At 41.4% G+C, this 72,089-nt stretch overlaps 1 protein-coding gene across 3 annotated transcripts; it reads right to left on the bottom strand.

The window, feature by feature from the left end:
• Positions 1 to 11,920: 11,920 nt before the first annotated feature.
• On the bottom strand, positions 11,921 to 39,104 carry SERTM1 (serine rich and transmembrane domain containing 1). 3 transcript variants are annotated; one of them, XM_059995720.1, is made up of 3 exons: positions 38,951 to 39,104; positions 37,074 to 37,139; positions 11,921 to 14,808 (listed from the first exon to the last, which is right to left on the bottom strand). In XM_059995720.1, the coding sequence occupies exon 3, from the start codon at positions 14,629 to 14,631 to the stop codon at positions 14,308 to 14,310; it is 324 nt and encodes a 107-aa protein (XP_059851703.1). In that variant the 5' UTR covers positions 14,632 to 14,808; positions 37,074 to 37,139; positions 38,951 to 39,104; the 3' UTR covers positions 11,921 to 14,307. The 3 variants fall into 3 exon arrangements, 2 of the variants coding, with proteins under 2 accessions (XP_059851703.1, XP_059851704.1); XR_009516780.1 differs by lacking the exon at positions 11,921 to 14,808 and adding an exon at positions 22,771 to 23,918; XM_059995721.1 differs by lacking the exon at positions 37,074 to 37,139.
• Between the last annotated feature and the right edge of the window lie 32,985 nt (positions 39,105 to 72,089).

Raw genomic sequence — 72,089 nt, 5'->3', positions numbered from 1 at the left:
TATATACTTCAACCATTAATTGGCTTGTATTTAATAACTCCACTTTGAGAATAAACTCATTATATTAGCTAGGTATGTGTTTTATATAGTTCATTTTAAGGTATAAATCAGAAAGCTATATCATTGAGCTAAAAATTCTAATGGTTATTGACTGAAATGACTTTATGGCCGAGTTGAAGGTGTAGTTCACTTTTTACAAAGAGATCAGACCTCATTTCTAACAGTTTTCTGTCTAAAATTGAGTCATACTCCCTTATAAAGTATTGAGGATTTTACTCTCTGCACTGGAATAGATATAAAACTACATCTTGAGAAAAATCTTGGCTGTGTTTTTCAGTGTTCCTCCAACCTACTCCTCAAACAGAAGCCCATCTCCACACTGAGATGAACTTAAGTTTGTTTCTTTCACAGGACCAAAGCACAGGGGTATGTCTTTAAACTGCAAATGAAATGACTATGTTCATACTCACCAAGAGCACTCAAATGTATGGTTATCAAAAGAAGACTTCACTATGCATTTATTGTTCTACCCAGAATTACTTTCTGAGTAACTCATACAACCACATATATTTATACCCTGGCATAATTTCTTTGGTTCTCCCATAGAATTACCTTTATGAAAGCCATTGCTACTATTACTCTAAAGATTCAAGATTGGTGAAAAATCTTTAAAAAAAAAAAAGGTTATCAAATTTGTAGGCATATGTTTGTTCATAATACTCCTTTACTATCCTTTGAATGTCCATGGGATCATTAGAAGGATAATAGGGATCAGGCGGGATGGCTCCTCTTTCATTTTTAATGTTAGTAATTTGTGTCTTCTGTCTATTTTTTTAAGTTAGCCTGCCTAGAGGTGTATCAGTTTTATTTTATTTTATGTGTGTTTTAACCCCAAAGTTCAGTCGTTAGCCTCTTCTCTTCTGGATTTGTACAGAACACCTAGGGAATCTCATTCATGTCTTCAGCCTGGCATTCCTGTCAACTCCAGACCCGTATTTCCAGCTGTCTAAAGGACCTCGTCAACAGAGACATCAAAATTGGGACCTCCAAATTCATTATGTCCAACCTTGCAGACCTCCTTCCCACCTTTCTATTTCTTATCCCACTGGATGATATCATCACCACTCAGTTACGTGGGCCTGCCTCCTTCTCCAGCTCCTACAGCTCTTATCACGTTGCTTTGCAGCAAGTTACCACCAGGATAATCTTAGGGAACAGATCTCTCTGAGCCTCTATTTCTTCTCTGACAGAGCTAATGATTGCAACCACATGGAGTCATCGTGAGGATGAAGAGAAATTATATATAACATCTTACATCGTGCCTGTCCTGCAGCAGACACTTAGCTTGTGTTTGTTTCTTCCTTTTCCTTTTTCCTTCCCCTCCTCCCCCCCTCCACCAGACCGTGAGCTACCTGAAGACAGGGTCTGCATCTGTGAGGAGTAATTATTTAGTGAATCACAGAACCTATATAACAGGGACCTAAAATATGCAGACCTTCTAAATCTGTATTTAAAAATCTTTGAGGCTACCAATCTTTCAGCTTTCTGTATTCCTACTGTCGGGAAGTACAAAGAGGTACAAATTTAGGATAAACTCTGTACAGTGATTGCAGTAAATATTAAGGGTTTTACATAGGGTGTATTTTCACATGTATTGGGAACAGACCACCTATAAAACCTACAGTAATGCATTCAGAACACAACCTGTAGCCCACATTTCTAAAATCCATCAAAGTTCTCAATCTGCACATTGTATGAACCAGAGGCTTTCTTGTCCTTGCTTTTAATGGAGTCTTTTGTTTTCATCAAATTTGCATTTCATTGGATGCCAAGGTATAGATTATTTTTGGTAAAATAGCATCTTTATCCTGCGAGAAAGAAATCAGAGTAGCACACTTCCTTCATGAGGAATTCTTTGTTGTAGTTTAGCAGTCACTATGACAACGTGGCCAAGCGTGGCTGAATTGCCATCTAACCCTGAAAAAAAATAATGATTCTAGCTATGTGCAGCTTATAAGCAGATATTTTCTAATTATACAGAGATCTGTTCAGTGTTTTTCTAACTTGATTGTTGTGTGGTATGTAGTGGTTAATTGTGTTTGCTTGAGCAAAAAAGTCTACTTGTTTAAGAAGGCAGATTGTAAGCTGCTGAGTCACAGAGCTTCCTTTGGCAAAGAGAAAGTGGACTCAAAAGAGAATCAGTGAAGCTGGGGGCACACAGTCCATAGGGAGGGCGTAGGATGGAGTGTGAATATTCTCCTCTGGCCTCTAGAAGCTGAAAGGAACAGGTCCAAAGCCTTGGGCAGCCTGCAGATTGGGAAGTGCAAACACTGGAAGAGGCTACTCTGAGCTTTAAGCAGTTAAATGAGTTGGGAAAACCATTTAAACTAAGATTTTTTTTCCTGTTTTCACTCGTTTTATGAGGTATTGTGTAGCTTATAAACAAATATTTTTAAATGAATTTTATTTTGTTTGTTACTCGAAATGAATTCTGTATGGAATTACTAATGAGCCTGAGGGAAATTTAATTCTGTGTTTCATAGATGACACTCAATCATTTGTGGGCTCTTTATGGAGGGAACCTCATGTGCTGGGCCTTGGGCTGTGAGGATAACTTGCAAGCTTAGAGTATCATGTGCCCGGGAAACAGATGAATCAACACAGTGATGTGTACTGTGTATTTACCAACAGGGAGCGGTATGAAACCCATAAGAAATACCTGACCTGGCCTGGGAGGGTCACAGAAGACCCACAGAGGAACTGACATCTAAGTGATAAGCTAAAGGATGTGTATGATCTAGCCAGGCCTTAGGGAAGGGGAGAGGTATTAGTGTTCACAGGCAAAGGAAGCTGCTTGTGCAAAGGTGGGAGGGGAGTGGGGGGTTAAGGGGGTATTGCAGGTCCTTCCTTACCTTTTGGGGTGGGTGGAGCATGTGCGCAGGACTGACTGCAAAGAGGAGAAGAGAAGGCTGGGGGAGCTGTAAGAAATAAAGAACAGAGGGGCATTGCCTGAAGGCTTTACAACCAACCACTGGAGAGATTTTATCTTTATTTTAATGGAAAGCTGCTGAAGGATGGTAAATGATGGATCAGATCTGAATTTTCTTAACATTACTTTAGCTGCAGATTGGAGAAGAGATTGGAGGAGAATGACTGTGGAAGCTGGAATTAATTAATTAAATCAATCAATTAATTAAGGATTGGAGCTAAGTGGCTTGCAATAGAACAATGGTACTGGGGAGAAGTGAGTGAATTCAGGAGATCTTTGGAGATCTGATGGTCAGGCTTTTGAGACTGTTTGAATGTGGATGAGGCAGTAGGAGGAACCAAGCACGGAAGATCTCAGAGGGGGAGCGGTTGTGGGGCAGGGAGCGGGAAGATGAGGACATCAGGGCTGGATGTGCTGAGTTCGGGCCCCGAGGTAGCTGGACTGTAGGTTGACTGAGAGTCGTAAGCATGTAAACAGAAGTGACTCCATGGGAGTGGATGTGATTATGGATGAAAAGAAAAGATGACCAATGACAAATATCTGAGGAACACTAACATTTAAATGAAGAGTCCAGAAAAAAGATGCAGAGAAAGCAATTGGAAAACAGTGGCCAGAGGAATGCCGGGGGAGTGTGGGTTTGTAAAGCAAGGAGAAGAGAGAGTTTTCAGGAGGGGATGTTCAACAGTGTGTCAGACTCTGCAGGGAGTCCACGTAGCAGGGGGGAAGGATAGAGATGTGTCCACTGAATTTAATGACAAAAAAGTTGTTGGTGACCTTCAAAGAGCACAGCAATTTTAGTAAAAGGTGTGTGTCTGTGTGTATGTGTGTCTGTGTGTGTGTGTTTTCAGAAACCAGACTGCAGCAGGTTGATGAGTGAATGGAAGCAGAGGAGGTGGAGACAGATCTTTTGCATAGTCTAGATGACATGAGGAGGAGAGAGGGTGAAGGCTGAGGTCCCCTTGCTGCTTTGGACCATTTCATGGGCTCACTCAAGTGCCCTCCTAAGAACCACTCTTTATAAACTAGATAATTTCCCTCCATAACTGCTCTGCCTGTTCCTAGCAACCTTGGTTTCCAGAGCCATGTTCCCAGGGTCTTGACATCTTTCCTGTTTTCTCTCTCCCCACAACTTAAGTTAGGACCAGGGAGGCCCATCCAGAGAATAAGAGACCGTATCATAAGGAGAAAAACAACCTTTAAAAACGCTACTCTTCATACATGATGACATTCCTTTGCTAAATTATTGTGTCAAATTTGATATGCTGAACATGGCATTAATGTAGGAAGAAAGAGTAGTATCAAGGTTAGAGTGAACTGTTTCTACACATATTTTAGTTATATTTTGGAACAGAGGTAGTACCAAGAGTAAGAAAAAGCCATTCCACCACCAAAACAAAGCTGATCATTCTAAATGTTTTTTGTGAAGTTGATTATCAAGTAGTGAGCTCTGTCACAAAAGATGGGACCATGCATATTGATGTCATAAATCAATTTCCTCCTTCAGTAAGTTCTCATGGCAGTGTAATTGAAAATCAGGTCCTATGGAGAAACCTTCATAGACTGGAGTATAAATGTCTCTAGAACATTGGCTTTGCTGGGATCACAGTCAAGACATTTTTAAGTGGCCCAGGGTGCAGAAGAACAAGCCAGCTGGTGTTGTGGATTCTGAGCACAGGGCAGACAACTCCCTGAATGAGAGGCTGCTTGTTCCTGGGAAGAGTTGAGGAAGCCAATGGAATCGCTGGAGAAGAGGAACCTTTGGGGTTAATGAAGGACAGTATCAGAAGGAAGGGGGAGGGAGGATGTAGCCAAATACACTATTCTCACAAGTTGGAGGGAACCCAAACCAGGAGGCAGTAAAATCTCTAGAGGGGAAAAAGAAGTCAGGCAGAACTGTGGATTCCATTTAGCCTTATAAACAGTGTAGGATAAATTGTCTGCAGGATCACTGAAGCAAAGAGTACAAATAAGCTTGAAAGACTCTGATATTTATATGGAACAGCTGATTGAGAGCTGCCCTAGCACAGACAGCAAGAGAGGTTTAAAGTCTCAAAGATGCCAGATTTACTGAACCGAGTAAGATGCTTTTCCCTGTTCAGCAATTTATTGGGTTCTTTGGGTTATTACTACTTTCCTCATGTCCTCATGAACATTTTCATGACATATGGTATGCCCTGCCTTATCAAACTCCTTCTCAATTAAAAAGCTCAGTGATCCAAGCTGTGGTTACATATCTCTCAGCCTGATTTCTTTCCACTGGCTTTTCTAAGCAAAAGAGTATTTTCTAGAGCTTCCAGGATGAAATTGACACGTGGAAAGATTCTTAGCCTCGGATTCAAGTCGTTGCCACTGATTTTTTGGATGGTGCCCGTGAAATCACTGTGATCAGTTCTCCTCATGGGATTCAGGGTTCTCATGCTGCCCTTCCTCTGGGAGTAGAGGGAATTTGTTCCTGCATGGTTGGTCTGTCTTTCACTTCCTCATGCATTCTGCAAACATCACTAAGCCATCGTATGGCTGGTAAAAAAAGACTTTAAATTTGCAAAGCACTTTCATATGTATTATGACTCCAAGTTTCAAAAAGCTCAGGAAGCATATGGTCATGTCATTCCCCTGCTTATGAGGGCTCCACAGCAAGCCCCCAGCCACAGGATAATGCCCCAACCTCCTGTGGCAGACAAGGCCTGATGGTTTACATCCTGGCTGGCGGGGACCATCTCCCACCACACCCTGTAAGAGCCCTAACTAGCCGTTTTGTCATCCTGGGGTCCAGCAGGAAGCTCACCCTCAGATCCTCAGAGATGGAGGTGTATGTAGGAAGGTGGCGAGGAGGATGGCCTCTTTGTGCATGGCCGCTTGTCCTTGATCTTGGATTTCAGGTTCCCTCTCTCCACCCTGTAAAAGTGCTGCAACGGGTATTGAGCTACAGGCTTAGAGATGCCACGCAGACACGAGGACCCCAGGAATTAAGATGCTGCACCGGGAGCGGATGGCCTAGACACTTTGGAAGCCGGTCCAGTGCTGATCTGCCTTCCTGTCTATGTGTTATATGCTAATGGCATGGAGCGCTGTATGATTCCTCACACATACTAAGCCCTCTTGACCGCCACGGCTTTGAACTTGCTGTTGCTGCAGAAATGCCGTCTTCAGCGCCCATATACATGGCAAAGAGCTGGCTCAGGCATCCTCAACTTGGAACACGCTTCTTCCTCTGTGTGTTTGCTGTACCTTATACTTACTTCCAGTAGAGCTAATTTTACGTCTTTGTAAATTCTAATAGCAGTTTGTTCCCACCTCTAAGCATTTAGCTGAGGCTGGGTTGGCATGACACAAAAGTGTGCATTCGTGTCTATGAAGTGAAAAAAATCACCAAGACATTTGGAAATGGATAGCAAAAGCAAATGGTTAATATAATTTTTAACTTTGCAACCAGTTGTTTTCATATGTTTATCCTTTGTGTGAATAAGCAGAGCATATAGACCCAATCAATAGATGGAAGACAGAGGAAGAAGAGGTCAATTTGGTGTGTGAGGAATTATTACTTTTTTGTTCCTTTTTTTTCCCCAGGTAAATCTGTGAAACCTCTGTTTTGATTTGTGGTCTTTTTGTTGGCCGACTTTGAGTGATTGAAATAATAGAGATTCAATAATTATCTTTACACTGTAATCCTCAGATGATCATGCTTTGGGATATAATTTCATTTTGGGGAAAGAGAGCCCAAAAAGATGATCTTTGCAGCTCAAATAGCATCATCTCAGAAAGGCCTCTCTTTCTACCTGGTCTAAACTTCCAGTTACACTCAATTCTTTCTATTTCCTTTTCCTACTTTATTTTTTCTCCTATGCACTTAAATTATCTGATCTACAATGTGTTTTACTTATTTATCATGCTATTGTCTGTTTCCTCCACTAGAATACAAACTTCTCGAAGGGCTTTGGTCTGTTTTGCTTACTGTTGAACCCTAAGAACAAAGAAAAATCCTGGCATATAGTAGGTGAGCAATAAATATTTGCTGAAGGAATGAACATCTCTTCTTTTCATTAGGAATGAGTCTGCCCCAAGGAGGGGCTCTCTGTGTGCCTTGTATATGTGTTCTCTGCTCCCAGCTGCTGTGGAGCTGAGACGTCTTTGTGTCCATGTTCTGGAAGTAGGGCCCTTGCTTAGTGCTCCTGGCTCCAACTTGGGCACGTGTGTGAGAAAGGAGGCTGTGTGGGACCTGTGTCCGTGGTTAGATAAGACAGCAATAGCCTGTGTTCTTCTCTCCATTTTCAGCAGGTACACATTTATACTGGCCTGGGACATATTGCAAAGTTTAATATTTGGTTATATAGTTATTCCTCAGTCACCTTTGTGAGTAAACATTTTCCCAAATATATCTATTAAAAATGACGATTTCTGGGCTTCCCTGGTGGCGCAGTGGTTGAGAACCCGCCTGCCGATACGGGGGACGCGGGTTCGTGCCTCGGTCCGGAAGGATCCCACATGCCGCGGAGCGACTGGGCCCGTGAGCCATGGCCGCTGAGCCTGCACGTCCAGAGCCTGTGCTCCGCAACGGGAGAGGCCACAGCAGTGGGAGGCTCGCGTACCGCAAAAAAAAAAAAAAAAAAAAAAATGACGATTTCTGAATGAAAGGAAGAGGAGTAAAGAACAGTAGTTAAGTTGCGGAACTTAGAGCCTGATTCTTTGGGTTGGAGTCCTGATGATTCTGCCACTCACTAGCTTTGTGACCTTCCTCAGTTTCCTCATCTGTAAAATGGGAATAATAATAGTATCTACTGCAAGGAGTGTTAGGAGTGCATACACAAAGTTCTTAAAAGAGTGATGTGCAATAGTGACTATGTAAGTGTTGGCAATTAATGTTATTTGTCATTATTATTATTCCTGCTTGAATAACAGTCTTGAGCTAAATAAGTTTACTTTTATTGCTAGTAGTAAGCATGTTTAATACTTTTAATATTATTACAACTGATATTATAGTAAACAAATGAATCTGGCATTTTATTAACCAGAACTCCCTCCGGACTTGCATTTATACCTATAGAGCTAAAAATGATGTTTATAATGATAATTCTGGGTCACTGGGAGATCTTGAATTAGCTTCTGAATTATCAAAGTTACTACAGCTTTGGGGTTGAGTGGATTTTGTTATAAAGAAACTGTAAAATACTTTTTTGAAATATAATACTCCAGAAGTAGCAATGTACAAAAATTCTTCAGTAAGTTTACATTCTTGAATGCCAGGGAGAAGTAGTACAAAGACTCCTCGAAATATAAGGGCATAAAGGCAGTCTGAGAACCAGTAATATGGTGTGCAACTAAACAGCACATACTGGGAATCCAGAGGTACTGGTTCATTGGGCAGCACTGGATGATTTGGGCAAATATGCAGAGGCACTGTGTTGCCTGACATCTCCAGGCACTGTCTCATCCCACCCTGACTTTCCTAGGGTGATTCCAATTTTGACTGTAACCCCAAATCTCTCCAGCATATTCATGATGCTTCATAAGTCAGAGGGTGCTCACCAGTAGGCTTCATTCTTGAACTGTCTTTCCGCCATTACTGCTCACATGACTCTGTCCCCAAAGCCTGCAGGCCTTGGGGGGGGATAGGCTGGAATAAGTCAACAGGGCCTCGTGTTTCTTCGCTGAGGCCATGGGAGCTTAGAGAGGGAGTAAGGGAAGCAAGATGACAGCAGAACAGGTAGGGCCAAATGAATGAAAGGTTAGGTTGGAGTTGTGAAAAAAAGAAGACTGGAAGAGGAATTAAATTCATGAAGGTAGAGAGAGTAGACAGTAGGCAGGATAATACAGGGATATTTGAACTGTCAGGAGCCAAACGTTCTACCCAGCGTTTGCTTGATATTTGCACATACAGTACTACTCACCACATATTAAGCAATGTGGTGTTAGATGGTTTACATACCATTTCTGCTTAATTTTTACAACCTGTAAGGAAGTTACTGTTCTCTTTATGTTATTAAGATCATGGAGGCTCAGAGAGGTTGCCTAAGGTCACGGAGGTAATAATTAGGGCTTAAGGATTTGAACCAGCCTCTGTCTGAATCCACACCCTGTGTTCCATGGCACATGGAGTGAGTTAAACAGGGCAGGCAGATAACTGAGCATAAACTACCCAAGAGTGTCAACTATTCACAAGAGGCTAGAATCATAAAGAATAAGCCGTATAGTAGATAAAGCATGACTGCTTTTTCAGGAATGGAATTTTAAAAGTAGCAAAATTTTAAATACTTCAACTTTACTGCAGTATTAGTTTTATTGGAACATTAGGCACACGTCACGTTAAAAATACTAGAGGGCTTTCCTGGTGGCTCAGTGGTTGAGAGTCCACCTGCCGATGCAGGGGACATGGGTTCGTGCCCCAGTCTGGGAGGATCCCACATGCCTCGGAGCGGCTGGGCCCGTGAGCCATGGCCGCTGAGCCTGCACGTCCGGAGCCTGTGCTCCGCAACGGGAGAGGCCACAACAGTGAGAGGCCCGTGTACTGCAAAAAAAATAAAAATACTGGAGTAAGAGTTACATGGGCTGAAAATGATTGAAAGACTTTAGACCAGGGCCAAATGGGGACAAGTGAGGAGAGGAGAGGAGGGGAATCTGAGTAGGTGGGGAGGTTGGGGGAGAAGGAGAGGGAGAGAGAGAAGGAGGGAGGGGAGAGGGAGAGAGGGAGAGAGGTGAGCGTGTGGAGGAGGAAGGGAGTTGTGTGGTAACACTCGTTCTAAGCTAAGACCGTTTCCATGGCTAGAAGATGAACAGATATTTGTAGCAGGGAGAACAACTCTCCACCCACTCCCATACCCCACCCAGGGTGGATCCGAATAGAACTTTGTGTCCATCTCTGGTCTATTTTCCACAAAGTAGCTAGAGTAATCTTTCTTAAACATAAATTCAGTTATTTAACTTCTCTGCTTAAAACTGTTCAGTGGATTCCCCCTGCTCTCCAAATAAAACTCAAATTCCTACTATAACCTACTAGGCCCTGTATAATCTGCCCCTGCCTACCACTCCAACTTCATGCTGTGCACCTCAGCACTCTGACTTTCCTGCTCACAAGAACTGAGATCTTTCCTGCCACAGGGCCTTTGCACATGCTACTCCCTTTGAAAAAATACTCTTCCCAGCGTGTTTCAATGCTTACATGTGATCTCATCAGAAAGGCCCTTCCAGACCACCATATCTTAAGTGAGTTTCCCTTCTTGTCTATCATTTCACCATTTTATTCTCTTCATAGAGCTAACTGTAATTGTAATTATACATATTGTTTGTTCATTTGTTTCTGTATTTTCTTCACTAGATTATAAACCTCCTGAGGGCAGGAACTATATCTGCTTGTTATACTTAGTGACAATGGACTTACTTGTTTATTTAATAAATACCTGATGATAATGATGTCTCCCTACAGTGTTCAGGGTGGCACACCCTCCCTCAGAAAGGATCAGAGCTAAGATAAAGAAAAGCAGTCAGTACTTGGAATGGTTTGATGAGGACTCTGAATAGTCAGATGTGAAGTGACTACAGGAATCAGTGAGCTCTGTTGTAATGAAAGGAGCATTACTAGGAATTGTCTCTTACAAAATAGAGATGTTTAGGCATGGTTTTGAAGTTGAAGAATGGTTAAGGAGGAGCTCGTGTGCTCTGCTCACTGTTGAGGGCAGCGTTATAGTGAAGTCAGTGGACTGTGTAAACTGTGTTGTCTTTGAACACTGAGAATTGTTGTTTGTTCCTGGGAGGTTTGTGTGTGTGCGAGAGTGTATGCTACACACACCACACACACACACACACACACACACACACATACGTGGGATTCTGAGAGCTCCCCACTGGTGACCAGGAAGAAAGAGCACAGTTGCCCTCTCAGGGGGATAGACTGAAGGGAGCTGGCCTGGGAGCCCCAGAGCTCCCCTTGGACTCTTCCGCTTCAGCCTCCCGCCAATCACCCACGGGAACTACCGCCTCCCCGCACACCCTGTTCTGAGTAACTCAAGTTCTGGGAAGTGCAGTGCTGAGGCTTGGGCTCTGTGTGTTGTACCAAGTAGGACGGATCTTAGAGGGCCTCCTAAAGGACAGGGGGACCTGGCATTGGTCTGAAGTGGGAGCCTCTTCAGTGGGGAGAGGCAGACCTCAGGCAGCAAGTCTAGACACTGGGGTTTTTCTTGGAGAACGTTTCCTTTTCATTCGCTGTTCATTCATGTGCTATTGTTTTCCTTTGCATTGTGGGGATAGTCTAGTTTGGATACTGTGTAAAACATTTTCTCTCATTTGATAAACCTCATCAGTGACCCCCCAGTCCTCTAACCTAGCCTGTTATAGGCACATGATCTTGTGAAAGAGGTGCTGTGGGGAAGAAGGGCTGTGACTTTTCTTAGGTCCCTCTTCGACAGAGCCCAGTGTGATGGCAGCCACTTTCCACCTAGGAAGGTGGCCTGGAGTTCAGCCCCGCACCCCCCCAGTGGGCAGGGCTGTGAGCCGTGTAAGGGGCGAGGGGACACTTTGCTTGGAGAGACAGCAGTTACTTAGGCAGCGGTCCAGAGGTAAGATCTCCCTGTCCTCCACAAATACGCTTGAGCAATATATGCGACCCTTTCTCTGCCACAGTGTGTCCTACTGACCATGAGCATCACCCAGCATCCTTGTTAAAAATACCACTTCCCTGGCTCCACTCCTGAGGTCTGGACTGTGGCCCCAGAACCTGAATATTTCCCAAGCATCCAGGTGATTCTTCTGATCAGGGAAGTGTGGGTCTCACTGCCCCAGAGGGAGGGGACCCTTCAGAGGTGGGGAGAGGCTGACATTTGGGCCACTAATTATTGACCCTGCTTCAGAGAGGACGTGAAGGAAAAGCCTCCCTAGGAGAGAAGCTTGTGGACGACCTCACTGAGAACAAACAATAAGAGAAGAGCCAGGCTTTCAGTGGGCTTGATTTCTTTATTTATAAACCAGTCTTCCAACCTTTCTGAACTTCTTAACACAAATTCATCTCAAGTTGTACAATCTGTTATCCTGACAAGCTGGGAATGACAAATCCTGTTTTACATCTTTGAATGTTGCTTCCAATCACTCTAGTTAACCTTGAGAGCTAGAAACATCATGGCAGGGGGAGGGGGAGGGGTGTGTGTGACTGCAAATTTAAAAAAATGTTAGTTTTACTTTTAGAAGCCTTTAGATCTCTTCCAGAAGGAAAGAGTATAAAGTTACCCCTTAGAACAGATCATACTAAGATTGTACTGTTGTGTGGCAAATTTGCTCCTTTATTTTTTAAAATCAGTTCATCCAAGTCCTTTCTTCCTTGGTAACCAAAATAGCACAAGATTAATCAAAGAGCAAAAGTGAATATAGATGCCTCTGTAATCCTGTGCAGCTTTCACACAACTCTTAATTGGGAGTGTGTGAATATATATATTATATATTCTGAGAATGTGTTGTGTACAGACACACAAAAACACACACACACACACACATATACACACACAGAATGCTATAATGGTCTAAAATAGCAGAGTTTTTCTGGTCCAGCATTTATACTACATAATAACATTCTAACACACTGCCATGCTTTAAATGACAGCAAAGGCAAAATTTTCACTAATTATACATTTTAGGGCAGCAACTCTGTGCAGGTCTTATGGTGTTTGAGGACATTTTTGATATATATAAACCTTTCAATGTGGTCTGATTTAAGTGAGGCTTATGGATTTAAAAAAAAAAAAAAAAAACCTTCTGATCCTCACTTACCGATCCGCATTTCTCTCAGCATTTTAGAATGACAAAGATAGACCCTGTGAAAATGGCGGATTCTTCATCCCATCCCAGTTCTGGATGGAGATGCCACACAACCAAACCAAAGGGTGGGTTGAAGGCCCACCACTTAAGATTAGTAAATGTTTTGGACAAGAAGGATCCAGTTGCCATGGGCAGACAGGGGCATGTTGATGCAGTGGGCTTCGTAGGCTGAATACATTCAGTGTTTACACCGTGGACCATTTATTTTAAAAATTAAATTAAAATTCTTACTCTTAAGAAGCCATAGTTTGCTTGCTTTGTTAGTTTTTTAGGGGCAGCTTGATTCCCTCCATATTCCATGTCTATGTTCAGGTGTGTGGCTCATTTCATGGACAAAGCCTGAGTTCAGGTGTGCTTGGCTGACCACAGTATGGCAGCCCCAGGATCACTAAGCTCCCAGCAGCTACCCAATGTGAGTGTTTACAATTTTAAACATAAATCCACATTCTGGAATCCTAATGTAGAGTATTATGTTAACACACAACAACAAGTTATCAGAGACCTGTAACGTGCATGGAGTATATAATAACATGGATATTAGCTATTGAGTCTTCTAAGTTTTGCAACCTAATAAGAGTGAACAAACATCTGACATCTTGGAGTCTTACTATAATTCTGCACTAAACTTATAAAGACTGTGAAACTGAATAAAGGAACATATACAACTGCGAGGAGTTATTACTGTACAAAATACAACTAAATTAGTATTTTCCATATGTGTAATTCCATTGATGAGAATTACAGATATAAAATAAACGTCCTGGTGTCTGTTCTGGCGCTTCTCTTAGTAATAGCAACAGCAATTATCACAAAGAATTCCACCATGTTAGGGGCATTATGACTATAACATAAGTAGGTAAAAACCCAAGAGGCAGAAATACATTACAAATGGCATTATAACACATATTTGTCTTGCTATTAAAAGTTAAAGTCTTCCAGAACTTTTCCACATATGACTTAATTCATCAATAAATGTGATTTAGAAAACATTTAAAATATTTTTGTCCCTGGTTTTAGAGATGTTATACATGAAATCTAAATTGAGTCTTTTTTTTAAATTGGTGTTTCCACTTTATCTTTTAAATATGGATAATATCTTCCACATTGCTCAGACTTCACTTAGCCAGTTTCTGCTGAGTCCGTTGATTTTACGGTTTTGTAAGAGAAGCCAAGTGCAGAGCCCTGATCCAGCATCCTCTGCTAGGCCGCCTCAGGTGAGTTCTGCCTCAGGTGTCCAACAGGGTGGCCTGACCCACTGAGAAGAAGCCAGCCCCAGATTCACCAAGCAGTCTGGGTGAAATTCTGCACCTTGCATGCATTTCTGTCAGCATCAACTCCGACATTCACAATGAAAAGCATCATGAAGAGGAAAAGAAATCAGGGCTGAAGGAGAAGGAGAACTGGGTCTAATCAGTGGAAAAGAACAAAATGGGCGTTTCTTTCCTGAGGCACGTACTTCATGCGACACTTCCCGAGGGAAAACTCCCCGAGGGCCGCAGCATTGAAGGATTCTTACATTTTCTTCAGGAGGAAAGGTTTGAAAAAGTGGACCTTTGCGAGGAAATACTGCAGACTTCCAAGTTGGTGAAAGAACTTCCAGCGTCGCTTGGATACTCCGGGTAGGAGGAACTGGAGGAGATGATATTTTTGAGCCTCTGGAGGGCAATGATTAAAAGTAGAAGCAGGAAGGCTAACAGGCTGAGGAATATGGACACATAGATGTAGACATTTGACAGGTGGCCTGAGGACGGGTCCACCGATGTGGACAGGGATGTGGGAAATAGCTCGAGGAAAGTTCCATTCTCCATACTCCCCGAGAATACAGATGAAGAGTCAGGTTCAGACATCTTTATGGAAGGTCAAAGAATGCACAGTATATGAAAAGCCGTTTCACACAGGGGTCAACAGGGACAGAATCAGCATTCTTTTTGTCATGATAGCATCAGCAAACATTGCGGGTGGTTAAATCAGTACAGCAAAACTCAGTTTCCAAGCAAAGGCAGCAGGGTATCAGGTGTCCATCACTGCAAAAACAAAGACAAAAAAACCAAAACAACTGAGTGCATTATTCAGAAAAAATTACATTTGAATCTCACTTCCAGTTTTCATTTCAGCAAAGGCTTAATTATAAAATCAACCGGGGAGGGAAAAGAATGAAATAATTCCCCCAGGAACAAGTAATGTTTCTGTCTTTCTATTACAAATGATGATATAAAAATGCACTTTTATCTGATCTCCACAGTACCCTAGGTGCCAGGTTTCTGCAAGGAACTAAAAAGGAAATAAAAAGGAAAATATATTTCTGATACGTTCCATCTGCTGAGATTTCAACAGATGCTCCAAGTGCATGCTCTGAGAATAGGACCCCAAAAGTTAGCTCCAAACCTTCCTCCTCCAGAAAATGAATTCCCCGCACTCTCCAGCCCACTAGCATAATTCCAGACCAGTATTTCCTTCTAGTATGCTTAGGAGAATCACTGCACATGTAAGTTTGCTTTTCATAATTTGCTAATTTGTTTATAAAAATATATCTTCTTGAGCTTGGGGGCCATTTCTACGTAGTTCTTTTCTTTTAGGTCTACCTCTGTACTTTGTTCTGCATATGTTAGGCATTCAGTAAAAAACCTTTAGATTAACTTAGAAGAATAAAGGTTTGATTTCCTCTGAATGGTAGAAAGAGTACTAGCTTGGCTGTCAAGAGATTTAAGTTTGAGGCCTGAATTCTCCTTTGTCTTTGGGAAGTTGGGCAAATTGCCTACATTTTCTGAGCTTCACTATTCTCATCTGTAAAATGGTATATAGTACCTGCCCCATTCCCTCACTGTGTTATGCAGGGATCAAGATAATAGACAGGGAAGCACTTTGTAAATTGTTAAGATTGGGCCAAAATGAGTTTACTGTGTGTGGGTTGTGTGTGTTTGTGTGTATGTGGTGTGGTGTGTGTTTGTGTGTGTCTGTGTGTGTGTGTGTGTGAATGGGTGCTGAGAAAGAAATGCTCTTGGCCATGTTCCCCCTCCTCACGGGGTCCCTATGAGGAACACTGGAAACAAAGTGGACTGAATCAGGCAGATAGCCCTGGGGCAGAGCATGATTCTGCAGGCTCCAGGCGTGGGGGCGGGTGCCGTGTGTCTCTGACACCCTCGCGTCCGTGACTGGGGAAGTCATAGCCAGCTTCTGCCTAGTTTGTGCGGGGGCGAGGGAGGCAGCCTGAGGAAGAATGATCCCTCCCGATGGATGACTGTCTTTCCTCAAATCCAGAAAAGATGCTCTTCCTAGTACTTTATGGCATTAGATCATTTTTTTGTAAATTTCCAATTTCCTTGCATCGGATGTAGGGAAACGCTAATGCGAAAATATCCACTCTGCCCTGGCTTTCCCTTTCCGTAACCTCTGCCCTGCATTTTACCTTGCAAACTTACCTTTCCCTTCTGTTCCCCAAATCTAATTAAGTGGCTGATTCCTTGAGGGGCTGACAGTGGCCGCTGTGGCTGTGGCTGAGTGGCACTAATGATCCCTGGGAAGGAGGGGACCCTCCTGAGAGGGCTGCCCTGTCGGCAGTCAAGCAGGCTACTCATCTTAGTGGCTCCTCAGAGGGGGCCACGGGCAGTTCTAGCGCTTCCTAAAATAATTTGACTCCTAGTCCTCATTACACTTTGCCTGCTGATTTTAATTCCACTAAGTCTGCTACAGGCTCCTAACAACCCTTAGAAAGAGAGAGGGAGAGAGAGAATCACGGTGGGACTGCAAATGTGTCACAGTGATCTGGCAATACCTTGTCTCATACAGCACATAAATGCTTTAGGGGAAAACAGCAGCATCTCAGAGACAGCATGACGTATAGGCAAGAAAACTAGGAAAGAATCTCATGGGCTGGATCAGAAGAAATCTTCAAGATGTTTTGGTAAGACCTCTTAAGTCTAGCTGAGGAAACTGGGAACAAAGAAGCTGATAGATTTGACAAAAGAAATGTATCTAATTAGAAGATAAGCCGGGACTTTCAGCTCTGCCCATCCTCACCCTTTATACCATCCGCTCTCAATTTTCCTACCGTTTGGTAGTAATGATTTTACATACTCTTTTTCTGGAATGGGCAAGAAGGTAGGCTGTGCATTTTATGTTGGTCCTCACACAAACTAGTTTGTAAGGGAGGTAGAGCAGAAATTATTATTCCCATTTTGCAGATGAAGAAACTGATCAGCAAAGAAATTGTGATTTACTCAGGGTTCACAGCTAGTCAGCGACAGAGGACTGACAAGAACCCATGCCTGAACAGCATTCTTAGTTTCCTCAAATATGGTAGGAAGAGAAAATGATGAGACTCAGGTAATTAGTTCCCACCTGCTACTTATTTTGAACAAGCTCACAGTTCAGTCTTGATATTTCAGTTTTCCCATTTGTCCAATGACACCTTTCCTACCTCTCCACGAGATCCTAAGTTAGGATGTGATCCCGTGTCCAAAATCATACTTCGAAAATGATAAAAGGCCATCCAAGTAAAGGGCTGGTAGACAGTTCTTTCTCGATGCCTAGAAAGACTAGAGGAACTTCCAGGTCTTTGCTAGTCCAATAATTCTGACACGTGCAGGTCATCGATTCAGCTGGAATTGGCTGATTTTTCTAAAACCACCTTCGCTACCCAGAACTGTATAATTTTCTGGAGGTGAGGTTGGAGGCACAGATAATGTCACTGGCAATTCAATGGCAGGGCTCACAACTGGCTGCCAGACCACTTGCTAAAACAAAGGTATCTCTTTACAGTGTAAATATTCCAAGAGCACTTTTCACATCCTGAAGATCACCTTCTTTCAGACAAAAGCCCACTTGTGAGCCTCAAATGTCTATGGAATAGTTTATAGCAAATGAGGTTAAGATTTGGGGAAAGCATCTGATCTTCCAAGTGACATTGTAAGATGGTAGGAATCAACAGATGAAACCTTGTGTCCTTATTTGACATTTCACAATTAAGTAACTTCTCTAAACATCCTCCCCCAATACTTTAGATTTAATATTACTTCCAGAATACTTCTTAATTTAAAATGACAGATATACGAATTTCATTTCACTCTTCTACTCTGAAACAATAGAGCATATGCAGTGTTAGAAATCATTTTGATTTGATGACATTAGTTCTCATTTTCTTATAGACGTTTTAAAAATTGATAAATCTTCTTTCTCTCTGGTGCCTGTTTCGACAATCTATGTATAATGCTGAGGACGATCAAAATTGTGTGTGTTTAGGCACTGGGACAGTGTGAATGAGGCCCAAGGAGGTACTGTGGAAACAAAATCAAACAAGTGTGTTTCAGGATGCTGCTTTTTGGGCTGTTTCTTCCAAACGGATTGGGTTCAAAGGAAAGAAGAAAGCGACTTCATCTTAAATGCATAGCCTTGACCTATCTAGGGGCAGCGACAGCAGACTCTCATTTCAGGTAGCACCTAAAGCCATGTGGGGATTGTGATGCCTTTTTTCTGAGCCATTCTCAGAAAGTGATTTTTGAGAAAGGAAAATGAGACAGTGAGATCACAATATTATAAATGAAGATCTGTGTATATGTTTAAGTTCATGGTCAGCCAGCTTTCCCTTTGTCTCTTGGAATAAAGAACTGTGCTGAGGAGAAATCTACAAAAGGCAGTCACCTCCTGAAGTGAGCAAGGACTCACTCACCGTGAGCCCAGCGGGTTGGGAGATGGAGGGACCGCACGGATAAGTCAGACCTTGGCGGGGGGTGGGGGTGGGTCTCTGCTTCCATGTCACTCAGCGCCCAGCCACTGTGACTCCTCTGAAAGAACGGAAGCTTTCCTTCCCATGGGGTGATTAGGGCTGTAAAGTTTTGGAGGAACAAAGCATACTCTCTAGTGTGTACCTTGCTACTTGGTAAAAGGAAGAAGAGCTGACAGGCCCTCAACTCTTGAGTTCTCTCACCTAAGCATCGCCAGACCCCTGGCCGCCAGCCTGTCTGTGGGCAGAGCCTCTGCCAGGGCCTTGACTTCTACAATGCAACGTGTATAAAACTCTGCCTACAGTCAACCTCAAACCTGTCACAGCAATCTCTTGAGTTTCTGACCTTTATTTAAATACATTTCTATGTGAATAACAACTCTTTGAAAGTTTTTTTTGTTGTGGAAAACTGGGACAAGCTGCTTTGTTCCCTTGCAGACATTATTCAAAGAGTCCCCTAGCTGTTATGATGTCAAATCAACATTTCATCCTTATCAAGCCCTGCTGTGTCATTCTCCAAAAGGTGTTCTCCCAAACCATTAGCAACGATTTGATAAAGTATTAATGTGATACGGTAAAGGCTTTTTCTGGTCTACAAATGTAAAATTTAACAGTATAACGTAATGAATAGTTTTAGATGATAAACTGGGTTTCTTTCTCTGTAGAATACAGAAACTACCATCTCCAGAATCTAGAAGGGAATTTGTCACATCTGAGCACAGCTGCTTTTAGTTCTACTTAGAAAACAGCATGTTTATACAAGACCTTGTTAAATGTTAAATATTTTATACAAGACCTTGAGCTTTCCTTTACAATTTGCATGATTATCTTTTCCCTTAACACTTTCTCTTTGCCTAGTGGCCTTTTAGGTTGTGCTAGGTGAGAGAAGATTGGTGCTGACAATACAGACTAGCCACTCACTCTTCTCTAAAGGTAAATTTTGACCAACAGTCAATGGCAGCACTTACCCCTGGGCTTGCAATAGTGAAAATAAAGTTTATTATCTTACTACTAAGCTTATTCAGAGCTGATTAAATCCATCCATATTTTCGCCTATTTGAGAACTGCTCCTACTTAATCAATACAACGCTTTGAGAGAAGAATTTTGTTTGAAAATGAGTAGACTCTCACTGTGATTCCCAGTATCAGCGCAATAAAAAGCAAAAGCAAGTAAAGAAAAAGAACTGAGTCTAGGGCTTCCCTGGTGGCGCAGTGGTTGAAAGTCCGCCTGCCGATGCAGAGGACACGGGTTCGTGCCCTGGTCCGGGAAGATCCCACATGCTGCGGAGCGGCTGGGCCTGTGAGCCATGGCCGCTGAGCCTGCGCGTCCAGAGCCTGTGCTCCGCAACGGGAGAGGCCACAACAGTGAGAGGCCCGCATACCGCAAAAAAAAAAAAAAACTGAGTCTATCTGCTATCTCATAGGGTTCGAGAACCATCTCATGAAAAGAAGTGTGGAGAGATGAAGATTCTGAATAAGCCCTGGAATTCATGGTCTAGACTGGACAATGGCAGCCAAAAAAATTAAAATGAACAGTCATCTTTATCTGGGGTTCCAAAGAATGATCAGAAAATATAATCAGAACTTTTTTATGGTACTTTGGTGAAAATTAAAGAAATGGCAAAGTAACAGCTTGGTATCTGTGATTTATGTTAAAAGTCAACCGCTAGGGTAGGTCATTAGGTGGCTTTGGATTCAGTCCAATCTCTTATTAATTCTCTTTACCTCGGTGATGACTTTTTTTTTTTCTTTTTCTTTTTTTTGCCATACGCGGGCCTCTCACCGCTGCGGCCTCTCCCGTTGCGGAGCACAGGCTCCGGACGCGCAGGCTCAGCGGCCATGGCTCACGGGCCCAGCCGCTCTGCGGCATGTGGGATCTTGCCGGACCGGGGCACGAACCCGTGTCCCCTGCATCGGCAGGCGGACTCTCAACCACTGCGCCACCAGGGAAGCCCTTGGTGATGACTTTTATCTCTCTGGATTAGCCTCAGGCTCAGCAAAATAATTAAATTATATTATATTCAGAATACTTTTCTGTTAGACTAATTATTTTGTCCTCATTTTTAAAAGTTAGTTATCCACATAAGGTATAGTCCACAGACATTCAGAATATACATTTCTTGACATGCAAAACAGTGTAGACTGAGTAAAGCTACTAAAAAAAAAAAAACACACACAGCAGAAAGTATTTCAGAAGGGAATGTAACTGTTTTGACCATCTTATCTTTGTATAGCCTAAAAAGTAATTATATTGATAGATATGACTTCCCTTGCATTTATATAGCAGTGTTTTCCTGGGGAAATCAAACTATTATTCTTAATAAATTTTTGCTGTATCTAAATTTCTTGTGAAGATTTTATGTCCAAATCACTGCCTTAGTAAGAATAATTATTTTAAAATGATACTCCCTTAGAAAAAGAGTTTAAGTGGATAATTTTCTGGATAAAAAGGTCAAATATAAAACCAGTTCTAGGCATAATATTTTTCATGATTCTTTTATGATGTCTAGAAAAGACCAAGGAGGGCTCTGTCCTGTGCTTTGGGGAAACTGGACCCATCTTGGTTAACACACTTAGTCTAAACCAAAATGAGAAAAGTGGCAACTTAAAGGTTGAAGGAAGCATGAACTGGTTAAGAAGTAGCAAAACAATGAAAGTCATCTTTAGGGAGGAGGAGAAAAGGCTATTGGCTAAACACTTGATTTAGAGAAAAAAACAAACAGCCAAAGAAATAATGACTTGAAGATCATAGGCAAGGTTGAAATGAATCAGTGTGAAGAAAGATGGTTAAGAAGAAAGATCAACCTTTCAAGATGTTACAGCATTTTTAATGAGGACTTTTGGGTTCAGTTCTCTCCTTCCACTCAGCTTGGATCATTTCTAATATTTTAGAAGAGTAGTAAGAAAAAATACTCTTTATTCTTGGAGCAGCTAGAATTGGTTAAATTATAGCATTAGTATATACAAAAGCTTGCTTATTTTTAATTATACTAGACATGTTTTTGAAAATTCTCATTCAACCATGCTCTGGTTGGAGAATGGCATTTCTTCCTTTTCCATTGTCTTTCATTCTGTCTCCACAGTTAAAATAATTTGTATCAAATATAGTTTTTGTCCAATCAGGAAATGCTCTTAACAGTCTCCTTATAGAATATGATACATGGAAAGATTTTGTTCTTGTAAACTTAATTTTGTGATTGTCATAACTCTTTTTTTGAAACCTTTATAGGTAGACCACAAGGTATCCCCCAGTCTACTCTCTCACGCTCCAGAGGCCTTTGGGTGCCTCTAAAGCTGCTCTAAGGAAACAGGGAAGAGCTTGGAAATATGGGTTTTCTATAAGCATGTGATGAAGTCCACCCTAAATTTAAGCAGACTCCTCAGAAGTGGGCAGCCATGGGCCACTGGTGCCACACAGTATAAGAAAAAATAAGAGAGCTTGTACGACTCCCGACAAATGCCACTCCTTCTTTTCTTGTTTCTACTGTTACCTCCCTCTTTAAATACATATTCCTCTGTTTGTGGCTAATTGTCACCACTGATCCCTCTTTCTCTGAATTCCTCACTCCATTTCCCTTCATCTCCCATTGGCATCCAGGTTAATGTGTTCAGTGAAAACCTTTCTGTTTGTGTATGTTTCTGTAAATGTCTATTGTTTTGTGTACGTTCTCTTGTAAATATTCGTCTTGTAAATTTTCAGCATAAGAATGGATCTATAGTAAGTGTTTCATTCACTCCATAACTTAAACCCCAAACTTAATTTCCACTTAAAATATCTTGAGAATTGAGGCATATGGAAGAGAAGAACATAAATTATCTAATATATCCACTTCTCTAATTTTGCACTTAAGAATATGCCAAAAACTAATAACCATTCTTTATCTATAAAATAACATGTACAGGTACAATTTGGAAAAAAAAAAAGTGATGACATAGGTTGTCTAAAAAGAACTTCAGTATTAGCAAATTAATGAAACAGGCCACTATTTATATTTCTCTATTGACAACTATAGTCATGTATTTGTTTAAACTAAGATGTTTTGTAGCCTATTCCTTAGAAATGGATTGGAATATGACAAGTATGTATAAGGGTTTTAAGTCTTGCATTTCCCAGTGGGGACTCAAGCTCATGGAGTCGTCTACATGATGACATTTTTAACCAAGGCATAGTGTTTACTTGAAATAATGAACCATCGTCCCTCATAATACAACTACAAATAGAACCTTAGTTGATTACATAGTGTATACGTTGCCCATCCCTTCTGGATATTAGTCCAGTGCTTAGCATAATTCATACATATGAATTTTGCTAAATAAGTTCTCTCATTCTTCCATGGCTGGCAGTCAACATATGATGATGCTTTCCATAGTGAAATGTATATTTAAAAAGAATAATGCTTAGTAATCGGCAGCTTAGGCAGGCTAAGTTCTGGTTACATACAGTTTTGGCCATATTACATTATTTAGTAGTCAGCTGAATAATCAGAGAAGAAAAAGTAGATGCAGATTTCAAGATTTATCCTCTAATGTGATGAAAGATCCTTGGACCAATTAAAAGAAAAAACAACATTGTTATAAAGGACATTATTAGGATAACGGGGGAAATCTGGACATAGACTGTACATTGGATAATTGCATTATATCAATATTAAATTTCCTAAGTGTGATACAGGAGAATGTTCTTGTTATTAGGAAGTACATGTTCAAAGTATGTAACTATAAAGTGTCACAGTTTCAGCAGCTAACCCTCAAATGGTTCAGCCAAAATAAGTACACATACATATATACATACAGAAAGAAAAGATGATAAAGCAAATGTGTTAAAATGTTAATAACTGATTAGTTAAAGGATATATAGGTGTCCATTGTTATTATTCTTGCAACTTTTCAGTAGGATTGGAGTTTTTCTACATACGACTTGGGGAAAAATGATTTATCCCCAAGGATATTAAGAAATATGCTTAGTATAATATGCAGTAAGTCAGCCAAAATGTTAGAAACTTCTAAAGAAATACACTGATTAAGCTTGATTCTTCAATGGGCATTGGAGAAGTTCAAATATTTGCTGCTACCATCATGCCCACTAATCCACAGGTACAGGAGGTGAAGCATCAGAGAATAAGTTAGAGGAAGTTTAATATGCCCAAGGGAACTGGATCCGTGGTGGTGGGAGATGCTGCCTGAAGACCAGGAATGGTGACTGGCCATCCAGCCTTGCTTATGACTTCACTCTGCCACCATCCACTGGTCTGAATCTCAATCTGGGCCTCCAGGATCAATGGGATCCAGTTGTGTTCATCTTACATCATCAGTCATCTTCAGAGGAAGTCAAGGATATCTTTCTTGCAGTTTAAATACCCAGTCAAAGGGAGGGGCTTTGGAGTCATCTTGAGTCAAGAGAGAGTAGTTTTCTTTCTTTTTAAAACAATGAGATATAATTGACATATAGCATTGTATTAGTTTGGGGTGTACAACATAATGACTTGACATTTGTATATTGCAAAATGATCACCACAGTAAGTCAACATCTGCCACCATCCATAGTTACGTTTTCTTCCTTGCAGTGAGGACTTTTAAGATCTACTGTCTTAACAACTTCAAATATACAATGCAGTGTTAATAACTATAGTCACCATACTGTATGTTATATCCCCATGACTTATTTATTTTATAACTGGAAATTTGTACCTTTTGACCGCCTTCACCCATTTCACACACACCCTACCCCCTCCAATCTGTTCTATCTATGAGCTTGTTTTTTTTGTTTTCGGTTTCCTTAGATTCCACATATAAGTGAGATCGTGTGGTATTTGTCTTTCTGTTTGAATTATTTCACTTAGCAAAATTCCCTCAAGGTTCGAGAGAGAGTTGTCTTCTAATGAGGACTAATGTGTAGGTGGACTCTGGGGAAGCTCACTGAGATCCCCCAATAGACAGTGAGCTCCAGCTTCCACACAGGGCCCGAAGGAAACAACAGCAGCAAATAAACACAGTACAAGTGGGAGACTTGATTTAGGCAGTAAGTGCCAAACAGTCTTCAAACACCAAGTTCAGCAGATTAAAGAACTCACACTCCTTACAACTCTTAAACTAGCAACCACCTCTCTGACTGCCCTGGTTTGGGTGAATCCTCTAGTGTGGCAAGAGGCTAAACCCAACCACATAAACTCTCTTACAGTCCAGGGTCCAGTATCTTTTGAAATAGGAGCCAATAAACAATTTTAAGAAAATCTAGTTGTCGCAAAATGCAGCTGCAAATGAAAAGAAAATATGGAGCATTGATATTAACAGTGCTTTTCATCAGTCATCAGCAATCATACGACTGAGGCTCTAGCTAGGTACCCTAAATTGATAAGTACCAGATGAGTCAGATTTTAGGCAGAGGTTACATAAAACACCAACCCTATAAGGAGACAAAGTGCTCTCTCATGGTTTGAAATTACTCTTCTACCAGGACTTCCAGGTTTACCAGGGAAGGCAGAAGACAGAAAAGAGGACATTGTGTCCTTTATCAGGAAAGCAAGTTCCCATGTGGGACTTCCCACGGTTCTGCTAATCCTTTGTGTGAACAGAGCAGCAGAGCTTGTCTTAATATTCTCTCATGCATCCCCTCTCTCTCTCTCTCTCTCTCTCTCTCTCTCTCTCTCTCTCTCTCTCTCTCTCTCCCCCTCTCCCTCTCCCTCTCCCTCTCCCTCTCTCTCTCTCTCAGGCAGCACAATGAACTCAAAAGTCTGGCTAACAAAGAGAATGTCTACATGTTCCTTGTAACATGGAACATAATGACATGGCAGGCTATCAAGTGTGGGAGGAAATCAAGTCCCCAGCAGCCTGTTGTCATATGAGATAACAACTCAAGACCAGAATCTGTCAAAGACAATATGGATGCAGTAAACAAGTGTAGGCTCAGATTCTCCCAGAATGTATTTCAACTTAAAAATGCAAGGAGGTCAAATTGGAAAATAATGAGTAATTATTTATAGAAAACAGACTGCTACACTGATGACCTATATAAAAGAGTTACACATTCTTTTAAAAAATATAAATAAATATGGTTTTACTCATGGAAATCATGAGTATCTTATACAAGATTTAACAGACTTTGGCTTTGCCCTTTATCAGAGTTGAGCTCTTCACCTTACCATTTAAGGTTGTGTGCCCTGTGCTTTTTATCCAATTGTAGGAATAGCCTTGGTCAGAAACACACGTTCACACATCACTCACTGCTCTTACATCTAAGTTCTCTTTTATTTCAGTCATGTGCCCTGGGATGTAGGGGGGCACATCATGCCAGAAGAGTGGTAGGAAGTAGAGGGGAGGGGATGGTGGGAGCATCCCCAAATCATTGTGGAATGGGAACAGAACATGACAGGCAGGGAAAGGTGGACCTGGGATGCTTGCGTAGGAGAAGAAATGTCCAGACAAACTAGTTTGGAAAAAACAATAAAATGAATGACAGCAGCCAATATGTATTAAATAAAAGCATATACTAGTTGTGTGTGTGTGTGTGTGTACATGGTGCAGGTGTATATTCTTTAATCTTCACAGCTGTCTACTGTAGTTATTATTATCCCTCACCTTTCTTTAACCAATGAGAAAATTAAGGATCAGAGAATTTAAAAGCTTGCCCAAGGCTACCCAGCCACATAGAAGCAGGACTGGCATTCAAATCTATATCCCTATGTCTCCAAATTTTATGTTCATTACATTTCTTCTCTCTGGGGAGGTTGAAGGTAAAAGAGGGATAAATTTGAGACCTATGGTCCTTGGTGATGTTCACATGTTTCTGCCATTCTTCCCTCTGTCCAGGTATGTTGTAGGGCTGTGTGTTTCCACCCCCTCTGAAATGAGGGTGGCCACATGACTTGTTTTGACCAATAAAATTTGGGGAAAAGTGACATGTCACTTCTGGGTAGAAAATGTAAGACTTCATGTGAGATTTGCCATTACCCTTTCCCCTGCTGCAATAACTGTGTGAGTTCGAGCCAGCTTCTGTCAGTATTATGTTGAGTGCCCTCTATGCCTACTTTCTGGAGGGGTTTTATCATAAATGTCTGTTGAATTTTGTGGAAAGCTTTTTCTGCGTCTACTGAGATGATGATATGGTTTTTCTCCTTCAACTTGTTAATATGTTTCATCACATTGATTGATTTGAATATATTGAAGAATCCTTGCATTCCTGGGATAAACCCCACTTGATCATGGTGTATGATCCTTTTAATGTGCTGTTAGATTCTGTTTGCTAGTATTTTGTTGAGGATTTTTACATATATGTTTATCAGTGATATTGGCATTTAGTTTTCTTTTTTGTGACATCTTTGTCTGGTTTTGGTATCAGGGTGATGGTGGCCTCGTCGAATGAGTTTGGGAGTGTTCCTCCCTCTGCTATATTTTGGAAGAGTTTGAGAAGGATAGGTGTTAGCTCTTCCCTAAATGTTTGATAGAATTTGCCTGTGAAGCTGTCTGGTCCTGGGCTTTTGTTTGTTGGAAGATTTTTAATCACAGTCTCAATTTCAGTGCTTGGGATTGGTCTGTTTATATTTTCTATTTCTTCCTGGTTCAGTCTCAGAAGGTTGTGCTTTTCTAAGAATTTGTCCATTTCTTCCAGGTTGTCCACTTTACGGGCATATAGTTGCTTGTAGTAATCTCTCATGATCCTTTGTATTTCAGCAGTGTCAGTTGTTACTTCTCCTTTTTCATTTCTAATTCTATTGATTTCTGTCTTCTCCCTTTTTTTCTTGATGAGTCTGGCTAATGGTTTATCAATTTTGTTTATCTTCTCAAAGAAGCAACTTTTAGTTTTATTGATCTTTGCTATCGTTTCCTTCATTTCTTTTTCATTTATTTCTGATCTGATCTTTATGATTTCTTTCCTTCTGCTAACTTTGGGGTTTTTTATTCTTCTTTCTCTAATTGCTTTAGGTGTAAGGTTAGGTTGTTAATTTGAGATGTTTCTTGTTTCTTGAGGTAAGATTGTATTGCTATAAACTTCCCTCTTAGAACTGCTTTTGCTGCATCCCATAGGTTTTGGGTTGTCGTGTTTTCATTGTCATTTGTTTCTAGGTATTTTTTGATTTCCTCTTTGATTTCTTCAGTGATCTCTTGGTTATTTAGTAATGTATTGTTTAGCTTCAATGTGTTTGTATTTTTGTTTTTGGTTTTCTTGTTGTTTTCTTTTGCGGTACACGGGCCTCTCACTGCTGCGGCCTCTCCTGTTGCGGAGCACAGGCTCCAGATGCACAGGCCCAGCAGCCATGGCCCACAGGCCCAGCCGCTCCACGGCATGTGGGATCCTCCCGGACCAGGGCACAAACCCACATCCCCTGCATCGGCAGGTGGAGTCTCAACCACTTCGCCAGCAGGGAAGCCCTGTGTTTGTATTTTTTACAGATTTTTTCTTGTAATTGATATCTAGTCTCATAGCATTGTGGTTGGAAAAGATACTTCATACGATTTCAATTTTCTTAAATTTACCGAGGCTTGATTTGTGATCCAAGATATGATCTATCCTGGAGAACGTTCCATGAGCACTTGAGAAGAAAGTATATTCTGTTGTTTTTGGTTGGAATGTCCTATAAATATCAATTAAGTGCATCTTGTTTAATGTATCATTTAAAGCTTGTGTTTCCTTATTTATTTTCATTTTGGATAATCTGTCCATTGGTGAAAGTGGGGTGTTAAAGTCCCCTACTATTATTGTGTTACTGTCAATTTCCCCTTCTATGGCTGTTAGCATTTGCCTTATGTGCTGAGGTGCTCCTATGTTGGGTGCATAAATATTTACAATTGTTCTATCTTCTTCTTGGATTGATCCCTTGATCATTATGTAGTGTCCTTCTTTGTCTCTTGTAATAGTCTTTATTTTAAAGTCTATTTTGTATGATATGAGAATTGCTACTCCAGCTTTCTTTTGATTTCCATTTGCATGGAATAGCTTTTTCCATCCCCTCAGGTTCAGTCTGTATGTGTCTCTAGGTCTGAAGTGGGTCTCTTGTAGACAGCATATATATGGGTCTTTTTTTGTATACATTCAGCCAGTCTATGTCTTTTGGTTGGAGCATTCAATCCATTTACATTTAAGGTAGTTATGGATATGTATGTTCCTATTACCATTTTCTTAATTGTTTTGGGTTTGTTATTGTAGGTCTTTTCCTTCTCTTGTGTTTCCTGCCTAGAGAAGTTCCTTTAGCATTTGTTATAAAGCTAGTTTGGTGGTGCTGAATTCTCTTAGCTTTTGCTTGTCTGTAAAGGTTTTAATTTCTCTGTCAAATCTGAGTGAGATCGTTGCTGGGTAATCTTGGTTGTAGGTTTTTCCCTTTCATCACTTTAAATATGTCCTGCCACTCCCTTCTGGCTTGCAGAGTTTCTACTGAAAGATCAGCTGTTAAGCTTATGGGGATGCCCTTGTATGTTATTTGTTGTTTTTCTCCTGCTGCTTTTAATATTTTTTCTTTGTATTTAATTTTTGGTAGTTTGATTAATATGCGTCTTGGTGTGTTTCTCCTTGGATTTGTCCTGTATGGGACTCTCTGCACTTCCTGGACTTGACTATTTTTTTTCCCATATTAGGGAATTTTTCAGCTATAATCTCCTCAAGTATTTTCTCAGTCCCTTTCTTTTTCTATTCTTCTTCGGGGACCCCTATAATTCGAACGTTGGTGCTTTTAATGTTGTCCCAGAGGTCTCTGAGACTTTTGTCAATTCTTTTCATTCTTTTTTCTTTATTCTGCTGTGTGGTAGTTATTTCCACTCTTTTATCTTTCAGATCACTTATTCGTTCTTCTGCCTCAGTTATTCTGCTATTGATTCCTTCTAGCGAATTTTAAATTTCATTTATTTTGTTGTTCATCATTGTTTGTTTGCTCTTTAGTTCTTTTAGTTCCTTGTTAAATGTTTCTTGTATTTTCTCCATTCTATTTCCAAGATTTTACATCATCTTTACTCTCATTACTCTGAATTCTTTTTCAGATAGACTGCCTATTTCCTCTTCATTTGTTTGGTCTGGTGGGTTTTTAACCTTGCTCCATCATCTGCTGTGTGTTTCTCTGTCTTCTCATTTTGCTTAACTTACTGTGTTTGGGGTCTCCTTTTTGCAGTCTGCAGCTTCATATTTCCCGTTGTTTTTGGTGTCTGCTCCCAGTGGCTAAGGTTGGTTCAGTGGGTTGTGTAGGCTTCCTGGTGGAAGGGACTGGTGCCTGTGTTCTGGTGGATAAGGCTGGATCTTGTCTTTCTGGTGGGCAGGACTGGGTCTGGTGGTGTGTTTTTGGGGTGTCTGTGACCTTATTATGATTTTAGGCAGCCTCTCTGCTAATGGGTGGGGCTGTGTTCCTGTCTTGCTAGTTGTTTGGCATAGGGTGTCCAGCACTGTAGCGTGCTGTTTGTTGAGTGGAGCTGGGTCTTAGCATTGAGATGGAGATCTCTGGGAGAGCTTTCACTGTTTGATATTACGTGGAGCCGGGAGGTCTCTGGTGGACCAATGTCCTGAACTCAGCTCTCCCACATCAACAGCTCAGGCCTGACACCCAGCCAGAGCACCAAGACCCTGTGAGCCACATGGCTCAGAAGAAAAGGGAGAAAAAAATAAAGAAAGAAAAAAAATACAATAAAAAAAATTATTAAAATAAAATTTTTTAAAGTATTACAAATAAAAAAATTAATAAAAAAAAAGGAAAGAAAGAAGAGAGCAACCAAACCAAAAAAAAGTCCACCAATGATAACAAGCACTAAAAACTATACTAAAAAACAAAAAGGACAGACAGAACCCTAGGACAAATGGTAAAAGCAAAGCTATACAGACAAAATCACACAAAGAAGCATACACATATATACTCACAAAAAGAGAAAAAGGAAAAATATATCTATATATATTAAAAAAAAAGGAAGAGAGCAACCAAATCAATAAACAAATCTACCAGTGATAATAAACTCTAAATATTAAACTAAGATAAACATATAACCAGAAACAAATTAGGTGCAGAAAGCAAACCCCAAGTCTACAGTTGCTCCCAAAGTCCACCGCCTCAATTTTGGGACGATTTGTTGTCTATTTAGGTATTCCAGAGATGCAGGGTACATCAAGTTGATTGTGGAGATTTAATCCGCTGCTCCTGAGGCTGAGGGCGTCTGTTCCGCTGCTGCCTGAGGGCGTCTGTTCTGCGCCCAGACAGGATGGGGTTAAAGGAGCAGCTGGGGCTTCCGTGGTGGCGCAGTGGTTGAGAATCTGCCTGCCAATGCAGGGGACACGGGTTTGAGCCCTGGTCTGGGAAGATCCCACATGCTGCGGAGCTACTAGGCCCGTGAGCCACAACTACTGAGACTGGGCATGTTGCTCCGCAACAAGAGAGGCCCGCGCACTGTGATGAAGAGTGGCCCCCGCTCGCCGCAACTAGAGAAAGCCCTCGCACAGAAACGAAGACCCAACACAGCCAAAAATAAATAAATAATTAATTAAAAAAAAAACAGTACACAGCAAAAGCAGTAGTAAGAGGGAAGTTTATAGTGATGTGCCTACATTAAAAACAAAGATTTCACATAAACAACCTAATTTTAAAAAAAAGAAAGAAAAAAAGGAGCAGCTGATTTGTGGGCTGTGGCTCACTCAGGCCGGGGGGAGGGAGGGGTACGGAGTTCGGGGCAAGCCTGTGGCGGCAGAGGCTGGTGTGACACTGCACCAGCCTGAGGCACGCCGTGCGTTCTCCCGGGGAAGTTGTCACTGGATCACGGGACCCTGGCAGTGGCGGGCTGCACAGACTCCAGGAGGGGAGGTGTGGAGAGTGACCTGTGCTTGCACACAGGCTTCTTGGTGGCGGCAGCAGCAGCCTTAGCATCTCATGCCCGTCTCTAGGGTCCGCGCTGATAGCCGCGGCTCGCGCCCGTCTCTGGAGCTCGTTTAGGCGGTGCTCTAAATCCCCTCTCCTCGCGCACCCGAAACAATGGTCTCTTGCCTCTTAGGCAGTTCCTGACTTTTCCCGGACTCCCTCCCGGCTAGCTGTGGCGCACTAGCCCCCTTCAGGCTGTGTTCACACAGCCAACTCCAGTCCTTTTACTGGGATCTGACCTCCAAAGCCCGAGCCTCAGCTCCCAGCCCCTGCCCACCCCGGTGGGTGAGCAGACAAGCATCTCGGGCTGGTGAGTGCTGGTTGGCACCGATCCTCTGTGTGGGAATCTCTCTGCTTTGCCCTCCGCACCCCTGTTGCTGAGCTCTCCTCCGTGGCTCCGATGCTTCCCCCGGCCCCGCCACCCCCAGTCTCCGCCAGTGAAGGGGCTTCCTAGTGTGTGGAAACCTTTCCTCTTTCACAGCTCCCTCCCTGAGGTGCAGGTCCCGTCCGTATTCTTTTGTCTCTGTTTTTTTCTGTTTTCTTTTGCCCTACCCAGGTATGTGGGGAGTTTTTTGCCTTTTGGGAAGACTGAGGTCTTCTGCCAGCATTCAGTAGGTGTTCTGTAGTTGTTCCACATGTAGATGTATCTGTGGGGAGGAAGGTGATCTCCACATCTTACTCCTTCTCCATCTTGAAGGTCTCTCCAAGGATTCATGTTTCTATCCATGATTCAGCACAGTTTCTGGTATAAAGATGCTCAATAAGTATCTGTTGGATGCTTGCAAGATTGAAAGGATAAAGGAATGATGAAACTTGAAGCTTCTTGGAGAGGTAGTTCCTATTTGTTCTGTTTTTGGTTGCATGATAATATTTATTGAATGAATGAATGAATACATGATCTTGTATTCATATTGATTAGTCAAAGGGTAATTATTCAATAGTAAAGAAAAATTATGCACACTCACTAAATTTATAAATATTTTAGTTATGGCAATAAAATTAATAGTTCCAGGCTCTAGAGGAAACTCTGACCATACTTTTATCAAACGATTGTGTCTCTCAACAATATTCAACAAAGATTTTATTGAGTCAAGTGTCCACCAGGATAATTGAGGAAAGGATGGAGGAATCTGCTGTTAATACTGAAATACATTATCATGAACATAGCTGAGTGGTTGGAACGAATTATTCTGAAGAGCACAATAAAAATCGAAAGGGAGTTTACCACAGTGAGTCAGTGAAGATGTGACTGGATGTGGAAGTAAGATGCATTGTTTTTTATTTATTTAAAGTGTTAAGTTAAATTCTATGATAATCCCATCCTTTGAAAATTACCAAGTCCCTTATTATCACAGCCTTTGTCCCTGTGCTCGTCTGTGGAGATAAAAAGGGTCAAGGACAATACGCTGATCATTGTAGGGAAGGGTATTATAATTTACTGCATTCAGCAACATCATGTACCATGGTGCTGTTAGTCACTCTATCTCAAGGATAAACACACCCTCCCCTCAAAAAACCCCCAATTTCAATAGAAAATCAGTACAGAAGGAGAAAATATTTACATTTTTATAAATTTCTCAATTTAACTACAAAGCCCCACATTAGAGATCAATGCCACTCAGAGTAGCCACTTGGCTCCCTCGGGAATATATGGGTTATGAGTCCTTGTGAGAAGAGGAACTTGCAAAGCACTGCTTCCTTCTTCAAGAAGGTCTTACCACCAAAAAAGCCATCTAAACTAGAAAGTGTGCTTAGTGCCTTACTTGATTTATATTCTGACTCAAGTTCCATCTCTCATGGTGAATGAGTAATTAACAATTCAAGGGCTGGCACTGGTGCGTGAACTACTTTGAGTAGCACTTCATCTAGATCATAGCCATGGTGATGTGAGCAGTGATCAGTATTGTGCTCACTACTGTGCTCAGCCTGAGAGTGATCAGTATCAGCAGTATTGTGCTCGGAAACGGATCCAGCCCTCAGCTTCTTAGAAAAATAACACAAGGAATGAAAACACATGGACAGAAAAGAAGCAAATATTTTCTCTTCTCATTCATTGTGGAACTAACTTAAAACACTTTTCATGTATCTAACTCATTCCGTCTCTCCTTACGGTCACTCAATATTAACTTTCCTCTATGAAAAAGCAAATCTAGCAACACTAAAACAAAAACCAAACAAGAAACAACAACCACTACATTAAAGGAAAACGTTTTTCATAGAATTGAGAAGCTGGAAGTCCTTAAAAATCAAGAAACTGAGGTCTCCAAAAGTTAAGTAGATTTTGAAGGTCATTATTTGTACTCCTTAAGACAAAGGATGGCAGAAGGAGACAGCTGGAGACAGAAACCACAAACTGAGAGCCCAGGATTCCTTTTCCAACTCTAAATCCATCTATACTCATCTGAGCTGGGTGGCCAACAAGAGGAAATCAAATGAAAAACAAGTTACTCAGTTTCTTTTGTTATCGAAAGTTTATCATATCAATCCAAATATGAGCCAAGCAGGATCAAATGGATAAATATAAGAACAAAATTGCTAGGGATGATAAAGTGATAAGAGGACAGAATGAAGGATCTTGGAAACTAATTCAGCTGAACCAGGCCAACTTTGTCAACAAGGAGTCCTTGAAGGTCTGAGAAGCATCAGTCAATATTCCACTGTCAATCTTAAAGGCATAGTTCCCATAATTTAGCACTCGACTATGAAAATCAAGGTCAACAAACTCACGAAGGACTTTCTCGTGAGTAATTGTTAGAATAATCAATTGGTTGCCAAGGCACATGAAGAGCACAAAGGAGGGGATTGGTAAATATTTATTTTTGACCTGGATTCCATTTATATGAGTGTGTTCAAGTTGAACACATAAATCATAAACTATGTACTTATGACTTGTGTGTTTTCTCTATGAATGTTAAACAGCAATAAAAATTGTTATTTAAGTGCAAAAAATAATGTTGGGCATATAGAAGACAGTCTGGGTCACAGTGGGGAATATCTACTACTTGTTGGATGAATTATTGAGTGCTTCCTTTTTTACCCCAAAATATATGGCATATAGGCTAATAATATAAATAATGAATTCTGATAATTTACCCTATGGGTAAAAAATCAGACACATTTAAGATGCACATGCACAAAGATGTACGCTGTAGCTAAACATTGGAGCTACCAAGATGACCATGAGTAAAGGATTTGTTAAATGAATGATGGAAGAGTCATACAAATGGAGGATTCTGGTGTAATCAAAAGGATTATATGTTCTAGCATGGAAAGATGTATGGCAGAGTCAAAAAGTAAGCTTCAGACTCGTGCATAGTATGATTCTGTTTTTGTAAAAAAAAAAAACAAAAACTACTATCACGGCCACTGCTACTACACATGCGTCCACAATTTTAGAGGCATGCAAAACCAAACCAAACCAGGCTAAACTAAACTAAAGGAAATAAGAGGTTATGCACCAAGCTGTTAACATATGATTTGTTAGCGGGTGATATTATGGGTATGTTCATATTCTATTTTGTGTATGTCTGTATCTGAATGTTGGTACAAAGAATATGAATTGAATTTTAATCAGAAAAACAATATGGGCATTTTCATTAAGAAATAGAAATAAAATTTAATTATAGCTTACGCAGCGAAAACATAACTGATTTTTGAGCCCAGAACTCTTTCTCTTCCTCCTCTTCCTTCTTTTTTTGTAATGTATACACTTAACACAAGCCTTTGAAATGATTCATATGTACCTTTTATTTCAAAGTTTAAGACTCTCAGTCTGAGGCCAGTAAGTCAACCTGCCCAGTAGGACTTGACTGCCCTTTCTGTTACAGTTGCATTTTACAGCATGTTCTGAATGTTCTTTTTAAGAAATGAGAAGATAAATCCCTCTGCTATAATCCTGGTCATAGGAAAAGTGAAAGCGAGTAAGAACAAAACCAGCTTAATTGGCAACAGTTGATAGATAGCCAGGCACTGTTGATCACTACTAGACTACCGTGACAAATGAATCAGGAAGGCTGCTGTCTTGGCTACCCCTGGGGAGGGAATCTATATGTTAAATGTTCCCTGAATGAATTACTTTAGTATTTTAACTATGGTTAAGTCATCTTCCTGTCTTTCTGAGTCTGAAACAGGTTCTTACAACCACCTATGCTTTTGTTTCCCATCAAAAATTGTATTCAGGGCTGTTACCTTCTTAAGTCACGATTTTTAACAACTGTTATAGGCTAACGATTTCCAGACCTGTTCACTGTTGCCTGTAACAGCATCAGCATCAACGTTCAAGCCCATAATACAAATCATAAGTCTGGACCAACTGATCTCCCATCTTAATACAACTTGATAAATAATCATTTAAAAGTTAGGAACTCAGGAAATATTAATGACAGTCTATCCTGTTCCTGATATGAATTCAGAGGATTGAAATATTGACACTGTTCTGGCTGGATTGTGCCATGTCGTGTTTAGAGATACTGTTAAATTGTATATGGCTACTTGACTACTCAGAATCTCCATTTTTTTGTGGTGGTTGTTGTCAAAACTTAGTGTAGACTAAATAATAACTATTTCCTGGTAATGCAAGTGTGAGCATGGATTCTATTCATAAGGAGCTCTTGAAGAAGGCGTTCTGTGTCACGTGACTGAGCATCTCAGAGTGCTCTCTCCCACAGAGACATCTGCCACAAATCAGAATCAGAGGTGACGAGGCCCTAGAATGTGGCTCGGTAGCCTGCTACCCTGGACCTGCAAAGACAGTGGATGCACAGATGGACTTCCCAGTTCTGTGTCAAAGGCTAGTCCACATGTGGGTATCATGGACTACTGAATCAAATCAGGCCTCTGGCTTGATTTCTGTAGGTACATCTGTTAGCTAAAAGGAATCCTGCCAACTCAGGCACTTAATTTGAGCTTCCTCTCTGTTGGGTTCCCTAATTCCATTAACTAACTTGAAGGCTTTATTGTTTTGTTAGTTGTCATTATGAACAATAATGAAATAGCCTATAAAAGTTAAGTCTGTGATGCTTTGTATTAATGTAGTAATGTAATTATACAATATGTTCCGTATATATCTATTTGAAGAAAATTCTTCTGCCACACTACTTTTTGGCTTCTAGTTTCATTTAACAAATATTTACTGAATGGTTCATGGGTGCCAGGAGCCAGGCAAGTGGGACCTACACCAGTGCCTGATGTAGTGCCTACACCAGTGCCTGATGGCTTTTTCATAATTTTCCAGGTTCTTAAATTACTATTTAAAATACCCAAATGAGCAAAACACAAAAATTCAGCCATAATTTTACTTTTTGCTTTTCCCTAATAACTAAGTAAATCTTTAAAAAATATTTAAATATAAAACAGTTAAATATAAATTCTACAGACTTTACAAGCACAGGGAGAAGAGTAAGCCCAGAGAAGAAATATTGTCAAATGGGCTGAGACTTGATCTAGAGTAGAGGCCAAATCAGAGAATTTTGCCTGTGATGGCTTAATCTTTCATTCTTAGGAAAAATGTATGACTCCAAGTTTACTTAATGATTAGTGTGATTAATCATTCTCACCAATCAGCTCTGTCATCCTTCATCTGCCCTCATTAAAAAAGAAAAATAAAAAAGAAACTCAGGAAGCCTGCAAATAAACCTCCTGATAGATTTGAAGCCACACACCAGCATACCGTTATTTATCTCTTTACATCACAGACATCCAGTAAAATCTGTTGAATTGAACTAACCAACAGCAGGGAGAACAGAATGGATCTTACCTTATGTGAGGCTTCTTTAATGAGAACCGTAAATGTGTGTGTGGTGAAGCTCTTCAAGCACTTTGCCTTACGTAGAGGAATCAAAAATAGTAAAAAAATAAATAAATAAGCCAAATAAATAATAAACTTCAAACACAAACACAAAAATGGAATACCCCACCCATTTTCTGGAACTCACTATTCCCAGAATACTTCAGAGGTTGGCAAATGGTTCCCCATCCCCACAATGCCCAGCATTTGAAGGTTACTGGGACGTGCTCTGTGGGGTGGTGTCAATGCGAGACAGTCTCACTAACACACGCTTCAAGAGCCCATTCACGTTACCTGTGAGCTACGTGCTGATTATAAAGGGTGTAAGTGGCGGGGCGTGAGAGTGGGGCAAAATGCCTTTATACTTAGCAAAATAAAGCAGTTTAGTCACAAAACATATTTAATCATGTCTAGGAGCTAGTTCACGAATAAGCTAAAACACAGGCTAAATACTGCTTTTTTTTTCTTTTTTTTAAGGATGCATTGGGCTGCAAGACTGCATTATGAGGTAAACCTTTGAAGAAGAGTATTGCTTATCTTGACTCTTTTCCCGTTGATAAGCAATTGTCTGACAATGAATCTGAGAAATCTAAAGTGAAAAGCACCTGAGAAGAAAGATCTTGAGGCATGGTCCCTCGGGTCGGCCTGGGACTTGCCCAGGACCTAATCACTGCTTATTTCCCACCCTTTGCACCTGGTGTCTGGACTGAACCAAATGCAATGGCTTTGAGACGTCATGCAGCCATCGGATCCCATTATCCCCCGCAAAGAACCACCCAAGTGCTTAATACTTCAGCAGAGAATTTTCCGAAGGAAATTTAACGGGCAGAGGAAACGAAGGACAGTAGGAGACGGACCCTGTCTCTGGAGTCTGACACCAAAACTGGGACCAACGGGGCCCCAGGCGTCTGGCGGTGGAAAGCGAGCAGGTGCAGCCCGCTAACCTGGTCTGGTACTCAACAAGATGTTTCTGTGAATGAAGGGGTCCTTCTACTCCCCGCAGGACGGCACATCACACACCTCCCTCCTCAATTAGAACTCAAACATTTTGCCCATGATGCATGCACCTCGGCAGGGAAACGAAGGATTCCAGCGTCTCATCAGATCACGGAAAAGGGAAAGGTAGCTGGTGCGTTTTCCTACAACCAAGAGCTCGGGAAACCACGGCTGGGGAACGCCAGGATGTTCTGCGCCAGGTAGAACTTAACCGGATTTGGAGCCGCCGGAGACAGGTGAAAAGACTCACGCGAGCAAGGTAAGGTACAAAGCGGCTGTCAGTGTGTGAGCAGCGAGTCCCCAGGAAGGGACGGATGACCCCAGAAATCCAGGTAGGCGCCAAACACAAGCGTGACCGCACACACCACAAAGGCAGGAATAATCAGAATGCACCTAGAGACACGCTCCGCAAGGTGCAGAACTGTCTGCACTTGCACCGGGAAATCAATCAACCTCTGCAGCGGCAGACGCGAGGGCAGACCTCCCCGGCTCCCTGCGTCCGGGACAGAAGCGGGTCATCCCGGGACCAAGGACATTGCGTCCCACTGTAGCCCCATGAAGTCACCCCGAGAACAGGGAGAGCCGGGCAGCGGAGGCTGCTAGCCGGCAGTAAGGTTGTAGCCGGCACGAAGGGGACAGATTCGGGGGTGTCCAGAGCAAGGAGCCAAACCGCTGAGAGCCGGGGAGAGTTTGCGAGGCGGCTCAGGAGGGAGCGGAGCCTCCGCGACCCGAGGCCGCCCCACGGGAGGAGACAGGGCGCCCGTGGCAGAGGGCGAGCCCCCTTCCGGGGCGTCCCCGGCGCCCACTCCCCTGCGACTGCTCACGGGCGGCGTTGGGAGCCCCTCACTGACCTGTCAATAGGGACGCGCTGATCTGCCCCGCCGGCTCCCGCGCTCGGGGTGGGACCGGGCTGCGCCGACCTCCTCGCTGGCGTCCGGGTCCCGCCGATCCGCGCCCGCGAAGCCGTCCGCGGGAATGTGGGGCTCACTGGGGCGGCGGGCGCAGCCAAAGTCCTCCTTCCGCCCCCAGCCGCACAGCCAATGACGGCGAGCGGGACCCACTCCCGTCCGCCGCTCGGGCGGGCGCTTGGGGCTAGGACTGGAGCCCCGCTCGGGCGAGGGAGGAGCTTGCGCCGGCGTTGGAAAATCCTGGAGGAGGAGGAGGCGTTTGCGCAGGGAGCCCCATCTGGGGAAGGCAGGTGTGCCCTCAACTTTTGTGCGCGCGTGTGTATTGAGGGAGGGGACGCAGTTTTCTTGGGGACTCAAGGACCTCTCTCTGCAGGCAAAAGCATCTACTTCCTGCCAAGTTTCTTCTCCTCTTATCTTTTATGAGTCCGCGCAGCACCCAGTCCAAACCACGAGTCCAGGTGCATCACAGCAAGACCAGCTCTGAGCTGTTTGGGGCCCTCGCCCGGTCCTGTGGGCCTCGCCTCAGACGTCTCTCCTTCGGCGTTTCTCTTCTTTCCCCTCTGAATCCTCTGCCTGATCATCAGATGAGCTGAGTAGGATTGCAGTTGCTCTCACTGCCAGGGAGACAGGCAATCATAAAACTCCCTGTTGGGTCACTGGCTTAGAGAGAATCATACATCTTAAAAGAACTCTGGAAAGGGAGCCCTTAACTGATATGACTGACTCCGGTTACTAGTCAGCCCTGTGACCTTCACCCAGCGATTCTGGATTCCTGTTTTTCAACCGGAAGGTGAGAGGCTTGGATTATTTGATATCTGAGGTCTCTTCCACTTTGACAGTCAACAAGCCAGGTGGCTCTATGGCCTGCGAAGTGCTGAACCCTGGGAGGTGTTGGTGTGGCCACCTTTTCCTCCAGTCCCTGCTCTGCCTGTCCCTGCCTGCCTGTCCTGCTGTGTTCCCCCTGACATCATCCCCCTGTGGCCAACAAAGCACATCATACAAATCAATATTTAAAAAATGCTGCTCAAGTCTCAGTGGCCATATAAATTTGCACAAATACTGCCACCTACCAGTGCCCAGCTCCTGGGATCGTGGTAGCTGTGCCCATGTTCGGTGGTTCTCCCCGTAGAGATGGGTGGGGGTGGCGGGCTTAACTCTGAGGCCCCTTTGGTAAGTGAGCAAAGGCTCTATCTCTCCCCTTTCCTTCTCCAGGAGAATTGTCTGTGTGTCAGCCTTTTCTATATGAATCTTTCTGTATAGGATCTAAAATGCAGGATGCTGGACTGAGCTGCATTGTCCAAAGGGCAGATTCTGAGACCTGCTTCTCTCCCAACACACTTGCATTTGTACCCTAAACTTCACCCATTCACATGCCACTTTCATGAATTTTATTACATCCATCTACCACCTGCTCTATTAGGTACTTAGATTTTTACTTAGATTCATCATAAGCAGTAATATCCATGAAATCATTGCTTTGCTATATACCAATTGCATTTCAATACAAAGTAAGTAATAAATGAATAATCTCTAAGGGTTTTCTTGGTATGTCCTGAACTTGGTTTCTTAGGGCTGCTGTAACAAATTGCCACAAGCTATTTCAAAATTGATAGGGAGGCAAAGCTTCCCATGTCTTTATTTTATTAAATTTCATGTACAAATGGTCTAAAAATTTTTAATTGTCAAATTTGCTTCCATAGAAAGTCTTCAAAAGTAGGTCAGGCACCACTCAAGGTCCTGGGAGTTTGCAGGCACAGTTTAGAGACATAGTTCCAAGCTTCTAGCAAGCATGATCATCCCATCTTTCCCCCAACCCTTTTCTGTCTTATTCAGAGAGAGATGGATTGGTGAAAAAAAAAAAAAGTGTGGAATTTAGAATCAGATGGAGAGTCATTACATTCTGATGCTGTTATTTATTATCTCTGTGACTTAAGCCAATCACTTAATTTCTTTAAGCCTCATTTTCCTTATCTATAAAATGGAAATAATAGTGTCTACATTATTAGGTTGTTGTGAGAGTTAAACCCACACACACACACACACACACGATTCCTAGCAATTGTCTAGCATATAATAAGTGCTTAAAAATATTAGCTCCATCTTTTCTTCCTTGCTGCCATCAAAGCAGCATTCAGAATTACTTTGTTCTCTAATTTCCTTCTAGGTTATCAGGAAACTTACATTCTGTTTCTAATACTCGCTGGACTCTCTGCTCCCTTTCCTTGATTCCTTCATCTCTGCCCCCCTTTTAATGATTCCTTCCCAAACTCCGTCCTCTCTCTCATGCCTCCATGTCTCTTTTTTCAAGCAGTTCCCACTTTCCATCTGCCACAATTTCAGAGATCTCTGCCCAGTGAAGGAACTGATAACTCGGAGGAGAGCGTGGGTCATAAAAATTCTTACTTCTTTTGCCTTTTCATGATGTTTCAATAGTCCTTCTTGTTTATTTGCTTGTTTAAATCATGGTCTTCCCAAAAGCATGGAGAAATTTGTGTTATCTAATGCTATGGGAAAATTCCTGGACCACAGTCTTATTAAATTCATCAGACATTTTTGGAGCATCTGCTATATGCCAAGCAGTGCCCCAGGCACTAGGGAAATAAAAATAAAGAAGACAGAGTCTCTGCCCTAAAATGCTTACAGACCAACCAGGCAGACAGACCTATAAACACCTACTTTGAATATAAGTGTGCCTTGTGAGGCTTCAAACAGTGCACATGAAAGAATTCCCTGTGCTTTTTTGGTCATGAGATTGTCTTGCACTGGCCAGTCAAAAGGCCCTCCTTGTCCACAGCCCCCTGCTGAGTGAAGAGCACTCTTCTGCTCCCCTGAGCAGAGCTCACTTACTCTGCTTCGTGTGCTGGGTGTCCAAATTTTTTCTTAGGTGCCCATCATCTAGCCACTGTTTGAGACTTGGTGAGAGGCAGAGCTCATCTCCCACTGATGAAGCCTGAAAGGCCGTATACTCTTTCCTGCTCTCCCATCACCACCCAACCCCCATGCAGCTGGGGTGAGAGTATGTGACCTAGACTTGGCCAATCGAATATACCTTCCTTAGACCTGGAATTGGGACTGGGTCACACAAGGGAACTGAGATGAGGAGGGCTCTTTCTGGCAGTGATTGAAACAATGTCCAGTTTCCAGGGCCAGCAAGGGCAGGGGGACAAGCAGTGAGATCTGGTTTCCAGTGCCCAGGTGTCAGTTACAAGTTACAGCTCCTCCTGTTCAGTGACGGCAGTAATGTCTGCTCTTAGCTAATTTGGAGGTATGATTTGGCTGTGATTCAGGCTTCTCAGCCTCCCTTTGTTTCTGTTCATTTCCTGCGCCTCTCTCTGAAAATCCAGTAGCCTTTCAATAAATTTTTTTCCCCTTAAACCAGCCAAACTGATTCTTAGCAAATAAGAGTGCTTTGGCTGAGGCCTGGTACAGAGGCTCTACCTCAACAAGCACAATGCTAATAAACTGATCCGGGTAACTTCTCCTTCTAGGACATTCAAACTGGAAATATGTGAGTGGGTCAGTTAGAATCCAGAACAGAAGCTAAAAGCACACGCCCAGGGGCTATGTGTAGGCTGAAATTGTGAGTAAGCAGGAGTTATGAATAAGCAAAAGTTGTGATCTAGCAGATGTCAAAGCACATGCAGAGGAGACGAAGAGGTGGTTGGCTGACAGCTGCAAGGAAGCAGAAGCCAGAGGCATTAAGTCCCCATGATGGTGAGGGAATGGATGAACCCCTGCTCTCCAAGCTCCAGATTTTCCTTGAATTTGAACTATTTTCCATTTTCCAAACTGCATTTCCATTTCTGTGAAACTAATTAGCCATAGCTATTCTTGGGTTCCCTTGAAATTCCAGGTTCTCATTTCAATGTATATCCTTACAATAACTTGCCTATTATTTGAGGTAACCAGGATAAGACTATTCCATATGACCAAAGGGTCCCAAAGATTCTAGTGATGCTATGACCAGGACACAGGAAACAGCTGTCAAATAGTATATCTCAGAAGTCACTGACCTGCCTCTCCAAAGATGTCCTTTCTTTTCCTATCTTCCTTGAAGTTTCCCAGCAGCAGAACCCTTCCTCTGGGCTGGAAAATAATGATTTATAAGAAGTCCCTGTTTAAAATGTACTCTATTACCTGGAGGGAAAGAAGAGCCAGAGGTGTTTTTCTCTGCATTAGCCATAGCACCTGAGCAGATTAAATGAGTTCATTCTTAAATTTGAACGCTTAGAGGTCTGATACTTAGGAGATGAGCTGGTTATAGGTCAGAAAAATCAGACACAAGGGAGGGGAGGGTGGGGAGTAGATAATAGAAAATGGCGGTGAGAGGTCCCAGGGACATTCTAAGGGACTGTCTAATGGAACATTACCACGAGGGAATGTCCTGGTGGGCAGCCAGTGTGAAGAGTGCTGGGGGAAGTGCGGCCAAAATGGCAGCAAACATTCTCACTTCACAGTCTGCCTTCTGCGGCCCTGGAGTACGACCTTGCATAATTTCTGTTACCCTTCAGCTCTTACAGGAGGTGGGGCTGGGTTAAGGTGGAGAGTAAGATGGTCATCTTGTCTGCCCGCTTTGAGATTCTGCTCAGAAATTACATTAGTCGTGCCTTGGGGTTACTTGCATTCATTGCCGCAGGCTTCACTTCATCTCCTGCGACATACAGTGCCCTCTCATGGCTTGTGCAAAAGGAAATATCTATGTGTCTCACCTAGTCAGTAAATGGTACACATTCTAGAAAAAAAAAAAGTGATTCTGTTAATAAGGCTTGACACAGAAAGGAATGAATTTACGCATGCTGCTGTGTTTGAAGGGAGAGAAGATGTAATGAAGCTGCTTTAATGAAAGCAGAAGTCTGAAGTTATCCCTACAGAGCTTTATTTATTTTCTCAAAGTCTAAAATGTACCTCAGGGTTTGGTGTTTTTCTTCTTCTGAGACTAGTGGGTAGAACTCTTCTCGGAATAGCAGTGAGTCACATCAGGGTGCAGGTAGGAGAAAAATATTAATGCTAGGGACCCATCTTTTCTTTCTTAGATGCTGGGGGCTGCGTTTGCCCATCAGCTATGTTTGTGTGGCCAAGTGACTTACTGTGGGTTATAAATCAGGGATGAGCAATGTGAAAAGCAGATGGGGAGTTGAATGCATCCTCCACATCTCTGTCGTGTGACTGGCTGAAGTCCATGTGCAATTTTGAAAAGGATGTTTGAAAAGGATATTCATCATTTTAAATTGCTCCGTGGGAGCTTTGCAGTTCATAATGTGCCTCTTAGGTACTTCTCAGAGATGGGTTTGCCTTGACGCGGTTTGTAATTTCATAACAGCAAAAGGGCAACTTGGGCTGTTAGGAGAGAAAAGCTAATTTTGAAAGAATTAGCAAGAAATAGGGTTGGGAGGGAGGGTGAAGGGAGGGAGCTAAAGGGGTTTGAAATATTTGGGCTGTCTGTCATAGTGTCTGTCACTGGGAATTCCCAGTGTCTGACAATAGCTTTGCTATCCATGCCTCAGTCCAACACTCAAATATTGTTGGGAAAATCTACTTAGGCATGTGCCTTCAGGTGGTGAAAATATACTTGCTCTTGTGGAAAAACAGTTAAAAACCCAGAAGTATAATAGTTTAACAATACTAGAGTTGATCATCTGCAAGAAAATAGAAAATTGTTACTGAAATGGTTCTGAGCCAAACACATCTGCTCTATTCTTTGCCTTATTTTGTGGCTTTACTCGGAGGAATCCTCATCAGCAGTGGTGTGAGTGATGTGAGCAGTGACTGTGAGTGGTGTTGACTGTCAAGTGGAGAGTTGGTATATGGGCACCACCTCCCCAGACATCCAGGTGAAAACAAATCAGCAATCAGCAGCCTGGGAAAATATGCATCGAGCAAATGTGCTCTAAAGTCAAAACGAGAAGAAAACAGAATTGGATCTGATTTTTTCAGCACAATAAATATGAGCAGAGTATTATGTGTGCAGAATAGGAGAGCATGAGATTTCCACAAACTCTGCAGGGGAAGGGCAGTGAAGAGCACCAGACCCAATAGGGCTACTATTGCAGAGTTGCCTATAATTTTCATATGTTAAAAATGTCTTTTAGAAAACCCCCAGAAGGTATTGCTATACAAAGTACATGTTACAAAAATTGGGAAGAGTTGCTCCAAAACTATAAATATAGTAATTGTATTTTCACTACTTGCATTGATAGTCAAGGCAGATAGGCAGAGAAAGCTTTCCCTGAATAGTGCCTTGCAGTCTAAATTTCATAAATACGTTCCATTAGTCAACACATCTTTTTTGAGCGCCTCCTGTGTGCCAGGAACTTGTCCACAGTCATGAACAAGATAGACTTGAGCTGGAGTAGATGGTCATCATGAAGATGTCTGAGAAAACAGACCTTCCTGGACATGCTGTGGTCCTGGTGCTTCTCCCTGTGTCCCCCCATAACAGTGTGCAAACACTCCCATCTTGCCTTTCTCATTTTCTCTCCTTTTTTTCTTAAAACAAATTTTATTTCCCATTCTCTTGCTGTTTTTCTCTTGGTTTTCCTTTTCCTACTTCACCATGAACTTCCACTTAACCAATTCTCCAAACCAGTGGCCCTACAGCTTTTCACAATTGATCATCCACTCTTTTTTTTTTTTCCCGCAGAATGTGATTTATTTTTCCTCTATGTATATACCGTATTTGGGGGAAGGAGGAGAAGGGAGCCCATATTTCCCTAAAAATAGGCAGTATACATTTCTTAAATTTCTTAATGTCCTCTTAGAGCCACATGATTTTTGAATTCTGGTACTTGAGTAAGTATGAACTAAATCTAATGACATCCTGTTTTTTAATTTATTACTATTCCTTTTTCTGTTCTTTTCTTTCCTTTTCAGTTATTGTCACTACCTCTTGTGATTGTTCATCATTCACTTTTGTCCTCACTTCTCTCCTTACCCCTCTGAAATTTCGCGGGTCCTCACTTCAGTGAGCTTCAAACTCGGTTCCCATAAGGTACAGGAAGGCTTTCCAAGAGAGAACTTGTGCAAATGATAGTTTTAAGGAAAACTTCAACTTCATATTGATTATTTTTCTTAAATTGATCCCCCTGAGAACTCACAGGAATTTCTAATACCCCTACTCCTACTACACATGAGAAAGGCATATACCTCAATGATCCCAAATCTTACTGTGGAAAATAATAATATAATCGATGGCCTATATTTGATATAATTTAATCTAGAAACAAGTAAATTCACCTATGGATGAAATAATTAGTTAGAAAAAAGTGTCCTCCTTTATTAAGAGAAGAACTTTCAATAAAATATTAGTTTTTATGTTTAATAGTTATTTATAAAATTTTAAAATAAATTTATGTTTTGGTAAAAAGCTTTAATATATGAAAAATTTTGTCAATTGTACATTAATAATAATTATAATAGTAATTGATCTAGAAGAAAATTTTTAACACTTAGAGCCTTATGCTCACAGAAAATGTAAACTTACATTAAAACTTCAGTTTATAGACAGTTGACCCTTGAACAATGGGAGAGTTAGGGGCACCCTCCCTCTGCACGGTCAAACATTTGAGTTTAACTTATAGTTGGCCCTCCTTATCCACTGTTTCTGCATATCTGCAGTTCCACATCCTGGGATTCTACCAACCCCAGAACCTGTAGTACTGTCATATTTACTATTGAAAAAATCTGTGTATAAGTGGACCTGAGCAGTTCAATCCCAAGTTGTTCAAGGGGTCAACTCTATATATTTGTTGCAGAGAAATGAAGGTGATAAATACAAAACTTGTGAGTACAAAAATACAATATAAAATTTAGTTGCCAGGGAGGATACATGGACTGGAAGTACAGGTTCACATAGAAAGGAAGATGTAAACTGTCAATTTAAAAAGCACTTTTATGTATTTTTAAATGGATGATGGTGGGAAACAAATTTATATGGTATTAAAATTCCTTGATTACTGCTATAGACTGAATGTTTGTGTACCCTCATAATTTTTAAATTGAAAACTAACCTTCAATGTAATGGCATTTGGAATATTAACCAACCACCCTCTGGCATTGATCAGTTACTCATCTGTGATGTTGGTTAGACAAGGATAAGAGGGAGAGAGGAGAAAGTTTCTGATCCCTAGAAAAAGCCATACCTTGAAATTTCATTGGGAAGAAATGAGTACAAACTGCACAAACAGAGTAAATCAAAGCACATCAGTGTAAGCAAACTTATTCTGTAAATGGCCAAATAGTACCTATTTTAAGCTTTTCAGGTTGTATGCTGTAGAGTTTTTGTGACAACTTCACCTCTGCTGTTGTAAGCAGCCATAGACCATATGTAAACAGATAGGCCTGGCTGTGTTCCAATAAATCTTTATTTATAAAAGCAGACAGTGGGCTGGATTTAGCCAAATCCTGGTATAATATATGATCCACGATCCACAAGAAGACTGATGCTCTATTGGGCAGTAGCTGAATCTTGAAGTTACCTAAAGGGAATATTTGCCTCACATTGTCAATATGCAGACGTTTGGCTTGATACTTTGACCTGTCACTGAAGGCTAAGGTTCTCAAATCTTTTGGTGTCCTCAAAGCAGCTGGCCTCCCCCAGGTTTTCTGAGAGAGAGCAAGGAGAAAACCACAATGCCTTTATGAACTATTATAAGTCACACATTGTCACTTTTGTTACATTCTGTTTGCTAGAAATGAGTCATTAAGTCTGACCCTCAGAAAAGAAGAAATACCGAAGGCCAAAAAGCACATGAAAAGATACTCAACATCGCTAATTATTAGAGAAATGCAAATCAAAACTACAATGAGGTATCACCTCACATCAGTCAGAATGGCCATCATCAAAAAGTCTACAAATAATAAATGCTAGGGACAGTGAGGAGAAAAAGGAACCCTCTTACACTGTTGGTGGGAATGTAAATTGGTACAGCCAGTATGGAGAACACTATGGAGGTTCCTTAAAAAACTGAAAATTGAGCCACCATATGACCTAGCAGTCCCACTCCTGGGCATATATATGGAGAAAACCATAATTCAAAAAGATACCTGTGGGACTTCCTGGTGGTCCAGTGGTAAAGAATATGCTTTCCAATGCAAGGGATGAAGGTTCGATCCCTGGTCGGGGAACTAAGTTCCCACATGCCGTGGGGCAACTGAGCCCGTGTGCCACAACTACTGAGCCTGTGTGCTCTGGAGTCCGTGTGCCACAACTAAAGAGCCCATGCACCACAACTAGAGAGAAGCCCACGCGCTGCAACGAAAGATCCTGCATGCCGCAACTAAGACCCAGCTCAGCCAAATAAGAAAAAAAAGATTCATGTACCGCCCCCCACCACCGCAATGTTTATTGCAGCACTACTTAGAGTAGCCAAGACATGGAAGCAACCTAAATGTTCATTGACAGAGGAATGGATAAAGAAGATGTGGTATATATATACAATGGAATATTACTTAGCCATAAAAAAGAATGAAGTGATGCCATTTGCAGCAACATGGATGTACCTAGAGATTATCATACTAAGTGAAGTAAGCCAGAGACATATTATCATGTAATATCACTTATATGTAGAATCTTAAAAAATGATACAAATGAAGTTACATACAAAAGAAAAATAGACCCACAGTCATAGAAAACAAACTTATGGTTATCAAAGGAGAAAGGGCAGGGGAGGGATAAATTAGGAGTTTGGGATTAACATATACACACTACTATATATGAAATAGATAACCAACAAGGACCTACTGCATAGCACAGATAACTATATTCAATATATTGTGATAACCTATAAGGGAAAAGAATCTGAAAAAGAATATATATACATACATATATAACCAAATCTCTTTGTTGTACACCTGACACTAACACAACATTGCAAATCAACTGTATTTCAATAAAAAAGGTCTGGCCCTCAGAATTCACCTGTTGAGGGGAGGATTGTCAGAGAATCTGTGGACATATTTTAAAGCTACTACCAAGTTGTTGTGATGTCTTGTTTTGGTTGATATGTTTTAAGAAATCCCACATATATACTTGGAAAATGGAGTCTTTTAATAACCTTCTCAGATAGTTTGTGGGTATTCTTAGATGTGACACCAGATGCTGGTTTCTGAAAAGTGAGTTGCATTATGGAATCTGAAACCATATCCATGAACTTTTCAAATTCTGTTACATTAAAATTTATTGGTTTATTTTGTACTTTAAATCGATATTTTACCCATATATTTTGTAATATGATGCATTTTTTAACATGATGCATTGGTAATTTGGAATATTGATTCACTGAATTATGCAGCTCTTTCAAATGTTGGCATATTTCATTGTACAGTGTAAACTGTTATATTTGTTAATGTTACTAATCATCAGAAAAGTCTTTGAGCATTGGAAAGCTGCCAAGCTTACACTGACAGATACAATTTTTCTAAAATTCTAATTTTCACTGCAAAGCTTGAATTTTATCCTTGGAAACAAAACTGTCAGTTGTTTTCCTTGAAGTGATGGTCTCATTGGTTCATTGTTGAGAAACTGTCTGCCAAATACCCAAGTCTAAATAAACATGATTCTTTACCAATTCAAGTAAAAAATGGTGTTCTGTGAAAAAAGTGGCTAGTTTAGCTCACAACTCAAACAACCATCTAAGTGCTTCTTTTTGAGACAAACATCATACTTCGGTATATAGTAGAGATACTTTTTGCATACTTCCCATTTCATCAGAGTATAAAAAATGATGTACATCCAAGGGCCTACATTTAATAAAGTTAATAATTTATATTGCTTCATAACAGTCATTGTAAGGTGAAACTCTTCTCTGGCTTTTTTTTTTTTTCTCCTACCAGTAAGTGGCAGTGAAGTACAATGTACATTATAGTAGCGCACTGATTTCACATTAAACTAGTACATGATACTGGTACAGTTTGGGGCCATTGCCTTGATTTGTGTTCAGCCACCAACAGTTTTACCCATCATTGCTTCTGTACCATTGATGCAAAACAATGCAATGAAAAAGGCAAATAATGTCTTAGTATTATTATGAAAATAGTTTTGAATTTTCAAATACTCTGCAAGTGGCTTCAGGGACCCTCAGAGGTCCATGGCCTATACTTGGAGTACTGCTGTCCTAAGGTGTTGGCTAATAGCCAGTTTCTCCTGAGAAAGTCAATGAGTCTTCTCACAAGTTTTAACCTTGATCTTTTATCTCCCTGCCTCCACCCCTTGCCACCCCTTGCCACCCCCCATCTCCCACCACCAATGCCTTTACCCATTGGGCAGAGCAGTTGTACTTTTTTTTTTTTATAAATTTATTTTATTTATTTATTTTTGGCTGCATCGGGTCTTCATTGCTGCACGTGGTCTTTCTCTAGTTGAGGCACGTGGGGGCTACTCTTTGCCGCGGTGCACGGGCCTCTCACTGCGGTGGCTTCTCTTGTTGCGGAGCACGGGCTCTAGGCGCCCGGGCTTCAGCAGTTGTGGCACGCGGGCTCAGTTGCTCCGCAGCATGTGGGATCTTCCCGGACCAGGCCTCGAGCCCGTGTCCCCTCCATTGGCAGGCAGATTCGCAACCACTGCACCACCAGGGAAGCCCAGTTGTACTTCTTATCTTAGGAGAGACTGTCTTCTGACTTTTTAAGTTTTGTGGAGAATATTAGAAAAATATTTATTTTAAATATTGAAAGTTTATTTCATTCAAATGATAGAAGTTACCTTAAAATAATTTGTTTTTAAAAACAACCTACTCCATCTTGACTACAGTGGAGGACTGCCATATCCTTGTTATTAATGTGGGTGAATTTTCTAGGGTATAAGACATGTTACTAAGTCATAAAATTAAAAGTGAGAGGAATATGTTTTCCTAATTGGGTGCCGACCATTTATGTGCTCTTAGCTCATCTCTTGAAGGATAATTGACAAGTATCAGTGAATCAGAAATGGATTCACATACAAGTTGTGATGCCTTAGCTCAGCGGAATAGAGTCAGCAGAATACATGGTGTTCAGAGGGCTCTGTGAGACTTTGATACCTTTTTTTTTTCCTCATACTGGCTTGAATCTCTGTGCCATGTTATTTGTCATGGTATGCACTGACTGCTGAATCTTCTGTGTCTCTGAACTCAGTTTTTGCTGAGAGATTTCAGGTATAAAAGGAAAATCAAAATGGAGTTGGTGTTGACAAGAGACATATCTAAAATAGAGCTGGGAGGGAACTTAAGATGTGTGACTCAAGCACCTCTCAGCTTGGAGAAATCTGAACTTGGACCACTTCTTATCTTAACATAGGCACCCAGAACATCTGCCCAATGTTCCAGAAACTCAAGATGCTTATCCGACCCTTACTCTAAAACGATTTGTGACAGCCTATCCCTTAAGGTCAAATGTTTCCTTTATTGTATCAAAGTCAGTCATAGTTCTTGAACAACCTTGTGGTGGCTTTTGCCTTTATAAGCCCCCAACTCTTTCTGATCGCCAGGAACATTCTAAACGGTTTTATCAGAGTCTGTGTCTCCTGAATTGCAATTCCTAAGACCTCAAATAAAGCTCTTTGTTCTTTGCAGCCTCAATAGTGATTACTGTTTGACACAGGATAGATTATGCCTTTTCCCTTGACTTTTACTCGATGTGTCAAAACCTCATGCAGACCCTGTAGAAGTTTCCTACCTGGTAATAAGATTGGAATTAACATCTGCTTGATCATTTTTGTTGCACTAATCCACCTATATAAACTAGGGCCCTCATTTGCCCCTGAGGCCTAGTGTTCATGTCCTTAACTCCAGATATCCAAATGATGATTTATGCAGACCGTTTGGCTATATTCACACAAATTACATTGGGGGCCTTGGTGAAGCTAATGAAACTTAGTTAGAAAATGTCAACTAAACAGATTTTTTGCAACAAATTTCCTTTGCAGTGAAATCCTTCTTGCTGTTGGACAGGGACAGATCTAGGTTTTATAGGGCCTGAAACACATGATTTTGGGGTGCCTCTAAGAAAAAAAACTACAAAGTTATAAAAGGGATCTTCATTAAAATGAGGAAATAAATCACAACAAATTATGGAAGGCTTGAAGATTCAGAGATCTCTTTAGGCAACTTACCAGAAATGAATACATAGGAATGCTTTCTGATTAGAACCTTGCTTGCTGGTCCCTCCTAGGACATTAGGACATTCATAGCTCATGACATTCATAGCTCTGTGCAAGGGAGAGACCCTGAAGGGTCAGCTTCATTAACTTCACTGTGGATCCATGTTGGCGTTGAGAGAACTATCTATTCCAGACACTGCCACCTTTCAAATCCTGCTGTCAAGCATGGCTGTTTTTCAAGTGACCCTAAATCAGACAAAGTAGAATCCTGAAATATGTTGAAGTGACAAAGACACTTAGGTTCTTGCTTTTCATTAAGCATTTAAAATGTCATTTTAAAATGACATTTAAAAGTACTACTTATTCTAAAATTATATTATATTTAACATTATTAAACAAGAAAACCTCCCAGAGTGAGCCAAATACCATCTTTTTCTATAGGAAACTTGTAGCTGTTACTGAAAGGAGATGCTACAGATTTCACAAACTCAATTCATGACTCCCATTAATTTTTTAAAGAGGTCTGCCCCTTAGGAAGGCAATTTGAGAGGCAACAGTTTAATGAGCTCCACTGGAGATCAGATAATTCATTATCCCAAATATCATGTTTATTATATTAATAGATTTACATGCTAATAAAAGGACAAGTCCCTGTGCTTATGTTTTATAGTGAAAGTAAAACCCTTGGAAGGATGAGATTAGAGTGATGTTAGTTAAAACAGCCGCCGAGATCTGTAAGAGTGATCTTTTAAAGCATGCAGCAAGGTGGTCTCTTATAAGGGATTTTCGCTTTTCATCTGCCAAGGTTATTTAGTGGTATCCTCTCTTCTCCAGCGTATCATTTACTTCAGTAAATGCGTAAGTACAAATAAGAAAATTGAATAAAAAAGTCTACAGAAAAATTTGTGAAAAAATTATATTTTATAAATACTATAGGTAATAGAGTCATAAAGAGTGAACACATCTATAATCCATCATCTTTTGTAACATCAGAGCAATATATGTGGCTTTTAGAGTGTGATTCTCATTACTTGGATAGAACTAGAACATTCTAATCATATGATTATTGAATCAACCATTCAGTTTATTTATTTATGTGCCACAGAAAAATCATGACAAATATCTCATCAATTAATTCATCAGCTAGACTTTGCAGTGGTTTGAATCAATGTTAGAGATAGCTGAAACCTCTATGTCCATCTCTTAATGAAGTATATTTGAGATCTATAATACATATTTTTAATTCAGTGTAGATAATGACAGAATCATAAGGCTCAGACTTGAAAAAGGATTGTAATTCATCCGTGCATCCTTCTGCCTTCAGACCTTAAATTTTCCAGATAGATAATATATCTGTTTTTAAGGAAGTTTACAGTATATTTTGTATACTACTTAATGATAACATTCACCATTAGAAAAATATATTTTATATTTAACATAAATTATTGATACAATGCCATAGATTAATTAAATTCTACAAGTGTTGAGTATCTATTCTAAGGTCAGTCCTAACCATGATAGAAGTTCCATGGAGGGTTACATGACAGAAGGATTACAAGTTGAAGGACTGGGATAGATTTCTCCAAAGGAGAAACACCCCAGTGAAACATTTAGTCATAATGACAATGTATGTGTCAATCTTTGTGGTCCCAACCATAAGCACTAAAGGAGGAAACCTGAGAAGATAAAGTTCAATGTTAACGGACTCATCTGGGGAAGGTTTAGAAAGACCTAGGTCTTGTCTAATGACATTGAAGGGAAGTTATATTTGGGTAGGTGGAGAGTAAAGGAAAGCCACATTTAAAATGGAAAGAACAGCATGGGCAACACTGTGTAGAAAACTTTTATTATCTATCTCATTAGGAGAGATAAAAAGATTTTTTTTTTTTTTGTACTGAGAAATTATTCAGGCATCCCTTCGGTCTCTTCCTTTCAAGTTACATAATCCCAGATCCTCTGACCTTTCATTCTACACCCTATTTTCCAGCCCTCAGCCTTTTCTGAGACTCTCCAAGCTCTCTGTGTCTCTCATGAGCCATATGGCCTAGTGGATGGAGCCTCAATTAGGGGTTCGGGGTTCTGACTTCTACGTGTCATTCTTCCTACTGTGTAGTCTTGACCAGGTCCTTACAGGACCTCAATTTCCCTCTGTAATTTAAGGCACCAGATTATGGTCTCATGACTTCCTTCTCTCTCAAAATTCTGAGCCTTAAATTGTGAAGCCTAGCATTTGATATGAAGTTCTAGCCATGTGGAATAAGGTTAAAGGGTTAATTTCCAATCTCCTTCATCCTTCATCCATATTTCTCTTTGGACATTCCAATATCATAATTATCTTTAAAAACCCTGAGTCCAGAAAAAAGTCTAGTACCTACATAGAAACTGGGTTTCCTTGTCCAAGACTTTATCAACAAAAATGTCATTTGTATAAAATGACCTTAAGTTCCAACCCACCCTAAATATGGAGTAAATATATTTTCCTTTTAGGGATAATGACAATTTCTTTTTAAAGAAGGATTTAGGCTGCTGACCTATAAAGTACTTTAAATATTATGTTGTGGAGGATTGCACTGGAACAGTACTGAATGCAGATTGTTCTCTGACCACATCCTTCCTTACTGAATCATTCTTCAAGATGTTGTCTCTGTCTTTTACTTCTTTTTTTCCCCATTGTGCAGCAGTTAGGAAAATGAAGTTATGTCTTTTGCTACAAAGCACAAGCCAGTTATGTGTATGCTCCATCAGAATAAATTTCATCCGTCTTCCTTAACCTTGGATAACACAGAGTATTTTAACCTATTAAAGTAAGTATTTGATTAACAGGTAGGGTGTTTGGAAGTAGGGAAGTTCCAAAAACTGAGGCAAAAAATATTGCTTGAAATGAAATAGATGTACTGTAAAGAGGAACCATGAGTCATAGTCACAAAGATATTCCCCACCATGGTTAATGACCCGAGCATGGGTGCTGGAGTCAGATGGCTGGGCTTGAATCCCATTTCTACCACTTACTGGCTGCATTGCCTTGGTCAGTTAATTAACCTCCTCGAGTTATAGTTTTCTACTCTGTAAAATAATAGTGCCTGCATCACAGGTTGTTCTGAAGGTTGAAGATGGTAATGCAAATAAAGTGCTCAGCACAGTATCTGACAAAGTCAGAGGTCAATAAATATTAGCTGTTGTTATTGTTATTACCTGAGCTTGTAGCTGTTAGCATTGTGTTTGACAGTGAATAATAAAGACCCACAAGATAGAAGCTTGTTTCTGTTTCACATAGGGATCCGGGAATAGAAAGCCCAGAACTACTCCTTGAGGTCCCCTGGGACCCTGGCTCCTTCCAGTTCATTATCCCACCATCCCTAAGATGTGACCTTTGTCCCCATGATCCAAGATGGTGCTAAGAGCTTCAGCCATGTTCTCAGCAGCAGGATCGAGGAAGGGATAAAGAAAAATGGGAAAGATGTTTAAAAAAAAAAAAAGAAAAAGAAAAAAGGGAAAGTGGTGGCATGTCCTACTAGCTCTGTTTTAAGGAAGAATCTCAGGAGATGCCTGAGTGTTTTTTGCCCATAATATGTGAAGGACTGACTTTCATGACCATCCAACCCCATTTCAAATTTTTAAAGTATCACAAGAGTTATAGCCTACAGTCTCCTGGGGCTCACTATGACCATGGAATCTTTTTCTGTTATATGTCAACAATATTGATTAAAACATAAAACAGTATGACTAAATTGAATATCATTTAGGGTTTTGTATCAGGCTGCCTTTGAAATGTTATTGTCTCAGTGTTTTGAATGTACCTGAATTGTTCAGATTTTAAACTCTGAAATCTAAAATATGATTTTCCTTCCCCTTTGGGAGTCAGTGGCAAGTTAAGCCCGGAAGGCAAGACTTACATTGTAGGCTGATTGTATAACAAATGCTCCATCAAGAGTGCTCTGGGGCAGAAGTGGCCAGAAAGGTTGTATGACAGAACAACAAGGTTATACGGCAGGAAGATTAGCTTTGCCCTAGGATTCACATGAATAATAGATGCAATGCAGAATTAAAAAAATGATTAAAAAATTTAAAAACCCACTGAAATGACAGCAACTCAAGGCCACACACCATCCTGGGTATGTACAAGTGGGATGGATCACTGTCACAGTGATGTCTGAAATGTGGTTTCTGTGCTCCCTCCTCTGTTAAATGACTATTACTTGGCTATTAATGAATAATGACTATTACTCATTAACATGAGCAGTAGGATCACTGAATATAAGGCAGCAGAGTGTAGTATCTCTTGGTCTACGGCATGTTATATTTTGTAACTGATCAAAATGGTACATCCAGGGACATCTTATTCAATATTTCTAATGACAATAAAACCTCTACTGATTCAGATTTCTAAATCCTAGTGCTGCTGCCTTCGCACAGCAATCAGTAGATCACAGTCTTGTAGAGATGATACAGAAGTAGGTATATTTGGGAGTTAAATACAAATTCGTTAACAGCATAATTGGACTAGTTTCGAGAAGCAAATATATTAGTTCTAAATATAAGCCCTAGTAATGACTAGGATTCAAGAACACAAAATAATTATCCTAAGAAGGATAAAGTCATTTTCTTGAGTTGAGATATTTCTTTTAAATCAGTTCTCCCATCTGCTGTAAGAAATGGGTTGATGGTGATGGACAGGATACTGGCTTTCAGATGACAGGCTCACTACCCCTTTGGCTCATTAAATAGAGAAGCAAGAGTAAGTGAACATTGCTTTTTCTTATCTAATGTTTAATGAGTATTAATGGGCTTCTTTTGAGTAGCTAATGTAATAAACTATAAAATATACAAATGGGGCTTCCCTGGTGGCGCAGTGGTTGAGAGTCCGCCTGCCGATGCAGGGGACACGGGCTCGTGCCCCGGTCTGGAAAGATCCCACATGCCGCGTAGTGACTGGGCCCGTGAGCCATGGCCGCTGAGCCTGCGCGTCCAGAGCCTGTGCTCCGCAACGGGAGAGGCCACAACAGTGAAAGGCCCGCGTACCGCAAAAAAAAAAAAAAAAAATATATATATATATATATACACAAATGATATCTCTATTAAATATTACCTATTAAATATCTTCCCACTTCCTGCTTGCTGCCAGAAGCCAGCTTTTATTAAGGGTGGAAACATTAACCTAAATACATGCTTATAAACCCTCTTTTGCAGTTAGAAGTGTATTGCAGTTGTGGCCAATGAAACAAAGGTGGAATTTGGCTGGGCTTTCTAGGAAAGCATTTGCTTTCCTGATAAAAATGGACAGATGCAACTGGCATTGCTCTTTTCCTTTCTGCCTTCCTCTTTCCTTGAAGGCATGATGTCTAGACCTGTAGCAGTTTTCTTGCAACCTTGAGGTGAAATGCACAAAGTAAAAGCCCCCAAAATGGCTGACTCTGGCTCCGATGTCTCTGAGTGCTGACAATGCTAGCAGCCTACTGCCTCCAGACTTCTTTTGGGTGAATCCCACTTATTTAAGTCACTGGGTTTTTTGCTATTTACAGTCAAGTGAATACCTAATTAAAACCCAGGCCCATATAGAACTTGTTGCCAATTGGCATTGCCATAAGAATCATGTAGAGTAGGATATTTCAGTGACTCATAAATGAGTTAAAAGGAAGACACAGGGGCTTCCCTGGTGGCGCAGTGGTTAAGAGTCTGCCTGCCGATGCAGGGGACACGGGTTCGTGCCCCGGTCCGGGAAGATCCCACATGCCGCGGAGCGGTTAGGCCCGTGAGCCATGGCCGCTGAGCCTGTGCGCCCGGAGCCTGTGCTCCGCAACGGGAGAGGCCACAACAGTGAGAGGCCCAGTTACCGCAAAAAAAAAAAAAGGAAGACACAAACCTTATTTTTAAAGCTGGGCTGATAGGATGTATTAAAAATTATGGGGGTTACATTTATGCTGGTTACTCTCCATTTACCACCCCTTTGGTCCACTCTGTGCCCTTCTCAACCCTCCTCTGTGCCCTAGGAGGCTGATCCTATGAACTGCAACTCCTGACTCTGGCTTCTGTTTGGGTTCAACCAGTGGTCAGCACCAGTAGGAGACTGGAGGTTGGGAGGTGTAACAGGTAATATCTCAACTCAAGAACTGGATTTTCCTTTTTAGAGTAACTGTTTTGTGTTCCTGAATCCAATGACTAGGACTTAGTACTGATGTTTAAAATGAATATATTTGCTTCTCAAGGTTAACCCAATTATGCTGTTACCTTGCATTTGTATTTAGTTCCCCAAATACCTAATTCTGCATCAACTCTGTAAGCCTGTGATCTACTGATTGTCATGCAAAGGCAGCAGCACTAGGATTTAGTGATCTGAAGCAGCAGCGATTTTATAATCAAACAAAAATATTGAATGAGATGTGAATAAGGTAAATGGTGGGAGAGAGAGGTTGTGCTGTGTTTTCCCTGTTCCATCGCTGCTTTGGGCAGAGTTTTCTGGCAAAATCTTGATTCCTCAACTCCGTGGGTTCCTGAAATGTCTTATCTTCCCTGTCACTCTGGGTCCAAGAGTGGTAACCACTTATTCTGGCTAATTTCTAGGGGCATCAACATCTTCTGTCAGTTCCTTACCTTGACCCACATTTTTATGAAATTTCGTTGAACCACCTGATTTAGATTCTGTTTCCTGTCAGGACTCTGTCTGATACAATATTCTTATACCCACATTTCTAAAACTGATGTTAATTTATTTGATGAAAACCAGCAAATGTCTTTAAAAAAATTGTCTGGATTTGGCATGTAACTCAACTGAAATTGTATTGATTTGTGTGGCTAAGTGAGCAGTGTGATCCATTGTTCCATATTAACTCATTAAGGGCAAAGGGATTTTAATATTTGCTAATATATTTATATTCCATTCTCTTTTTATGGCAATGATGAACAGTCTAAGAAGTTCCAAACTTTATTTCAACTGCAAAGATATGTTGCCTGGAGTTAGGTATTCTGATCTAATATAATATTTACAAAGTAATTTTATAATAATTTCTAAGTTAATCCTAACAACCTTCCTATGAACAGGGTCAATGTTATTACCAATCCTTATTTTAGAAGTCTTGTTTCTGAACAAGGAAGAAGAATGTTCCCCAGCTTATACCACTTGCCAGTTAAGGTCTGGAGCACAGGGTTCCTTGTTCTTGTTCTTGAGGTACTGCTTTAGCTTCCCTTCAAAAATTAATTCACTGTCTAATTCACTGTCACGCAGGGCAGAGCATGTTGCGTGTCTTGCCTTCCTGACAGCAACCCATCATATTTAGTGTGTGTTTGTTGATTGTTTCTGGTTGCTTTGACAATGCCAAGAAATAATGGATGGTCCTATGATCTTTTTTTTCCTCTCAGTTCTCTTATTTTCTTTCTTCATATGCACTACTGCACTGAACCCACTGCTACAGAGACAGAAAAATAGAGATTCTGAGGTAGGAGTGGAATTTTCTAAAACTTCTGTGAGTTCTACTTGTCCTCCCTAAGAGAGGAGTAAGTGATGGATGATGGCTCGAAGGCCAAATAGTGCCCTCCTGCCTTAGTCTCTCAACCTGATCTTTTTAATAAAGCCTTTAGAATTGTTTCAAAAAGCAACAAACCCATTTAGCCCACATGCACACACTGATATGTTTAACTATTTTTTCTAAACATGGGAAGGCTGAGTTCACTTGCCACATGTGGGATACTTGTCACGAAAGGAAGAAAAGGTTCGTTGGGAGACTCTGCTGTGATTTGTACAAGTCATGTTCATTGCATGAAGTGATCAAGATAATAAGCTTTCTTTGCGGTCCTCCCCTAACCACTACCAGTTTCTATCAAAAATGGGACTCACAATCTTCTCCCCAAAACGTTCTTCCTGGGTTTCTTATGCCCATCATTTGTTCCATTGCCCATACATCAGGAGTCATTTTTTCTTCATGTATGTCTTGTACAGCCAACGGGGGAGAGGATTCATTCTCCTTTTCCTTTCCTAAACTGCCTGAACTCAGTGAAATCATGGATTCTAAAGACTAGCAGAGAGCTATTTGGGGTAACAAAATCACAGTTTCTTAAGAGAGTCACAGGTTTGGATGTGTATGAATCATGCATTATCTTTCTGTGACTCCTGTTCCTTCACCTACTCGCTAAAGGTTAGTGTTCCCCAGGGATCCATCTTTGGGCTTCCGGTTTTCTTATTGTGTCTTCTCTGGGTGACTTCTCTCAAGTGGATACATTCTGTTGCCGCCTGTGCAGTGATCAGTTTAGCACATCCCTCCGCTGAGCTACAAACCCAGGTGCCTAACTATTGGGTATGTCCACTTGGACGTCCTACAGGCAACCCAAAAGCAACATGTTTGAGTTGTATTCCCTTGCAATCTGGTCCTCCTCCTATATCCCTGTCTTGATGACTGGCACCTCTGCCCTCTGGTCCACCTAAGTCAGAGGTCACCGGGAGTCATCACAGTCTCCTCTCTCTCATTTTCAGCCCTCCATCCTTTCTCTTTCTAACTGCAATCCATTTTCTCCTCTCCTTCACGACTGCCCCTGCTTTATTCTGCTTCATGCAGGGTTACTGCAAGAGTCTCCTAATTAGTTCCCTCACTCTTCCTCCCTCCTCAGGACCCATTTCAATTCATCTTTTGCACTGCTGCTATTCGACTCATGTAGTTCCCTGCTTAGAACCCATTATCGAATACAGAGCAAGCACCTTATCTTGACCCACAGGGTCCTAATGATCTGGCCACTCTACAGCTGTAACTCCTGCTATTCCTCCATACGTGGGTGCCCTTGCCCTGATGTTTCTCTGTTTTTGTGATTTTACACCTGACATTTCTTTCCTTCAAATTGCCTTCCCCATCTTTAAGTCTAGCAAACTCCTACTCAGACTTTTAAGAGCACTCTCATTTTATTTATTCTGTTTCCTTCCGTTCTTATTTCATTGGTGCAGTCTATGTCTCTGAGATATTAATGACAGGTTTTCTTTGTAAATTATCTTCTCCTTGCATTGTTTCTATTTCTTCTGAGTATCTTCTTTCCCCTATTTATTTACTTTAATCCTCAAACATCCAGCAATCCTTGTCTGTCTGGTCCTAATTAAGAATGAGGCCAACAGTTGTTGATTGGAAGTTCTGTGTGAAAATAACTTCCTTGTTTGTTCACTGCCGGGCTTCACTCTAGGGTGATCTGGCTGCCCTGTTTCATTAGGGACCCCCAATCCTTCTCCCTCGGGCTGGTCAGATTCTGTCTCAGGCTGACCAGAACTGTCTTCCATTCTCCTGCGTAGGGGGCCTGGGCCTGGCTCCCAGTGGTCTAGAAGGCTTATGGATGATGTGGGCTAGGCAGGGGTCTTCTAAGTCCCTAAATTTTTGCCTAATTCTTGTTTTTACGACAGTGATCTCACCCGTCGTCAGCTGTGCTCTGTGTTTCCTGTCCAGAATACCTCTGGTTCACCCTCTCCAGGGAGTAAACCTCTGGTCTTTGGCAAAGGTGCTTCTTAAATATAATACTATTTTAACCAATCTTGCTGTCTTCAGCCTCACTTTTGCCCTTCCTTTTAGAGGCAGCTGGTACTGCCAGTTCCTGACTTGCTCTGAGCTTCTGTGGGAAAATCACGTTGCTTCTTGGTTTCCACTTCTGCTACTGTGGATTCCAGCAATCTCTGGACGAAAATGTCACCTGCTTCTCCTCTGTTTGTTTTTTCGTGCCCATGTGTTGTGTTCACGACTGTTCCTCAGTTCCAGTCCTCTTTCTTGCTATGGTTTATATCTTCAGCTGTCGTTTAGTGGGAATTAAAGAGAGAACAGATGTAAATGCCTGTGTTAAAGCCCACTTTAGCCAGGATAGCCCTCAGTGTTTTATTCCCCAGCACTGGCCTTCAGTAGAAACTCGGTAAAAGTTTATTGGATGAATAAGTGAAATCTGCGTATAGAGAGGAAGCCTCAGGTTACGTACACATTCCCTGCTTAGCTGTGCATTCTGGTACCCAGAGAAACTGCCAGAGGTAAAAACGAAATTATGTCTCTCAAGCACATACTGTACTCCTGGACTTTTGACGACAAATCTTTGTGTCTCAGGCCTATCCTGAAAAGTCTGGCGATGCTCCAAAAGTGGGCAGCACTGGATGTTTAGGAAGTCCATTCTCTTTACATGAGTGACTCAGTCTTGGAACTGGAAGTTACATGTGTCCTGATGCCTATAGCCCTCAGCTCTTGAGACTAGGTCAGTCTGTGAAACACCAGGATAGTTGGTGTGAATTTTACTCTACAATTTTGAGTGTAAACATTTAACATTCTTTTAAAACCCTTAAGTCAAGATTAATCTTCAAGCCCCCAACCTACCAGGTCACCATCAAATTCCATCTCAGGCATAATGGAGACCCCTTCCTTTATGTCTAGGTGGACAGAGGGGTTTCAGTGTCTGGGAAAGAGCCCCCCTCACTCCTCACTGGACTATGTCCAAGCCCACGGGGTCCTGGAGGGTGGAAGCCCTGCTGCTCTGGGTCAAGGTCAAGCATGGGTCTTTAGTGACACCTCCATGGCCTCAGCAGCCAGCGTACCATCCACAGCATTCCTGATCCACCCCTTTAGAAGTTCTGCCACCTGGTAGCATCTTGACAAGGGAGTGGAGGGATGGGCCACCCCCCTATTCCCTTTCCCAGTACAGGGGCAGAAGGAGCACATGGAATCTCCTTCAAATCTCCCTGCTAACAGTGGTGTCACTCTCCATCCTCTCCTCCTCCAGGATTATCCTGCATAACCTTTCTTAGATTTTAAAACACAGTGCTGGTCTTTCTTCAGAAGGATGTGGAAGAATGAGAGGGTAAAACTAGTCAATTTGTTTTCCTTCATTGACAGACTTGGGAAAACCAGTATTCTCAGGGATAATCAAAAACAACTGATGATGAGTCTTATTTTTTTAGATTCCACATGTAAGTGATAAAGTATTTGTCTTTCTTTGTCTGACTTACTTTACTAAACATAATATTCTCTAGGTCCATCCACGTTGCTGCAAATGGCAATATTTAAGGGGAAAGGGATGGGAGAAGGACAGATTAGATTAACAGATACAAACTACTATACATAAACTAGACAAGCAACAAGGATTTACTGTATGGCACAGGGAATTATATATAATGTCTGTAATAACCTATAATGGATTATAATCAGAAAAAATAACTGAATCACTATGCTGTATAGCTGAAACGAATACAATATTGTAAATCAACTATACTTTAAAAAAAACAGAAAAACAAACAAACAAACAAAAAAACCTGACTGATGATTAGAACAAAGACTTTGAGCCCAATCAGGAGGGTATGTCTATTGGAAACCTTCCCAGCTGCACTGAAGTCCACTTACTTTTCTTCCTAAGTTGTAATTGATCAGTGTCCCTCCTCCCGTGCTAGGAGACACATCTTACAGAAGGATTTCTCTAATTTTGCTTTTATTCTTTCTATATTAAATTCTAGCCAGATGCTGGGGAATAAAACAATGACATAAAGAAGTGGATTTAACACAGGCATTTATCTGGTGAGGGCTGAAAATAATATAATTACCACTCAGTTCTGTTTTATTCTTTAAGGGGTGAATTTTTCTAATGTTTCTTTCTTGATTAAATTCCTTTCTTGTGTCTTTTTTGTAATTGTTGTGAGAGGGATGAAGAAAAGAAAATAGTACATTTGAGCAGTGGCTCTGGACCTTGACTGTGCATTGGAATCACCAAGGGAGTTTACAAAATACTAATGCCTGGGGAACTAAACCCCAGGAACTCAGATTTAATTGGCCTGGGATGCAGCCTGGATGTGGGATTGTTAAGCACTCCTCACCTGATTCAAATGTGCAGGAAAGACTGAGAACCAAACCTTAAACTATACTTAAACTGTAAAAATAGATGACTTGTAAAACAGATAGCTAGTGGGAAGCAGCTGCATAGCACAGGGAGGTCAGCTCGGTGCTTTGTTTCCACCTGGAGGGGTGGGATAGGGAGGGTGGGAGGGAGACGCAAGAGGGAGGGGATATGGGGATATATGTATACATAGAGATGATTCACTTTGTTAAACAGCAGAAACTAACACACCACTGTAAAGCAATTATACTCCAATAAAGATGTTAAAAAAAAAATAGATGACATTCTACCTTAAGTAAACCAGCAAGTCACTAAGTTAGTAGCAGAAATTTAGGGAATGAGCATTTAATCCCAATAAAAATTCTGGGCACAGAAGTGCATTTTACGGCTTGCTTTGGTTTGTTTTGTGTATGGATGTAGCCAGCACAACCTGGCATGCCACAAAGGCGTTGTATGGGAAGCATTTGGAAGCAGTTAGGAAGTCATTTTCCTGTTATGCTCTAATCCCAGAATTTTCTTCACCATTGCCAGTTTCCCAGGCAATGTTTGGCTTCCCCAACTGTTGATTTCCCCAGGGTTTGCATTCAGCTCTCACAGATCATAGACTTCCTGGAGCAGGCTGATGGAGGTGGAGATTTTCTCAGAAGGAAACAAAAGCCAAAGGATGTTCCTGGTAGAGAGGGACCAGACTTCAATACATCTCCTTAAAGTGCTGACTGAACGTCTTCAATGGTTTCTCTCTGCTTTCTCAAATTTCGCCCAGAGCTCTAACCCTACTTTTGGCTTGCTATATTTTTGTTCATTGATTTTGTCCACAGTGTTCCAAGGATGCATTCAGATTTCTCTGCATCTGATTCACAACTGTAGACACCCAATCCTAAATTAATTTTAGTGAACTTGTGCTCTATTTATTGATGATTTTGACCACGCAGTCATGGCTAGAAGAAAGCTTTCATTTGAAAAATAATAATGTGACTAATAATGGATGTAGATGTGGAGTTTACTAACACTCAAAACTGTAAAAAGGAGAAAATAGAAAGACCACGGATTGTGATTTGTAGAACTGGATTTATCAGAGGAGATTGGTAGGAAGCACCGGCCGTCTTGACAGTAAATCAGGAGACCTGAGCCCGACTGCTGCTTCTATTCTGCAATAACGGGTGGCCTTGGGTAACTCAGTGACAGCACTGTGCCCCTGGTTCTTCATACAAAAATAGAGTTCATGGTATCTTCCCTGTCTACCTTCCAGGATTGTTGTAAAGAGTTTATTTACGTAACTCTTTTCACCACATCCCATTACTAGGCTGCAGGGCTGATTTAATTTTGTTTTGATACTTTAACATATAGAGTGGTGTTCAAATTTTAATATACATCAGAATCACCAGGAGGGCTTGTTATGACAGTTTTCTGGACCCCATCTTCAGAGTTTCTGCTTCATTAGATGTGGGCAGGCTCCCAAATTTCTATTTCTAACAAGTTCCCAGGTGATGCTTGCTGATGCTGCTGGACCACACCTGGAGAACCGTGACTCGAGAGCTTGTTCCCTCATGTACAAGGCACAGCAAACCCTAGTGTTGTGACCTGAATTGTGTCTCCCCCTCTAAAGCCATATGTTGAAGCCCTAACCCCATTGTGACAGTACTTGGAGATGTGCCTTTAGGAAGGCAATTAAGGTTAAATGAGACCCTAGTGGATTGGGGGCCTCATCCAATAGGAGTGGTGTCCTTATAAGAAGAGCAAGAAATACTTCAGCTTAAATGAGACCATGCAACCCTCCAAGCCTTTCCCTTCTCCCGTCACAATTTATTCATTATCTGTACTTACCTGAAAACCGTTAGGTGACAGAACTAAAGTGCATGGTCTGATTTAAGCTGAAGTGTTAGTAGCTGATAGTATATTACCCTACCAGGACTTCCAGATTAATCAACACTTTGTTGCTCACTTCTTGAGTGCCAGACCCCAGGATAATTACTGGGTGCATATTGGTGAGTAAAGCGTACATTATCCTTGCTTTCATGGAGCTTGCGGTCTGAAGAATGAGGAAAATAAATTTCAGACAGGTGAATGGAACCAGTAGGTGGAGAAGATGCCTCTTTGATCCCTTTAAATATTAGAGGAAGAAGGCGGAAGCTTACTGATGGGGGTCCTTGAGTCTCCTGTCCCTTGTGTCCACCAGGCCCAGTTCTGCCACCTCTCACAGAGGCATCTAAATTGTTGGGTGAAATTGATGGCTTCCAATCCTAGGGTCTTGAAAAAACAGCATTATTTTAGCTAATATTTGAGTGCTTACCAGGTGCCCAAGTCTGTTCGAAGAATTTTACATATATTAATTTACTTAATCTACATCAGCCCATGAGTTACAGACCACTATTATCCCATTCTGCAGATGACAAAATGGAGGCATAGATGGGCTACCTAATTAGCTCATGGTCACATGCTGTTAAAGGGGGGATGGAGTCTGAATGTGAAAGGGCCTTATGCTCAGTGACAGTAAACAGTCTCCTGGACACCCTGTCATTTCCCTGGTGATGCTCCCTATGCTTTCTCAGGGTGGGTTGTGGGAAACTGTTGAAGGAAGACATGCATGTCGTTTAGTCATTGTTTTAGGTAAAGACATTGTATTTTTCCTCTTCAAAATCTGTTGAATCTGTTATGTTTACTTATAATAAGTAAGATGGATTTGTGCTATTAAGTAAATATAGGTAACTTCATATGTAACTTCGTATCACTGCAGGAACTCTCACAGCAGCCTGTCTGCTTGAAAATATGCTTCTCTGACTTTTGAACCACTGGACCAGAAGCAGAATCTCCCAATTAAAATGCTTTAGTGTTCCTAGCATACACGAGTGGGTCTTAAAGAATTATTGGTTTACACGATGTCTCAGTGACTCAAGCGAAACACTCAGACATTTTATAAGCACACAGTACAATTACCCAAAGGAACTGAATTCAAATAAAATACTAAGGTTATACCTATTTCAAAAAAACTTCTACAAGCTAGAGAGAGGCTGACAGCCCCAGAGATTTGTGAATCACGTAGTGTAAAAAAAATGCGGGTGGCTTTGGAAGATATACCTCCTCCTCTCATTTATTACTTTTACCCACAGTCTTGCTAGCTCCTGAGGAACGGATTCCTAACCCAGGCTACACACTAGAATCACCTGGAAATCTCTTAAAATTCCTTCTTCCAATGCCCAGATCAATGATATCAGAATCTCCAGGGGTGGGACCCAGGCATCCATATTTTTTAAAGATCTACAGGCAATTCTGATGCGCAGCCAAGGCTGAGAACCACTTGGGAGAGAGAGGACTAGAGACAAATAGCAATGCTTTCCTTCCTGCAAGTGTTGAGGAAATATTAACGAGCACCCTGGCATTTGCCTGATCTCCATCATCTGGGACATTCTGCAATAATTTATACAAGTAATTTAATTAACATGAAAGCAAAAGCAAAGCATACCATGAACACCTAGATAACTCATAAACTGACTATACTCAGCTTTCCAGTAGATTCTGACATTTTGAAATAGATAGAATTAACTACATGATAGAGGTTTAATAAAACCCTCACTGAATGAAGGTTCTGTTACCTGATAGGTGCAATGCATACAGATGAGGTAGGCAAGATGGAAATCTTACTATTGAGGAAATCTGTACAAGCAGAGAGTTTAGAAAATTTACTTATAATCTATCTGTTCATTTGAGCAGATATTTTTAGCAGGGTGGTAATAATCTATCAGCCACTTCACCTAGGGATTTAGCTTTAAGGTAAATTGTATTACATTTCAGGTACTAAACAATTTAACAAAAAAACTAGTTTTGCATCTGAAAAAGTGATTTCTTTAAATTGTTGGGTCAGGAACTGTTGCCACATTGTGAATCAGCGATACAGCCAGGAAAAGCATTAGCAATCAAGATCCATTTAGAAATATATGTCTTGACTTTCTGAATGATAACCACAGAGTTCTCTGACTTTTCCTTTCTTTAATATATTCTCCTTTTCTTAATGAGTTTATTAGCTTCCTAAATACATACGTGTAATGATTAAAGGAGGGCTGTGGAATCAGATAACATGCATGCAGTGTCATCCCCACCAGTGCCTAGCTTTATGACTTTACAGTACCATCTTTGTGCTACAGTTTCCTCAGCTGTAAAATGGGCACAATGAAAGAACCTGACTCATAAAGTCATTGTGAGAAGAAATGAGTTACATGTGGAATTCTTAGAATGGAGCCTGGCGCATGGTAAAGACCATATGCATGTTAACCCTGCTAACAGGGACAAAGGTCCCATTTATGGAACCACACACTTCTCTTTCCCTTTTTTTTCTTGCCTTTTGGCTGCCTCCAGGCCATTTCACTGTTAATTAGCACCTCTGTCTTATCATGAGTGACAGAAATAAGGAAAGAAAATCAAGACAGTTGATTTTGGTACTAATTACCACCTAGTTAAAAAAATAAAAAGGCTGAAGCCATTAGCATAAATGAGATTTGGGGTTGCCTATAGAATTCAGTTATCTGTGTTCCTCCCAGACCCTGCAATTCTCTCTCAACTTGCCCTTGACATGGATAACTGGAGGTTGGTTATCCAAACTAATGACTCAAAAATCTGGATATACTTTAGAAACATTAGGATGTTTTTTAAAATACCTTTACCCTGGCCTCATCCCAGGTCATTGTCACTGGAATCTCCATATTGTCTTTTTTAGAAGCTCCGAGTGTAATTCTGATGTACAGCCAGGATTGATTAAGATTGACCTTGAGGGGGATTTCTGATGGCCTTTAATAATTTAGGGAGAGTGATCGCTGTGATAGGTTTGAATATCACAGATGCATTGCTCCTGGTTCTTGGTTAAATTCCCTGTGCAAGGTCATCTGATAGAGTGGAAGCAGATCTTCAGCCCTATCTGGGCTCACTCATGTCCCTACTCAGACCAGACATTGTAATTGATGATTTGAATCATTTCCTCATCAACATTCTTGATTACCTTTTCTTCTGAGATACACCACCAGCCCCAGATCATTCCCCAAATCTTCTACTCTCCTGCCTCGGGGCAATCAAACACTGCTAGATAAAAACATCACTGTACTTTGGAGACTGTTGCCATCACACATCTGAAGTCTTCCCCATAGTCAGCCTTTCTCTCAGTCATTTCCGTTGGTGTCTGTCACAAACATCCACAATCCTCCAGCTTCCTCCCTAGTCCCTGGCCTCCAGACCTCTCACTCTTTGGATTATTTGCTGCTGCCATTCCCATCCACTAACTTATCTACTGTCCCTGTGCTCATCCTTGCCTTCTCCCTCTAGTTTCAAAGGACATATCCTTACTCTTGTACAAGAGCAACCCCTCCTTCCTCTCTGAATGCCATTGTTCCATCAACACCTTCCTGGAATTTATATTTTCAAGCTTTTCCTCATCATTGGCTCTTTTTCCATAATCCATAAAAATGCATTTAAGTGTCAACCCCCCCAAACTCTTCCTTGAGCCTGCATCGTCCCTTTACTGCCCCCATCTCTCCTTTGCTTCACAACCAGGCTTCTTGAAAGGTTAATTCACATTGCCTATTCTACTTCTTGATCTCTGCATTCATTTGTGTTGGTCTCAGCCTATTGATGGTGATGCTATGGGCTAGGAATGCCTGAGACCCTCGCCTGGGACCATACTGCTTGTGATGAGCCCCACAGACATTTCCCTGACCACACCAGTGCTGTGACTGGACCAGCCCTTATGGTTCTTATTATGATTGTAGGACACACCTCAGCAACAACAATCGGGGAACTTTGAAGAATAGATTTATTACCCACAAATCCGAAAGGTACATGGAACACCCAGGGGCACACAACGAGGTCTTGGATAGAGGGAGGGGGAGGAAGTGTGGACCTTGGACTTGCCTTTATTAAGGTCCAAGGGTAGGGTGTCTAGGGTTTCACAGGCTCACTCTTTACTGGAACAGTTAAAATGCAGGAGTGGGAATTAGAGAGCAGGAAGGGAAAAGCGAGGTCACTCAAGCCATCAGTTATCTAGGCTACCCTAGACCTTCTAAAAGAGGTACTTCATGGGTGGGGATTGTCTGGTTCCTTATCTAGCTGGTTTGCTAGTAGCTGTGTCATACAGCATGCAATGTGTTTACTCTTGATGGATGTCTTTGAAATGAATGCCTCCTCGATCAAAAACCTAATGTCCATCGCTTATATTACAATCAAAAAAATCTTCATGTCAGCACTTACACTACATCACTCTTACACCCTCTGTAATCTGTCTTTCGTCCTCACCTCCTGATAACGTCTCTTTGACTAGGACCATCCATGACTGTCATAACATCCAATCTGAACAATAATTTTCAGCTCTCTTGTTATTAAACTTCTCTTCTGCATCTGACACTGTTGGTCATTCCCTCTTCCCTGGAATTTTCTACTCTCATGGGCTCTGGGGGAAAACCTCTTGCCAATTCTCCTTCTTCCTCTCTTACCCTTCCTCACTGACCTCCTTCATAGTTCCTGTTCTTCTAGCCACCCCCAATCTCTTGTTCTTCCCAGAGGTCCTTTCTCAACTGCTCTACTTCCCTGTCCACATCGCCTCCTTGGGCCTCCACATCTACTCAGGACCTCCACAGTGACCTGTCTACTGATGGCTCCCAAATGCACGTTCTTAGTTTGCTCATCTTTCCGGACTTGGCTCAGCAGTTGTTGCCTGTGAAAGCTTCACTGAACACCAGGGAGCTAGGTGTCTTTCCTCAGAGCCTTCCTGAGTTTAATCACTTATCAAGTTATATCATAACTATCCATTTATAAGTCCCCTCCCATGACAAAGGACGTGTGCTCTGTCTTATGCATCTTTGTGCCCCCACCCCTTGCTCTACGCCTGACATAAAGCAGATGCTCAATACATCTTTTTGAACTGTTAAAGCGTTTTATAGTTGCTTGATCAATCGAATAACTTCATGGAGTTTCAGTAAATGTTTAGAATAGTTATAGGGCACCTAGAAATACACGTTGAGGTCTAGCAATGGGTTCTTTTTGCTTTGTGTTTGTGTGTGTGTGTGGTACGCGGGCCTCTCACTGTTGTGGCCTCTCCCGTTGCGGAGCACAGCCTCCGGACGCGCAGGCCCAGCAGCCATGGCTCATGGGCCCAGCCGCTCCGCAACATGTGGGATCTTCCTGGACCGGGGCACGAACCCGTGTCCTCTGCATTGGCAGGTGGACTCTCAACCACTGTGCCACCAGGGAAACCCTTTGCTTTGTTTTTGTTTTCCTCCCCACTGAGTCTGCACTGTTGCTGGGAGAGCACATGCATTCGAAAAAACAAAGCTTTTGAAACCAGACAGTTCTAGGTGCAAATTCAGGCTCTGTAATGTCTTAGCTGTGTGACCATGATTTCTTTGAGCCTCAGTTTCTTCATCTGTTATGTGAAGAGAATAACGCCCACTCTTTACTATTGTAGAGGAGATTAAATGCCAGAATAAACACAACCCTTTAGCACAGCCCTTTAGTAGCTCTCACAGAGCAGTGACACAGTAAAGAGTCACTAACATTTCTCATGTCTGCTATGTTATTTTTCAATTAATAATGTTTTTATGATTATAGTAGAAACACATGCTAATTATAAGACAATTTACAAAATACAGAAAAACATAATGAAATCATTAAAACCACCTTTCTATCCAGTGAAACCACCAGTAGACAGTTGGATAGATGAATCTGGAGTCCAGGAGAGAGGCCTGGGCTGGCTGGATATACAGATTGGGAGTCCTCAGTAGATACATGTGAATCAAACCTGGGAGAGTTGACGAATTAACTCAGGGAGAATATGTGGGGTGAGAAGAAAAGAAAGCTTAGGATGTAGTCCTAAGATGAGCCACGTGGGTAAAAAAATATGTACAAGCTCCAAACTTCACAAAAGTCTGGCCTCAATGCAGCTGGATGATGAGCTGGTAGCTCCACAATGGAAGGAAACAGATTAACTCCAAACAAAATACTTTCCCCATCCCTGGTGTTCCTTTAAGTACCTTTTCCTTTTCTTGGTGGAAACTCCCTTTCTTCAAAACCTTTCCATAACCAGAGCCACAGGTCATGGGAAGCTTGGGCTCTGCCCCATCTGGTGGGATTGCCACCCCAGAGGAAGAGGTGCCTTTTCTTAATTCAATAAGGCACTAGCTGGCAATGACCCCATCAGAGATCCATTGTTCTATTACC

This window comes from Delphinus delphis, chromosome 18 (genome assembly GCF_949987515.2).
Source record: "Delphinus delphis chromosome 18, mDelDel1.2, whole genome shotgun sequence".
Lineage (NCBI taxonomy): Eukaryota > Metazoa > Chordata > Mammalia > Artiodactyla > Delphinidae > Delphinus > Delphinus delphis.
The sequence above is the reverse complement of the archived record's forward strand: the minus strand, read 5'-3'. Positions and strand labels throughout refer to the sequence as shown.

Bases quoted from the DNA above. Each gene is read 5' to 3' on its own strand.
- SERTM1 (XM_059995720.1), bottom strand. From the start codon at position 14,631: ATGTCTGAACCTGACTCTTCATCTGTATTCTCGGGGAGTATGGAGAAT.